The sequence below is a fragment of the Nelumbo lutea genome, chromosome 1 (genome assembly GCF_056320005.1).
Source record: "Nelumbo lutea isolate HS-2025 chromosome 1, American lotus-T2T, whole genome shotgun sequence".
Lineage (NCBI taxonomy): Eukaryota > Viridiplantae > Streptophyta > Magnoliopsida > Proteales > Nelumbonaceae > Nelumbo > Nelumbo lutea.
Window position 1 is genome coordinate 39,004,118 of NC_142684.1, and position 72,089 is coordinate 39,076,206.

Sequence of the window (72,089 nt, forward strand, 5' to 3'; positions counted from 1 at the left end):
CTAGCGAGTAGAGGTGTAAATCGGGTCGTGCTGCCTACGGCCTGGCATGACCTAGCCTTAATTTGGACCAGCCAGGCCTAGCATGATGGTCCGTGTCAAGCTGGGCCTGGGGTTTGGAGTCCACAGGCCGACATTGCCTGCAGGCCTATAGTGGGCTACCGCTCGACCCGCCTGAGAAGTATCCATTGGGAACCCCCCCCCCCAATGGCTAGTTTAAGCCTTTGGGTTTTTTGTACAGAAATACCCTCCAATAGCTATAAACAACTATATAGGGGGGTATTTATGTATTCTAGTTATAGGGAAGAAAAAATGGCACAAGTTCCCTCCAATAGCTAGCTTAGGGGGGCATTTTGGGTAAAGTGATAAATAACTTTACAATAACCAAAATACCCCTCCTAACAACTAAAAAATAGATAGCTTTTAGGGTATTTTGGGTAATTAAATTATTTTCAATTCCTATAAATAGCCTTATCTTCCACCATTCTCATTGCACCAATTCAAAAATTCTCTTAATCTCTTTTCTCATACATTTTCTGAAGTCTGAAGTGATCTAAACCTTAATTGACCGATTCTTCAATTCTCAACTTTATTGAAGTTTCAACAAGAAGAAGGCTTGCTCAACCAGCTCAAGTATCTCAAGTTAATTAGCAAGTTGGGAGGCTTGGACTCTTGGAGTTGAAAGGCTCCAACTATTGAAATCAAGTTAGGATTCCAAACCGATAATTCGAGTAAGTCCAATTAAATAATTTTTATTTTTTTAGAATTAAAAAAAGGCTGGCTCTCGAAACCAATTCGCCAATGTTCAATGTCGACGATATTCAGTCATATCATAGATATTGATGGAACTTCCACTCCAAGTACTGATACTAGGGGAAAGAAAAAGAGGGCCTCTAAGTTTATTAGCCCAATTTGGAAAATATTTAAAGTAGAGGAGGTTTGGATGGAATTCTACCTATACTATGTTAGAAAATTGTATTTCTCATAAACAAATTCTTACTGATTTTTATAATGCAAAAATTCCTAATGATATTATATTGGAGGAAGACTGGGAAATAGCAATTTGTATCAGTGACTTTTTAAAACATTTTTATGATGCAACTAATGAATTATTAGGTATTTATTATCCAACTAATTGAAATTTACCTTATCAATTAATGGTAATTGTTTTGCAAAATATAGAAATTATCCACAATTTAAAACTATTGTTGAAATAATGGAAAACAAATTTAAAAATATTGGGAGAACATTTCTCCTCTTTTTTGCTTAACTACAATATTAGATCATAGGATTAGGAAAGATGGTTTAGATATTTTATTTGAAACATATTGTAAAAATATGAATATTGAAATTAGAAATAAAAAAAGAAATTAATAGTTTATTATTTGAAATGTACAATTTATATGAATCTAAAGTAATAGGAAATAATTCTACAAGTTGTACAGCTTCATCTTCTACTTTTGAACTTGAGCCTAGTAATAGAAGAGAAAAAACTTTTTTATTTAATAAGTAGAAGGCAGAAATCTGCTACCTCAACAACAAGTTCATTTACTGAACGTAATTTTTATTAACTAGCAAATTTTTCTAATTTAGATGACGGAAGAAATAATTTTGATATTTTAGTTTGTGGAGTGTGTTTCAAAAAATTATCCAATTCTCGCCGCTATGGCACATGATCTACTAACCCCTCCGATGTCTACAATTCCATCCAAGTCTTGTTTTAGTGCAAGTGTACTAGGGTGTTGGATGACAAGTGAACCTGTATGAATGATGAAAGTATAGAGATGTGCATCTGCTTTAAAGGTTGATTAGATGTTGAAGATAGATTACAAGACAAAGGAGGGCATGACACTACACCCAATATTTCACCTGAAGCAAATGATGAAAGTCATGATTCATGAACAATAGTTGTATAGCATTTTTTAAATTATTATAAATTTTGTTTTAATTTTATTTAATTTATTTGCTATTTTTTAACAATGTAATTTAGTATTTTTCAATTTGTAACTATATTGTATTTTTTATATTTTATTAATTTATTCCATTTTCCAATTTTCATATTTCATTCGTCCAAGTATCCAACCATTGTATGCTTTGTAATTTGTACCGTTCAAATTTAAATAAAATAAAAATCCTATTTTTCTTCCAATTTGTTTTTCCATTCTTATTTGGTTAAGTATTTTTTTTTTCATTTATTTGTTGGTTTCCTCATTTCTTAATTTCTCAAATAGTTTCCAAAGCCCAAAGGAAAGTTAAATATTTTAGTTTTACACGTTTACTTAGCAAAATAAAACAAAAATTTCAAAAAAAACAAAAAATAAGTATAAACCCATTCTGGCTTGGTTTGGCCCACACCTGCCCAACACAGCCCGTTTTACACCTCTACTAGTGAGGTCAAGCTAGAGTACGCTCTCCAATTCAGTTTTTGAGCATCGAACAATGAGGCAGAATACGAGCCACTCATCACGAGCCTATCTTTAGCAAAGGAGGTTGGCGCAAAGCACGCCATCATCTATAACAACTCCCAACTGGTAGTCAACCAAGTAAATGAACAATACAAAGCTCGAGAGCCCACCATGTTGGCCTACTTGGCCATGGTAAGAGAATTACTCTCAAATTTCTATTCATGGTACATCAAAAAATCCCAAGGTCCGAGAATGTCGAGGTCGATGTGCTTTCTAAGCTGGCCGGTGCAACAGACACCACTCGAAGGATAGTCTACATCGAAGACCAACCACATCCAAGTACTGAGAAGGTGGCAGAGGAGGTCACTCCGGTCTTGGTAGCAAAACCAAGCTGGATAGACCCGCTCGTTGATTATTTGCACCACTGGACCTTACCAACAAACCACAATGTGGTACAAAGGGTAGTGGCAGTCAACTTGCTATGTATTCATAGGCAAGTTGTTATGCCGGAGATTATACACGCTCCACAAAGGTCTCTACGACGGACACTTTGGGGGGCAGGGCATTGGCTCAAAAATCCCTACGACAAGGATACTACTGGCCGACGATGAAGGAGGATGCCAAACAGCTTGTACAAAAGTGTGACAAGTTTCATCTATACACACCCCGGCTGCCCACAACCAACCTGAGGTACCTGACTAGCTCATTGCCATTTGCACAATGGGGGATTGATATACTCGGTTCCTTCCCACCAGCAACAAGGTAGAGAAGGTTTCTAATCATTGGATGGACTACTTCACCAAGTGGGTAGAGGCTGAGCCACTGGTGTCTATCACAACTCGGAATGTACAAGGTTCTTTTTGGAAGAATATCATTTGCCACTTTGGCCATCTACGCATGTTGATCTCAGACAACGAAAAACAATTCGTAGAGATCCAGTCCAGAACTGGTGTGTCGAGATGGGAATCCGACAAACTTCACTAGGTAACTCACCCTCAAGCAAACGGGCAAGCCGAGGTGACCAACTAATCTATCCCGCAAAGTCTCAAAGCTTGGCTTTCTCGAGCTAAGGGTTTGTGGGTGGACAAGCTGCCTAGCATCTTGTGGGCATGTCACATGACAATTAGAATGGAGATTGGTGAGACACCATCTAATTTGAAGTTTGAAACTGAGGTTATCATCCCTACTAAAATCGAGGTGCCCACCTTACGTTTAGAAGCATACGAAGAGGAAGTTAACAACAACGAGTTGTGGACAAACCTTGACTTGGTGAAAGAAGTTCGAGACTTAGCATATATCCGAACCGCGGCGTACCAACAAAAAGTGGCTCGGTACTATAACACCCATGTTAAGAGATGCCAACTCTGAGTTGGTGATCTAGTACTCAAGAAGGTTATGATACCCAAGCCCAATTCAGGAGAACTTGGTCCTAACTCGGAAGGCCTCTACAAGGTGAGTAAAGTGATCAGACCCAGAATGTACAAGCTCAAAACTCTCAATGGGAGGTAGGTCCCCCGCTTATAAATATCAACATCTTGTAGGGATACTACGTCTAAGGTTCATTGGATTTCCAACCTACGTACGCCCAAGTCTAAGAAAGGGTGAAGAGGAAAGTGAAGTCTAGTAATCAAGGCCTCCTAGAAGACACAAACTTTAGCTTGTCCATGACTCCAAGGATACTGGTCCTCGCCAGGTTGAATGCAATTATAGGTGTTTGGTATGTGATAGGTTTTGATTAGGTCTATTATTTCTTTGCCACTCACTTCGGTAGGTCCAAACTTTGACCTTGTCTTGGGTTGACGATGAGAAGTCGAGGCTTCTCTTTGGGATTCTTGTTTCTCTTGAGGGACCTCAGCTCAAGCGGCCTGGTAGTACTCTCGCTCTGACTCACTAGAAGACATAAATTAAAGGGAAAAAGGACAAGGGCTCACTGACAAGACTAGGAGAAGACTAGACTGACCGACCTTACATGTTTTCACTTAACTCTTCAACCTCTTGCTTTACTACTTCACAAAACTCCAAAAAATAGTGCAAATGGGACCCCTCAAGGGCCCCCTATATACAAACAAGAGACCCAAGCAACTAACGACTACAATGCAAGGCCTGTGCACCTAGCGCAACCTAACGGACCAGTTCGGGTGAGCGAATCGGACTAGCGACAAAGAACCAACCAAACCTAGTCACTTCGGGCCAAAATCCTACAACGAGCTAACCAACTTAGACTCGAGTGTGAGGACAATTGATAAGGGGTAATTTGGCCTTCTAGTGACATCATGCCACATGGCACTTTCAAACCGTTGCATAGCACCTCAGTGCCACGTAGGTAATGACGTGCCTTTGCCAAGTTGGTTGAGTTCACCTAGAACCACCTCACACACCCCTTGGATGCACCTCATGCACCTTGGGAGAGTACCCAACACTGCCTCGGTTAGGGCCGACCAGTATGCACCTTGGTAGGATCAAACTAACGATATTGTTAGGACTGTGGGGACCTCGACATGAGGGGCAACCTCCCACCGACCTGACTGAGGTCTAGGTGGCAACTTGCATGACATGGCCACTAGCCTCCACTACATTCAACTTATTGTTTCCAAGTCCTCCAAGATCACGTTGTCTGACCGATAGAGCTGGCTCCTGCATCACCCACTTTGGGGATAACCGGATAAGCTCTATCGCTTTACGTGAAAACAACCTCTGAGCGAGGTAGACCGAAAAGCCATGTCCTCCTAGAGATCTCGAATGCACTTTGTGAAGCTCACAACTACCTGCATCTGTATAAAGGCACCCCCTTCAACCAAAGGAGGTATGCACGATTTTGCTCTCTAAGTCCCTAGTCGTCTTGCTTTCTAGCATTCTCAAACAATCTTCGTTGACTTAAGCATCGGAGTGCCCACCCTGGGTAAAACACCTCAGGTACTCTGATTGTTTTCTTGCATCTCGGCCAATCGACCTCATCAACTTGACGTTCTAGCTATCCTCCTGTAAGGAGCACCATATCGTATACCATCATGATTATATCCCAAGAATGTGTCCATGAAACAGGGCAACTAGTGACTCAAGGTGGCGACAACGAGCTAATTGATCTTTAGTAGTGAGAAACTATCCTTCAGGCATGCCTTGTTTACAAATTTTGCTCGGATGAGTTTGCCCCTTCCTCATTGATGACCTACCACCTTTCCGATGCAAAATTTTGTTGTTTTAAATAGGTCAGATTCACATTAAGTCAAATGCATGATCATCTCAGGGTCAGTTCCCAACATGTGGCATTGATCTAAAAAAGCATATGGTAAAAGTTGTGGAGATAATTGGTAAAGAGAAGGGGTTCCAAATAGGTACATAGACCTAATTAAATATATCTATAAGGGTAAACAACCAATGTTAGAATACCTATATAAGAAACAATAAATTTCACCAAGATTAAACACTAAAACCCTTATTTATTTGCATTAATGATAGATGAATTAATTAAACATATGCTAGAGGCAGTTTCATGGTGCATGTTGTTTGTTAATGACATTGTTTTAATGATGAACATAAAACACAAAATTAAGCTTATGGACGATGGGTAGGAATAAACAAAATGCATTACAATAATAAAAGGGTAAACAATGGTGCACCTAAGATTAGAGACTAATAAATAACTTAATGTGACCTTTTTCCAATACCTTGGCTCAACAATTTATAACAAGCGAGAGACTAAGGAAGATATCGTCCATATAATTAAAGTAGGATGGGCAAAATGGAGGGATGCGAAATTTCATATAATAATTTTTTTTCTGTTTTGGTAAGCATATGCTAAGATTGATAAGTGAGAAAAAAAAAAAAAAAAAAAAAAAAAACTAAAAGGGATATGATCAAAATGAAGTCAATCAAAGGAACCCAGGAGTAACTCCTATATGTGATAAAATAAGAGAAAGTAGACTAAATGCTTGTTCACGTGCATGGAAGAAGATCATCAATGGCATCCATGAGAAGTGATTCAATGCAAGGTTGAAGTAGTTGGGTAATGGTAAGAAATGATTTAGGCACCAATTTACAATATAGCATTAAACATAACAGATTGGCAAAATAAAATTCATATAGCCAACCCCACAATAGTTGGATAGGACTTAAGAATTTGGGTGCTTTTCATATTCTTGCCATTTTTTCATGAAACGTTAAGGCTATTTTGGTTGGAAGGAAAAAGTAGGGAAAGGAAGGGATAGACAGGGAAACCAATACAAGATTTGTAAAGGTCTCCTTATTTCCCTACATTTTCCTTCAAACCAAACATAACCTAAGGGTTAATCAATACAAATTTGTGAGAAGACACTTTCTAATCAATACAAATTGTTATTTCTACCAGTAAATCAAATTTGATGTTTCGTCAAAAAACACCAATGACCAATACCGTGCAACCATTTTCTTAGTTGAAGTGACTATCTTAGATGTGAGGAGACATATTTATCAAAAAATTGTAATGACCAATATAAACAAGCACAAGCACGTAAAAAATGGCAATAATACCAAACAAATTAGTTTTTCTATCGTTCAACATTCCCCAATTTTCCTAGTGGGTAAGGGTGTTAATCGGTTAGTTCAATTCGGTTTGGTTAGAACCAATGACCTAACCGACTATTTGGTTTAACCATCTCTCCCAATCAAACCGAACCAACCCTAACCAAATTCAGTTCAGTTCAATCTGATCTAATAATTAATGAAAGTTTAATTATTAGTCTTGAACCAATGACCTAACCGACTATTTGGTTTAATCATCTTCCAATCAAACCGAACCAACCCTAACCAAATTCAGTTCAGTTCAATCTGACCTTAATAATTAATAAACAGTTAATTATTAGTCTTTACTCTAGATTTTAATAATTAATCTAGGTTTTAATGAACAATTAATACAACTATACTCATTTAATGACTACTTATTAAAACAACTACACCCATTCTTTACAAATAATTAATGAACAATTAATAATTAGTCTAGGTTTTAATACTTTAGTTGTTTAGAGTCTCTAGACAATTTAATTAACTATTATCATTTAAAAGCTACAATAAGCCTAAAGTTGTAAAGTGCAATGGGAAATTGCAAATTGGCCATTGGAAAAGATAATAATAATTATTATTAATTAATAAATATTAAATATTAATTAATATTATATATCTAATAGAGTTAATTAGGTACAAACTGAAACCAAAAACCAATTTTTTAAAGAAACAAAAATCGAATTGAACCGACACTCAAATTAACTGAACCAAACTAGTTTATTCGTTTTGATTTTCGGTTCATCATCTGATTTGGACACCCCTACTAGTGGGTCCTCACAAAAACTGTTTAAGAATTAGGAATGTGTTTCATTATACTTATACACCTCATTTATAATCATCTTACCTAGATTTAATGTCATCAACTCTTGAGGCTTGTTCGAATTGTGACAACACATCCATTTATCCTAATATCTCCGCCATATGCATGCCTCTATCTAAAGGTATCCCCATATATATATATATAATGCTTTTCCAAATCTTGACAGTTCCAAAACCTAGATGCAGCTCTAGTCTCAATTGTCAATGAGACACCATGAGATAAACAATGAAGGTTAAAACTGTGGATCCGACCAAAATTAGATAAAAATTCAAAACCTATCAAATGTCAATCCACCATGCAGACCGTACACTTAGATTGTGTTTGGTACCATTGCCATTTCTACTTATAACGTTTTAAGTTGATCAATACAAATTTTATGAGAACATATTGTTTCCTACCACATGCTTTGAGTTCTTAATACAATTTGGTAGAATTTGGTGTTTCTACCATAAATGGCAACACCCAATCCAATGCCATTTTGTTTAAGTAGAAGTGATTATCTGGTGTGATGTAATGAGACAATTTTTCAAAATTTTGTATTGACCAATGGCAATAATAGCAAAAACAACCTTAATTTGAGTAAATTCCGATAAAAACTTTCATAGTAGATCAGAAGTTTTAAGAAAAAAAAATAACATATATGATAAAATATGAAAGAAGTTGAAATGCTATAGAATGAAAACTTTTATTCCTTTACCCGCAGGCCAAGACAGGGATCTTAATCCTTTACTCACATCCCCGTTGCCACAATTTTCTCTCTTTTTGGCTTAAATAACGCCCAGAATCCCGACCAAGTGACATCTAAACTCATCAACAATAATTACATCACTTCATTGGCGAAAAAATAATCCCTTTCAACAATTTAAAACATGTGTAATATATAACATTTAAAATCCAAAACCATTACCCAGCATATCCCCTTCATCCCCACTACTGAAAGACTCGACCACTTCACTATCATCTTCCTCGTCACCTTCCGTAACAATCTCCAATATTCCTGCTCCTGTATCAAATTCCACGTCATCAATGGCAAAGTCCACATCTTCGTCGTCATCAAGTTCATCGACACTGTCATCATCGTCATCATTGCTCATATCATCACCATCACTGTCAACATCAGCATCAAGGTCAGGCCCCAGGATTGGATCTTCATCAGCCTCCGAATCATCATCTTCGTCATCTTCCTCAGTCTCAGCATCATCAGGGTCTGAATCATCATCAGTCGGCCGCCGTCGCCCTATCTCATAGAGCCTGGCTGAGGCAAACATCTCCTCATGATCATCCATGGATACCAAACCAACAAATGAATCAGTTATCTCTGTGGCGAAGTCAAGGACACAGCGATCAACAGGAACTGTAGCAATGTCGGAATAGTTGACGGCATCCACAGTGCGAAATGCAGAAAAAAGAGGGTGCCTGACACGGCGAGTGTTGACTGCTGAAGTAATATCATCAAGGTTCCTCCGCAGGATTGCATAAATTATGTCCCCACCTGCATTGAATGTTATTACTGTCTGATCCAAGGAGGGTACGCTGCGAAGCAGCTTAAACTTTCGGAGATCCCAGACTTCAGAATTTATGATCACCTACAATACAAGTAATATTGAAATAAATCAGGTATGTGGAAAATACTGTAACAAAATCAGCCTCTTAGGATGAACAAGTATAATTCAATAGATTAAAACGAAAAGTTTAATTCAGGTCTTAGTGACAGGTCACAGTTGTGGAGATGCCCAGTTAAGAGTGTAAAACAATGCCAATATTCGGTTGGTCCCTTCTCTGGGTCAAACAACACAACATTCTGAAACGAATGTTCTAAGAGGCATGGGAGGGTGAAGTGTTAAGAAAATGCCTAAAGACACTTGATGGAGGCATAAAGTTATTTGGGGCGTAGACCTCCAGTACAGAGGTTTTTAAGCGTATGCCTCTGGTGAGCATATACATGAGTCTGACGCCTCGTATGCCCCTCTTTGTAGTAAAAATGTTAAACAGTGAAGTGGGAGAACCATTTTATCATGCTCCCCTTTGTAAATTTACATAATAAATAGGATGAAAATCCTCCAAATTTGTTTGTTGTAATATCACAACAAAATGTTATAAATAGAAGTGAGGGGCTGAGGGCACGCACCCTTATTTTCTTTTTAAATTTATCACATTCATAATGGAGGCATAAAGACATTTGAGGCGTATGCCTCCAATAATAGAGGCTTTTAAAAACATGCCTCTGATGAGCATGTACAAGAGGCTTATGCCTCATATGCTCTTAGCTTTCAAGCTATTTCTTCTATGATAAAAATATTTCCAATAATAGAGGCTTTTAAAAACATGCCTCTGATGAGCATGTACAAGAGGCTTATGCCTCATATGCTCTTAGCTTTCAAGCTATTTCTTCTATGATAAAAATATTGTAAATAACTCATTCAAAAAAATATTATAAATAAAAGTGGGAACCATTTTATCATATTTCCCATTATAATATTAACAAAATACAATAGGTTGAAAACTCTCCAAATTTGTTTATTTTAATATTACAATAAATGTCAATAAAAGTGAGTGCTACCTAGCTTTGCATTTCTTTCTAAATTTCATCACATTCATTTGTTTATGACATGACACACTTGTTTATGTTAATGTAATGCAATTTAGGTAAGTTGTTAATTCTGAATTTTTTTATTTGTAACTTTGCAAGTGATATATTGATGATTGATGATATTTCTATCATTATGGATCATGATACTCCCATGCAATGATACTTCAATTCTATATTTAAATGCAATGGTTCTATTATTAGAAACCAAACTATGAATTCTAAAATTTCATAAAATTTCCGCTTTCTATGCAATGTTTTATGTATTTGTATTTATTTTTACTTATTTTCAATTATTTATTAATAAAAAAACTGTGTTCAAAGGGCTCACACCTCATGCATTCTGATTTATGATTAAGGGTGCACGTTGGGCCAGGTTGGGTTCGAGATGAGGTCAATCCTAACCCAAACCTAAGTCTTGAACCCTTCAACCCAGCAACCCTAACCCGAACTAAAATCCCACAATCCAACCTCCCTCCCATTCCATTAAAATTTTACAAAATTCTCCTCTTTTAGTTTTGTTTAGTGAAAAGGATTTCCATTGGCTAGTGTTTTCTGAAGAGAATGAAAATACACCAGCCAGTATTGATGTATATGTCAAGCTACTTGAAGAACTGCTCATGCATAGACGAAATTAATTTTGAGTTCAAATGCCGATGTTTATGAAGAACTGGCTGATAGGTTGCCCCAACAAAATGCAAGAAAAATAAGTTCATAGCACAATAGTTTACTATAAAGAAGATCAAGAGATACTTAAAAAAGGGGGTTAACTGAATCTAACAGAAATAGAGAATACCATGAAATATCACTATTGGCTGATTTCAAACCTAAAACAACGGCCATTGCATGTTCGGTCAAGCAAAGTGCAAAGGGCATTTTGCATCTGAGGCGCAAGGCAAGGGCACACACCTCTTTGAAGCAAGATGCAAAATAAAAAAAAATATATATATATATGTAAAAAATGCAAAAAAAATCAAAATAAATTAAGAAAATATTAAAAATACAAACATTATTTTTAAACTAAATATTTTAAAAAGCTTATTAGCTTAAATTAAAATACATAACCATAACATATAAAACATATTCGAAGTGAAAATGCAAACACTAAAATCAAATATAGCATATAAAACACATTCTAGTATGTCAAACTTTCAATTTCTTTATTTCTTTCCTAATTCCACTATCTCAAGTAGATAATATGATGTTAAACCTATTTTAAATCTAGGAGCCACCTTTGTACCAAGCCCCTTGAGGCAAAGCCCAAACAATTTTATGCTAGGTTCTTAAATTTCTTAATCCTCACAAAAAATGGTTTTATAATTTTAGTTATCTTTCAGATTTTTTTTGATCAATTACTGCATAATTTTATTGATGGTAAAGTAGAAAGGAATGTATATAGTATAGAAATACAACAGTGCAAAGTGAGTCAGTGAGATATAAAATCTCTTCTCTCTCCCCACAACAGTTCCCCTCACAACTATGCCCAGAATAGTCTCTCTCTCCCCACCCCTTGTTTGGCTAAAGCATCAGCTGAGGAAGTAGCACAATGCTTAATCCAATTGAAAGCTACTTCTATATCTCATCAACCATCTGAGTTTCTTCTTTTCATTGCTGTAATTCCATAGCTTTGATTCCTCACTTTATGTCCAGCTTACTACCAATTTCAAACCACACTCTATAATCAGTTTCCTAATGTTCAATTCTTTCTCCTTTGTACTCCTTCAATCTAAGCAAATACTTCTGCTCTAAGAGTTTCCCTCCCAGCCAGTCCTGAGTATGGAGCGATTATCTTGGCCTCCTCTTTTCTAAAACACCACCACTACCTGAGACTCCTAGGTTTCCCATGCTGCTACCATCAAAGTTAAAGTTTGCAGGCCCTCTTTCCTGTAATTGTAATTGGAGACAGTCTTAATTGAGCAAGATGCAGCCAACTTCCACTCTCTGAGTATAGCATCCATTGACACATTTGAAAAAGTTTCCAAGGATTTCAACCAATACGCCAACTCTAATCATTATTGTTTCAATTATGTCTTCCTTGTTTCTTTCCTCAAGAAAAAAAAAAAAAAGAATCTAGAGTTCATTTCTTCCCATGAGTCTTCCCTTTTCTTTGGCCATACAAAGGTGGATGGAGCAAAAAGGCTTTGAACACCCACCGGAGGAAAGAAGAGGCACGAGATGTTACCTCCCCCAAGGACTGAATCATAAAAACTAAAACATGCCCAAACCTGAGATACAAATTACAGAGTAGCCCAAAACAGATCACCCCTTGACACCCCTTGCTTGGCCAGAGAATCGGCCATTACATTTGCTGATCTGCTAACCCACTGGAATCTAACAGTCATATTTCTTGTCATCCATTTAACTTTCTTTAACAGATCCCTGTAGCCCCAACAAACTGTGTCTGGGCTATTCAGTCAGCCCACTACTACCTCGAAATCTCCTTCTACTAACAAATTGTTCACTCCTAACCGACTAGCCATCTGTATAACTTGTACCGCTGCTAGCAGCTCTGCCCTTGCAGAATTGCCTTCACCCGCTGGTCCTGAGAAGAGAGACAACGTATTGCTGTCTTTATCTCTCAAAATCCCTCCAATTCCGGGTGGCCCTGGGTTACCTTGGCAGCTGCCATCAAAGTTCAATTTTACCACTCCATCCGGTGGGGATTTCCAGTCAACTTGTAATTTGTTCTTAGTGGAGACTGTAGAAGCCACTGCTTCCCAATTTCTACTTAAGTCATCAAAGGAGAAATCTGCCAACAATTGTGAAGATTTCAGCCATGAAATTGTCTTTGTCAATATACATTCCTTGACTTCAGCAAAACTTCTTTCCTTTTCTTGAAATAATCTAGCATTTCTCTCCTCCCATAAAATCCACAAGATGGTGGCTCCGATACATTTCCACATTATCTTCCCCCTTTTTGTCAATCTCCCAAGAGCATCTAGAGTGAACAGCAGCTTTACTTCAGAGGGCAAGTTCCTCCTGCACCCAAATAAAAAAACAACCCAATTCCAAATAATAGCAGCAAAGGAACACGATATCAACAAATGGTTACAGTCCTCACCCTTCACTTTACACAAAAGCATCAATTTGGGGACAAACACAAAGAAGGTTTCTTCTTTTGCAAGTTTTCCACAGTATTGATCTTTACCATAACAGACTTCCCAATAGAACACTACTACTTTGGGGGGTATTGACCTTGACCAAACCTCTTTAACAAGGAAGATTTGAGAGGAAGGGTTAGAGCAAAGGGCTTTAAAGAAAGATGCGCAAGTGAAAGAGCCAACCGGGTTTAGAGCCCAGACTCTTTTGTCCGGGTTAGTGGGGTCCAGGCACACCGAATCTAGAAGCAACAACAACTCTGAGACAGGGAAAACCGGGGGGAAAGGAACCAAGAAATGGGTTTCTTTTTAAAGAGGGATATGTAAAAAAGAGAAGGGAAACGGTCTTTTAGGGGTTGAGTGCTCACCCAAGTATCTTCCCAAAAAAGAATAGAGTTTCCAGAACAAGCATCGTACCTTACAAACCTGAGGAAGAATGCCAGAGATAGCCTTCTAGGGAGTTGCGAGCAAAGCCCTTTGGGATACCCCCGCACATCCCAACCTGATTCAAAACAGCCATAGATACTTTTCACTACTTCATGCCACAACCTCTCCCTCTCTAGGGGCCACCTCCAAAGCAACTTACCTAAAAGAGCCTCATTCTTACTCACCACATTCCCTAAGCCTAGTCCTCCTTTTTTGCTCCTACTCACCACCTCCCACCTAATCAAGTCTTTTTTCTCTACACCAGGTTCCCATAGGAAGTCCCTCATCAGTTTTTCCAACCTCTTTGCCTCCCTTTTTTCTTCTTTTATTTTTTGAATTTTTGATTTTTTTATTCCATGTCATTTTTACAGAAAACCAAAAGATACTCCAATTCCCCTCTATTCTCTCCTCTAACCGTACCTCCTAAAAACAAACTCAGTATTCTCTCCTAAATTACCTCTAATTCCTTTTATGAATAAAGATAAATTTTATTAATTGCCAAAACTAATTTAACTTTGTAATCTCATACAACAGCCCTTGGGCAGGCACGAGCTGCAGCTACCCCCAACAAATCTTCCCAATTTGCCCTTTGCTTGCTTAACACATCAGCCAAAGCATTTTCTGATCACCCCACCCACTGTATAGAAACCAACATATTCCTTTTATCAGCCAACTGAACTTCTTAATTTCAATCTTGTAGCACGACACATTGTTCTCAGGGTTCTTCAACCATGCCACCAACTTGGAACCCCGTTCAATAATTAGATTCTCTAATCCCATTTGATTTGCAAATTGCACCCATTGTACAACAGCTAGTAGCCCTGCCCTAACAGAATCTCCAAATCCCATAGGACCCAAGTAAAGAACAACCTCTCCAAACACAATTCTGAACCCCCCCCCCCACCCTACCCCAATTCCAGAGGAACCTGAATTGCCCAAGCTGCTCCCATCAAAATTCAGCTTCAGTGAGTCTTAGACAATGAAACCATTTTACCACTTTGTAATTGCCTTATCTTTATGGAGGAGCACCTTGCTACTGCTGACCAGTTTCTTCAATAAATCATTAAAGGAGAATTGCTGGAAAAGTTCCAAGGTTTTTAACAAATGTATTGCCCTATTCAACACAGTCTCCATAAATCACTAATGGAGGAGCACCATCACAAGCAATGTAAGTCCAAAAGTTACCATAAATACTAATTTTTAAAATAACAGTGATTTTCTAGAAAACTTAAAAACTATATTCCTAACAAGGATTAAAGTATCGGTATCGAGTAACTCGGATATGGATACACTTTGGAAATACATGGATATTGATGACAAACAAGAAAACACTTGGATACACTAGGAAAATGAATATCAATTCCATAAATATATTACTAACAATAGGTTTAATGTCAATAGCTACAAATTATGTACAAATACATAAGAATTGTATATTTTGACGGTATATATGAAGAAATATATTAAAATTAATATAGCGGAATGCATGGATTCATACAATTTTATTGATATGCATCAATCAAGATTCCAAGAAACATATTATATAGATTTCTACAAATTAATACATGCACAAAGCCATTATTATCTTATTTTATATTAAAGTCCAAGGTACAAAACATATGCAACTATTATATTTCAATTATTATATCATTTGTTTCTATTTTACTACTTATAATTTTTAACATTAACAAAAATGTTAACTAAAAATTAATTTTCAAAATTTTGGTAAACAATATTTTCATTTTTGTAAACAATAAATATGTTATTATAAAATGCAAATCAAAATTAATTGATAATTTATAAAAATATATAATCCTAACTTAAAATATGTCAAATCTATTTAAATTTCAAAGATACATATTATATGAAAATTCATAAATTTTAATTACTACAATAATTATTTCATTAATATTTTATTTTTATAAATTTATAAAATAAAAAAAAATAATTCTTAAATATAAATATAGATTAGTGGATTTGATAGATTCAATTTATATTACAATTTGAAAAAATTTATAAATAATATTTTATTTTTGTAAATAATAAATACATGGTTATTTAATGCAAATTAAAATATTAATTAATAATTTATAAAAATTTTGAGATATATATCATGTGCAAATTAGTAAATTTTAAGTATTAGAATAATTATTCTATTATTAATACTTTAAATTTTCTTTAAATTAAAAATCAACTTTTTTATATAAATGTGGATTTGATAGATTATTTATTCTATTGGTTTATAAAATATTATTTTTAAATATTATTCTTTTTAATTTGTAATTGGAGTTGTTGAAGATAAGTGTATGTTGGTTGTTGGGATTTTATGTAGATATTAAGTAGTAAAAGTTAATTATTCCATTTATTGGCATGAAATAAAAGTTGGCTCAGTGGTTAAAGATGCATGTGCATCGTTCTTGGGTGCTAGGTGAGTTGCGGTCTTGGGTTCAAGTCACGCTAATAGCACTTTTTATATTGAATTCGCGCTTGTTGTCAAACTGAGGTTTGATACGGTTCCGTATCGATGCATATTGGACTGTATCGGCCGATACTGCACAATACACACTGATCCGGTCAGTGTGTATCCCGTGCCAGCATGACCCGATACTAATACAATACACCCCGTATCAGGCGTACCGTATCGATATTTTAATCCTTGATTCCTAAGACACCCACAACTAGAGAATAAATATAAGAACTCAAAAATTCCAATATCCTTATCATCCAAAAATTCTGACATCGATAATGGGAATTAGAAAAATGATTTGGCGCTCCATGGATTCTTTCCTCACTTCCATGTCTACATCATAATCCCAGCTTGATTCTTCAAAAAAAAAGGTCCTAATCTAGGATCAAAGTATTCTATTTTCAACTTATACATCTTAGATCCAGGCCTAACAGGATAGATTCTTTTTTTACAGATAGGCTAAGCCAAAAATTGAATACTACTCACCAGTATAGCATTAACTAGATAATGTCTGGAATCTGGATACCCAGACATATTAAACATTACAACTACTCACCCCACAGCCACCATTGAAAAAAAGGTAAAAAAGATGAATGATATAATAAGTCCAGTACCAAATCCTAGTGTACAATATGATGTTCGTTTGATCACATGAAGCCAGTCATCATGGGATACTATTGTTGATAAACTTATTCAGTGCAACAGTGTTAGTATAATCTAGGAAGTAGGAAATGAACTTCTTTTGTATGACAACATGATTAAATAAATTTTTAAGATGTAAGTACTGACTCAATGGATCCAATTTATACAATTGAAGATGCCATTTAACTTGTCAGTTGTGCAAATACAAAACTCAAATTATATACTGTGATTGATGAAAAAATGGCTAAGATTTAACATACCTCATTCCCAGCGGGATGGAACCCACCACCTCCATAGTCTGTAAACTGGTCAAAACGATGAACAGGGCCTGAGCCCCGACGATCCCATAAGACTCCATTCCAAAGCAACATTGTATCTGAAGGGCTAAAATGTATAAGGGACTGTACATGCCCTCGGCCTGGACCTGAAGAACCGGCAGAGGTATCAGAAAGTTTCAAATCCAGATTGCAGGTTTGGACATCATACAAGAGAATTTCACGCCTAGATGACTCAGACGATATGGCAGCAAACGTTGACCCAGAATTGCTGAACCTTGCCAGCTTGCATCCTTCAAATGAATGCATGGGACCACTGGAGACGGTAGATGCATCCCACAACCGGACATCATATGATCCTGAAGACAGCACTAGCTGGGTCCCACCAGAAAGAGACGACTGGACAAAAGTCACAGGTGATTGGTGGCTCGTGTGAGTTTCCAGAACGCTATTATTGTTTGAGTCAAAAATCTTGAGCTCGCCAGAATGGCTGCCAGTTGCAATTCGTAAGGAATCCCCGAGAAAAGTTATGCAAGTCAGAAGAGCACCATCATCGCGACAAGTGCGCCACGGCCTGAATCTACTATAGACAAACTGACGGTCCCTGCGGTTTCCGTGAATCCCACCATAATGATACCTGAATTCACGTGTGCTCATACGGGCTGTCACATTTGCAGGTGCATCAAGGCTTCGTTTTGGCTCAGGACACACATGTGGGTGCAACAGAGAAAGTGGTGGTAAGGTGGTTATAGGAGCTGGACACTGGCGATGCTGGTGCTTCAAATACTGCACGACAAGAGAGTCCAATGTAACCCGTTCTGTGTTACCTGACTGTGGATCAGCTAGAAGAATAGGTTGGAAAGCAGAGGGTGTCATCTGGCCCAGACAGGAATTATTATAATGGTTATCATCCAAATTATCGGCAGCAATTCCACTTGAAGCTGTCCGTCCACAATGATCACGCTGACTAGAACTTGGTGTGATAGAAAATGCAACAGCATCTATTGGTAGATTGCTCTTACGTACAGCATTGGGTGTTTGACATAATGGAGACCGAAAACCATGCTCAACTGTTGCAAGTCGTTTTCCGGGTGATGCAAAGCTATCCTTGAGCTCCATTAACTTCCTTTTCATTGGCAATACTATTGGAGTCTTAAGTTGGGGTTCTGAATCTGAAACAGGCTTGACAACAGAAACCCCTGGAGTATCCAATGCCCCTGAAGCTGCAGATGGATTCTTTGGAGTGCTGGATACCTTGCTAGTTGATGATGGAAGAGATGGAGCCTGGTTTCTGTACTGAAAGCTGAGACTAGATGAAAAAGATATTGGTTTCCTTCTAACAGAAGAGAGAACTGAATCAGATTTTAGACTGGAATCCTCCTCGCACACTGTTAATTTTGATGTATCTGAGAGAAACCCACAAGTGGTCCGGCCAGAAGGCCATTTGAGTTGTACCGTTGGCATTTCTTGCACAGACGTTTGGTGTAGAAGAGGGGGTGGTACTGCCAATGATGGCAATGGTACCAATAGAGCTTCCTTCAGAAGTGTAGCAGCAGTAGTGCTCAAGCCAGATGCCTGAAGATGTTCATGTATAAGGAGTAGAAGCTCCCTGAAGTTGGTGGAACAAATATAAATAAGACAAAGAAAATCAACAGAAAGCAGCAGGATGTCTGTAAATATTTGCATTCAGGCAGGGACATGGTAATATACCTGGAATGATAAGTAATAGGAGTTGCAGCAGCTATAGCAGCTCTTTCTATCCTCCTTAAAGTTGGGGCAGCAGCATCTGTAGCTGCTAATGTACTTGCACGTCCTGAATTGGTTACAATCTACAAAACATATGCAGGTATAAGAAGCACGAAGAACTGATGCTCCTAAACACTGAAAATAAATAAAGCAGTAGTACTAATGAATTTCAAGTTTCTATTTATAAGTATATCCTGGTACAAGTGAGATCAGTAAAAATATCTAAGCATCTATCAACTTGTTTGACAAGCCAACAGAACTTAAAAGAGGTTTAGGAGCATATGATCCATATATTGTCTGCTCAACTTGATAGTAACATTGCTAGAAAAAGCATTATAATATAACACCCCTGGAATTCAACACCAAAAAAAGTAAGTTCCATAACACCCCTTAAGAAATAATATTAGCATGGAAATCCAGGTAAGTTGCAGAATACTTTTATCCACATGTGTGTACACAAGTGAACTAGTATTGCACATAAGATGCTTAACTACACCATAGATGAACTATATTAGATAATCTGCAATTTAAGCCCATTAATGCTTACCGCAATCAATTCAATTGCCACTTGGGCAAGTTCAGTTTGCCACCTGCCCTGCTCTGTTCCAGGTGTCTGGCTGCCTGAATCTCGAATTAATTCTGAAAGCTTCTTGCCAACCTTAAACACCATATCAAATTTTGTATAACAGATCAATAACCTTTTCAATAGGTGTTTTAAAAGTTTTAGTAGTATCCATGTTCACCAAAATCAACACAGAAAACCACCAGCAAAAGATGTCACACTTCAAGGCCATCAAACAAAACTTAAAAAGAAGGCACAAACATTGTCGGTTGCCAAAGACATCATAAGAAATTGCAGAAAAAATATTAAAAAAATTCCTAAGAAAATAATCACCAGAATGACATGTAATTTTAGATATACTAACATCAATGGTTGCCACCAGTATTGCATGGACATGGACATGGGAACCAGAACCCCATGCATGTCCTAGAGTCTGGCTCAGCAAGAAGAAAAAACAAGGACTCATGGGTACATCTATATTTAACATGTAGCAGTTATTACAGGACCTTCACTAACCTGAAGCTTGGTCAGTATGTGAGCAATCGTCTCATCTCTGGCTAAACCAAGTAAAACCCGGCAAGCAAGTGCACGGATGCAGTCAAGAGAAGCCGGAGGTGTCAGTATGCGAGGATGAAGGAGATGCAAAAGAACCTTTATACCATTGTTGGCACGAACAGCCTCCCTTGCTTGACGATATCCTTGTTCCAGTTGTGCAGCAAGGCCAGCACAACCTGCCCCAGGACCTAAAGATATTCTACGATCTCCTACCACACCTGAGGTTACAGTAGGTGTGGTTGGCTGTGATGGTGTACTGAGTATAGCTGAACTACCTCGTTCCACAACACTAGATTCACCATTTCGGTCCCTGCTCTCCACGGTAGGACCATTTGTTGCAGACTGTTGACCTTGTGCAAGGCCAGGTGGTCTATTGCTAATCGAAGGTGGAGGACAAACAAGATTAACTAATACATTTAGTGCTGGCTGAATAACCTGCCAGTGTAGAAAGAAATCATTACAAATATTAGCCAGCAGCTAAACACTCATGCACATAACATGGCCTCAGAAGTTGTATTACCAATTACCTCAGGATCTACAAAGCCAGCACCATTTGCTGCATCTAGAATAATTGCCATACCAACACGATCATTGCTCAATGTTGCATTTACAATTAGCTTGCGGCTAGAAGGTACCAATGTGACAATGTGCAGAACACCTAATGCATATTGAGCCATATCATGTAAATAGCGCTCAACAGTTGGGGCCTAAAATAGCAACAGAAAATAGCATAAAAAGTCAATGTGAAGCAAGAAAACGAAATAAACCCACAGAAGCATGAGATTAGTAGGAATTTCATACTTGACACAATTCCAGCATAATAATATGTCCATTAGAGGCTAAAAACTTGTCCACAGCAGGCCAATGAGCTCTTACAAATGCAGGACCAAGCTTCCGATCCCGCTGTATTTGAACAAACACTGCATCCATGGCCTCATTACTAATGTCAAGTGGCTTGTAGGCAGCTCTAGCACTCGGAATATGTCGGGCTAAACTTCGATTTTTGTTTGGACGGAGAGAATCCACAAGTAATAGAAGATGTGCTCTGAAATACTGCCGTAGAGCAACACAAGTGTGATAGGCTATTTGCTTCTCTGATGCTGTCAATACCTCTGCAGGTGATCGATCATTTCGAAGAGATCCCGTATTAGACAGACCAAGTGTTGTAGCATTAGTTCCTGACCTCACAGAGGCAGCACCATTTAAAAGGTTCAGTAATTTTTGTGAGCCTTCTTGTGTGTCAAAAGAATCCACAACTGCTCTGAAAACAAATGCAGCAGAAAAAAATACAGCAGCATTTTTTCTGGCTTGATCTTGAGGGCACTCAAGAAGATGAAGAGCTAATTCAACCACCTGGTTGACAACATCCAAAGGAAGGGCACACACACGCTCCATAATCCCCTGCAAGAATATTCTACAAAGTAAGAACGCTTAAGAGATAAACATAAAATGTATAGAACTAATATTAAAACTAAATAAAAAAGAACATCTCAATTGCCAAACTTGACTCTTGTGTACCTGAAGAGACCCAATAGTAAATAGGCAGGAAGAAAGACCAAAGAAAGTCTGGGCGACTCTTGGAACAGCAAGAAGTTTTTGCATGCCCCCACGATCAACAAATAACGCAGCAAATTTACGGTGAGCAGCCAGAGCACAAATTAGCTTCAGCACATCAGGCAAAAATTCTATAACCTTTGATGATTCTGTATGTTTCGAAGTCCGTTGCAATAGTGCGAGACAAACATCTACTCCTTTTTCATGCAAAACAGGTCCTAGAACTTCAACATATTCCCCTAGGATCTCAAGACACTGGATACAGTACCTCTCTCTTAGTTGTGCAAGAGAGTCATTATCTAAAATAAATGATCCTTCTAGCTCATCATCTGGTTCTGGTTCTGTGGCTCTTGAACTTGTTGGGTCTTCATTGACATTACTAGAGCTCCTGTCACCAACCATGATAGTTATAGCTACCAAATTAGATATTGCTACTTCAAAGGTATAAACCAAATAAATGAACTTTCTACTTACCTGGAGACCTCAGTTGAATTAGCTGCGTCTATAACAGTAGATGCAGCTTTTGATGCTTCCAAAACTGCAGCTTCTTCATCATTTGTTTTTTTAAATTCCTAAAGCATATAACCAAAGAAAACAAATTAGTACAAGCTATGCAACCCCATCCCCATCCCCACCCAAAAAAAGGGGGAACAATAGTCTTACCTCCAATGCAGAACTCTTGACAAGTTCAGCAGCAGCATCACCAGCTGCTTTGATAGCCTCAATAGGTGCATTTGCTGCTCTGGCTTCAGCTTCAGCAGCTCTAATTGCTTTCTTCACCAGATCTGAGATATCCTTTGTACCAACCTTGCATTGTTGGAAGCAATCATCATTATCATCTCTTACCATGGCAAAACCATCAGCATCCAACCTGCTTGAACACTTCTTGGTATCAGATGCTCGCTTTGGATCTGCATTTCTCAGTAGATTTTTGTCCCTAATACCACGACTTTGTCCTCCTAATCGTATTACTGATCCAGGAGAAGTCGAAGCCCTTTCATTTTCTACAGCTCCTTCATTAGCCCGTCCCTTTCCTCTAACCCTTGCCCATCCACGGTTTGCCCTGCGCCTTGATGATTCATCTCTTGCACTCTCATCAATATCTTCATCTCTCATGGATCTGCTAGTACCATATCTATCACTAAATTTTGCCTTCCCATCACGCAAATCACGACCATGCCATCTTTCTTCACCAGCCATTTCAACATCATCCTCACCTTCATACAAACTAACCCCTTCAACCAAATCATCAGCTGATTCTCGAGATTTCAGTGACTCTCCTCCATCTCCCCAACACTCTTCTCCACGCAATTGCCTGGAACTAATGTTTTTGTCACGGTCCCTTTCATTATTTTGATCATCTAACAATCCATCTACCATCCTTGAACCATCTATATGAGCATTATCCAAGATTTGCCGGAATCTGCCCCTATTTTCCTCTCTACCTCTCCCACTAGCAGCACTAGAAGTATTCTTACTCTCTACTGGATGACTAGCATCTTTCTGACTTGTACTCATATCCCCAAGGACTCGGGTACGGAGGTAACGCATAAGTTTGGCTGACAATCCAGATGTCAAAACATCTTCTACCACTTGACCACCACTGTAATGCCATTTTAGAACATTAAAAAGAATATCATAAAAAAAAACATTGGGAATGCATAATACAATCTCCAGTTAAGGTACATACCCAGCTAAAGACAAAGCAAGGAGTCCAGTAGCATAGGTCCTCAGCATTTCAAAATCTGTGGGTGTATTTCTGCCTAACCCATGCTTCCCGTTGCATTCATCAGCAGAAACTCTACCCATATCATCCATTATCCAGTGTTTTATGTTCTCCAAAACAGAATCTTCAAAAACATGAGGATACTGTAGGCCATAGGAAGATCATCCACCCATAAATATCAATACTATACATTCTACTCATAAACAATAAACTAGACCAAACAAATCAAAAACAAAAGAGATAGCATTTACCATCCATGTAATTGAACAGCTGAGTACCAGCCTTGCAGCAGCTGCACGAACGCTGGTTGAGTATCTATTCTCCGTCAGGAACTTGGAAGATATTAACTCAAAGAAATCATCATTCTCCTAAGAGGGGATAAGAAAGAATAATTTTTAGAGCAAAAGTTTTCTAAAACATTAGGTGATTCATTCTCTCAAAAGAAAAGTGGAAACTAAATTCTGCAGGGACACAGTAAATAAATTTAAAGTGCTCCATGCAAGCGGCCATGGTTGAATGTAGTTACCCGGACCAAGTTCCCCAGCCTTCCAATATTGTGAGAAGCTCGTCCATTACTCGAAGAGGAATGACCTGACTCCTCCATGTATCTGATTATAAGCAAATAAAAATCAGGTAACCAGAAAAACAATGACTGTTCAAAATCAAAAGACCAAGTTAAACAATGATTACAATAAGCCTGTAGAGCAGATATAATAAAAGAAAACTTGACACAACAAGATTCATATGCAAATTCCATATAAAACTCTTTCAAAACCAGTTCGCCCACTGTGCAAAGGAAAAAAGGAAGAATAGAAAGGAGGGAGATGGGAACCTGTACTGGAAAACCAATAAAGATGTTCTAAACTCCCAATACTGCAGAAAAAGTCAGCAATCAGCTTGTAGCTTTTTGAAAAGTGAATATTTCTTTTATGCAAAAATTGGTTTTGTATTTATTTGGACTCCTATCTTTTTTTTTTGAGGTAATAAGGAGTTTATAAATGAAATTACTATGGTTAATTATCAAAAAGAAAAGTGTGTCAATCAGTATGCTAATGGTTAATCCAGGTCCTTCCAGAATTGGAGTGATTAGAGATGGAAGTGTGAGCATTTATGACTTGTTTTCGGGGCCTATTGATCAAGTTGTTTCAGTGAGAGATAAATTCATGGTGGCTATTGTCGGGGTGCAAAAAGCTAAGGAAATGGGAATCACAAGGCTGATCGTTGAAGGGGACTCAAAACTAGTCATTGGTTGGTTGAGAAAAGGAGAAGGGGTAATATGATAATTCAGAAATGATTTCAGGCGGTTCAAGTTGCTGTCAAGACAAATGCAAATTCTTTTCAGATGGGTTAGGAGGTATGCTAATGGTTTGGCAGATGGATTAGTTAAACAAGGAGTAAATAGACATCATTTGTTTTGGGCTCAATGTTAATAGGGGGTGTGACTCTGTTATAATGGGTGTTATTTCTAACAACTTGCACTCTTTTTTTAAGTTTAAATAAAATGTGTTGAGTTTCTGATAAAAAAAGAAAGAATTCTAATGTTTAATTATCAAAAATACATTTCATGTGCCAATCAGTGTTCTAAAAGCTACATCTAGGATCATAGGTGAAACTTTTTGTGGGGTGTACAGTGTACCACACCGAAAACCAGGTTTGTTTTACCTCGTCTATTAATATATTTTGATGATTTGGCCTTTAGTTTGGTATTGAATATGTAATTCACTACATTATAGTTGTACCTATGATATTTAGAGTTTAAACAGATCAGTTTATATAGAACCTGAACATGTAAGACTGCACCATTAGTGTTATTACACGGATCAGCAACATTGACAAGGATGAAAACAAATCATCACTCAATTCCCTAGGTTAAAAAAGAAAAGAAAGAAAATCAGTGTCATAGTCAAAAAAACCTTGGTGGGGGTAACATTTTTTATCAGCAACATCCCCAAGAAGTTATGGCCCTCTTTGATTGTTGTTGGGATTGTACAATATTTTTCATCATAGTAATACATTGCCTTTGTCATCATCTAAGCCTTGTCAGATTGATCCCAACAGCAGTAATCCTCTCAATGGAGAATCCCTTGCCCTCAAAATTATTAAATTTCCCTCTCCACAGAACAACCAAATAATCAGCAATTGTATGGTGCTCCACAGTATCTTGCCTCTGTTATTCAGGCCCCCCATTCTCCACCTAGCTAGCAATTACCTAACTCTATTTCAGGACACACCAGCTAAACTTGGCTGCAAAAAAAAAATTAAAAAAAAAAGCTAGATGTAAAAGGGCAATGAAGAAATAAATAGTCTTGTAGTCTGTTATTTCTCAGTCAAGCTTGCAGAAAACACAATATGGAATAAAGGAAACCTTCAATGCAACCGCAGACATCCAAATTTTTGTGCAAGGGAAATTTCCCTCAACTGAACTAAGATAATTTTTTAAAAAAGACCTGAGTGAGAACACCTCAGATATTTCCCACATTCACATTCTAGAGTCCTCTCAATCTGTGAGAGGTCTGCCGAGTCCCCTATTTCCCAATGATTTAGGTTCCTTCTCAGGCAGGTGTCATATGAATGCCCTTCCCCTTAATATAGATCAACCACTGACATCTCCTAGTTCTCGACTATCAGAAAAGTGAAGGAATAAATCTATCAGTGACCTATCATCACATAATGGATATATAGAAAACCAGACTCTCTTCCCCACAACTACATTGAGCTTCGCTTATTTGAGGAAATAAAGGTACAATTTCGCAATCCCTTCCAAATTGAGAATCTGTATGTATCATTTTATGAACTAGTGCCCCAGTTGAATTCCTGGTGCTACATTTTCCTGCTACCAATTGCTACCATAAGCTGTTTGGTTGTGTGATAAAATGCCAAAACCATTCTCCCATTAGCATTGTATTTGCAATTTTAAGCTGTCCTACTCCTAAGCATCCTGTCCACCTTGGATAATAAATTTTCCTCCATTCAACCAGATGATCTTCTGTTCCTCTTTCCATCCAAGCCTAGAAAATCACTCTCCATCTTTTTTAACTTCTCCCCCATTCAACCAGATGGTCTTCTATTTCCCTTTCCATCCATGCCTAGAAAATCATTCTCCAACTTTTTTAACTTCTCCACCACACCTACTGGAGAAAGCCACACCTGTTTTATGAAATATTTTATTTCTTTTAAGTTTCAAATTTGCATGTTATATAATAAGTTTTTCTTTCAAAAGTGGCGCATCACTTCGTTTAGGCCCATATCTCACCTTGGCCCTTGTGCCTCAAGCCCTAGGAACCCCTTTGCGCTTTAGTTGCATTTCTCCCTTCTAAAACAGTGACTCTAATATAATGTGTAGAATTAAAATCACAGAATCATGCATACACTGGTACAGCATTTGCCAATTAGCAGAAGGCAAACATTAATTGGACAAGCCTAAGGAAACAAGCCTCCATAGTTGGTGGCAGTTTCAAGCCCTAGAACTCTACATATGAATTAATTCTTAGTGTTCACTAATTAGAAAACATTTAGATGTCCCACAAAAAACTACTGATATCAATAATTATTTATGATGACTAAATTGTAATGTCCCCCTTCCACTATCTTCTATGGAAAGAAGTTACTCTTTTTAATTGACAGATCCTGGTTGAAAGACAAAATCACCACCATACCACACTTCAATGCCTAAACCATAAAATTTCCTAAATCCAAAAAATATGCCTGTCTACCTTTGACCAAAGCCCCACTTCAACAATATCCATCTAGAACATGATAATATAGGCAAATGAGGAAGCACAATTACAAAAATCCGTTTAAGACTTTAGACCTAGGGGTGTTCAATTTTCGATACCCAACTCTCACCAGTTGTGATTGTTCTGCCTCGACCTGACTAACCTCCTGTTGTTTTTAACTTCCGAAACATTTGCTTGTCTTTCCATTCCCAAAGCTTCCGAAAAATTTGCTTGACTAACATGACTAACCACCTTCTCTGTGCAAAACTCGTCCAAAGTTTCTGCAATCAACCTCCAGCAATGTTCTCTCCCTTCTGGGAAAGACACCGGTTGCCTCCTACCATTCCCAAATGATTTGTACAGCTCAACGAAACATCCCTTACCATTGTTTCTTTCCTCGGCAAGGAATTCCTTCCCTTGACAGTGCATCTTGCCCTTCCAACCAGGCATCGTAACAGAACGGATAGTACCATCAGTAAAGCCCTTAAACCAGTCAAAAGCCACTCTATTTAAAATCATCATTGATCTTTTATCTTCCCTAATTTTTAGTGCTGAACCTCCACCTGATTCTTCAACAAGAACCTCTTCTTCTCCACCACCAACTCCTTCTTCCACTTCATCGCCAGCATGAATAATGTTTCAGCTTCCATCATCACTCCACTTTGTCGCCAGCCCTGCTGTAACAGTCGAAGCTCACCTTGTTAACAGATCTTCACAGCCGTGTCTTGAACTGAAAACCCTCTCTGTCCTCAGTCCTGCACAAAAGCACAACCTTGGACAGGAAAACCTAGCCCCAGCAAGGATTTACCGGGTTGGGGTACCTCCTCTTAGTTGACCTTTTCCTCTGGATGTAGTCTGGCAGGTAGCATAAGAGTCCAGCAATGCATAATGCCGCAGTATTTTCCATGGGTACACCTCAGCTGGTTCAGTCATAGATTGGGTTCTTGCTTGCAATTCCATTCACTGGACCTTCAAGAAGGCCCTTATGAGGACTTAAAAAACATTTGTATATCGAAAGTTATAACTTATCTTTACAAAATTACATTTACTTATTCAATGAAAATTTTATAGTTTTGAAAACGAGAAAACAATTAAACTAACGTGGGTCTGGTTCTCGCTAAACGACGATAAAAGGAAATTCGCGTATCAATGACTATAACTAAATCTCTAGACTTGGAGACTAAAGAAAGGTAGAATCGCAGAAGGGCACATGAAACTAGAAGAAAAGGGGGGAAGGGAATATGGCATTTAGAAAAGGGAAAGAAAACCAAAAGACCACAATATCTTTAAGTTGCAGAAAATGAAGAGAAAATTCACATTTTATCTGCACTCATTTATATTAGATAGATCACAAAAAGATAACAAGCCTTAATTAAACTTAAAGACTAAAACCCAAACCCAATGAAATTCCCAAACATACAAACTCCGTTCCACTCAACCACTGACATGCCTTCCTCTTGCAATTTCGATCGCCGGAAAAAGCCCCAATCAATGAAAACCAAATTTTCTAACCACCATAATCAACCACTACCTCTTCACTGCCCCCCACGTCCTCAACAGGAACCACACAGAATTCAAATTTCAGAAAACAAAAATCCCTTGCCACCCGTTAAACCAATACCCCAACAACCGAAACCCTCTCCTAATCGCTAGAAAACAGAAGAAAAAACAAGAACCAAGAAAAGGGAAAACTTCCGAACCTGGATTCTTCAGTCTCAAGCATGGAAGCTAGGGCATGAAGAACCTTAGCGCTAGGGTTAGCCTGCGAGGACGTGATCTTTTCCATTAGCTTCTGAGCCTTCTCCACCAACTTCTCATCCTCGCTCTCGTTTTTCGGTTCCTCGGATTCCGCTGGAGCTTGAGCATCCATGGTCGCCTCCATTTCAATACCAAAGATTAATAAGCAGCAACAGAAGGGAATGTGCGCGTGTATATAAGCGCGATAGAGAAAAGGAAGAAGGAAAGAATTACTCAAGATCGGCTTCGGCCGTTCGCACAGCGTTTTACAGCACTCCATTGGAAATATCTCGTGATTATACGTTTTTTGATCATGGGAAGATATTCCTAATGCAGGGTCGAAAAGGCTGTGCGAACGGTTTAAGCACGGTCTTGTGAACACTGAAGCCGATTCCGCGGTGTTCAGTTTGCCTCGTTCGGTGTAGGGGTGTTTATTATACGGTTCAAATCGGAAAATCGAATTTGCGGTTTAATTCGGTTTATTATACGGTTGTTTGGCTCGATTTAATAATTTTTTAAATCGCGGTTTACCGTTTCCTTTTGGTTTATTGGATTTTATAAACCAACCAACCAACCTGTAAAGTGTAAATCGAAATTTTATACATGCATACATATATAATGTAAATGTATAAATATAATATGATAACATATGGTGTATAAATATTATATATAATATAATATATTTAAATTGAATAAACAAAATTATAACTCTCTTAGTTTTTTTTTATTGACAATCATGAAACCTCCCTTGTATTTTGATTAAAACAAAAACCTCCCTTATAGCTTTTGAATAAATAGATAGTTACATCCCTTCCATTATTTCACTAGGAATGACCCCTTGATTAAGTACGAGACCATTAACTGAATTATTTCAAATTTTAAATTATTTATATTAGACATTTAGGTTATACTTTTTATTTGATTTAAGAGATTTACCATGTTTTATTTAGAGAATGACCCTATATTAAGGGGCAATTAAAGTATCATTTAATTTGAAATTTACTATTTAACTATAAAAAATTAAATTAGAAAAAATTAACATAGATCTTATATCTTTGTAATTGACAATTTATTCTGACATACTTTGTTTGAAAATCACTATTAATTTATATTATTTTTAATATGATTTAAGAGATTAAATGAGGGTCTTATTTGTAAACAATAACCCACTTTAATTGGTATTTACTATTTATTTGATAAATTTATTTTTAAAAGCTAAATGAGGTTACACTTTCAAAAAAGTTAAATCTAACTTGCAATTAATAAACTATTTCATCTAAAAGAATGAAATTCACACCATTTTGTATTAATTGTTTAGTCATTTTAATGAATCTCGCTTATTTTTAATTTTTTCCATTTAATATTTTGAATATTTTAAGTTAAAATATTTGTTTAATTGTTACTTTTGAAATGGTTGTTATGAGCTTCGAAAAGCTCATGACCAACTTGAAGAAATTGAGTCACCATCCATTTTTTAGAGGAAATGGGCCCTCAATTCTATATTTGAAGTCAATTTGTGTCTTTGATAGTGAATCTATTCTCAACATGAAAAGACACATAACCGAGAGATTCTAGATCTGGAAGAATTGGGAGTGTTAGACAATGCATGCCCTTAGCTCTAATCAGATTGATATACTTATTGTCATTTTATTGTAAATGAATAAAGTGCATAATTGATTTATGTTATTATGGTGTGTTTCTATATAATATCCTTAAACTGGACACTTATGAGACTCGTGTTAGTTTAGAATCTTCATAGCCATTGGATAGATCTGAGAGATTTATCCTACCAAGGCTGATACTGATGTACTACCAAGTTGGTTGGGGTGGCTTGTCTCAGCTGCTAGGATGAGACCTGATGTGCATGGAGTGTGGGTTTTCTTAAAACCCTAAACCGGACCAAATTCCTGTGTTGCCCTGGACCTTGGAGATAGATGGGCAAAACTAGAATGTTACACCTGACCCCTAGACTCGATTATGATACTACACTAGGTGTTGGATTGGGTTGTCTTTGATATGCCAATCAGTGAGATCTTTAGTGGGGGTCAAAATCCGGGTATGTTGGGGTAGTCCGAGAATTCACCTGAGTGGGTGATCATAGTGACAAGATCAGCTTCTTTGTCGGACAAAGTGAATGATAGGGGAATGCACTCTCTCTAGTGGAAATCTAAACTGTCGGCAATGGATTTCAAATGTGTTTGAAATTTAGTTTTGCAAAATATATTTATATAAAGATATACTTATATATTATGGTTTCAAATTGTTTACTAAATATTTTAATTCACGGGATCCATGTGAGTAGAGAGTGCAACACTATACCTTGTAGTCGAGGGAGAGATCCTCTCTTGTCGAGCAGTGTATGATCATTAAGGGCTGAGAGATTAAGAGTATGACCATTTGAGGGTAATGTCTGATGGGTTAATGTTGCATTTGCCCACAGTTCTTGGGTTTTCATAAGGTGGCCGGATCCAATAACCATTTAGTGTAAATGTTGGGCCCATTGAGAGCCCATGGTTATGGACTCATGGGTCCATTATGACATACAGGGAATTCGACAAGACCTTATAACAAAGGTTGGGCTGAACCCATGTGGCTGATGTGTAGATCAATGTTAGGGTCCCACACCATATAAAAAGAGAATTAAAGAGTAAGTGAGCACATAAGCTTAATAAGCTTAAGGCCCAATTCGAACTGGGCTTAAGTTAGTTAAATTAAAAGGGGGTGAATTCAACTTTTAAGCTGATTAGGATTAGCTAAAGGATAAGAGAAGTCTTATCTATTTAAGAGTCCAAATCCAAATATCAGATTTGGATTAGGAAACTCTCTCCTAATTAGATTAGGAGGTTGATCCAGAGAAGGCTATAAATAGAGGGTGAATTCATCAGATTTTCACAATTAGCGAATTGCAAAATTCTTTCCTAGTTCTTGCCGCCCCTACCCAGTTTGATCTCCACTTGTGGATCTGACCAAGAAGAGTTCTTGATATTGTTTCTTACTGGAAGAAGCAATCTAAAGTCATGCTCACCAGCCCTTGCTTGATTCTTGCTAAAGAATTCAGGTTTTTGCTAAAAACCATCATGTTGATCTTGTTTCACTACACATTATGTCATCTTCAATGGAGGCGGGTTTTGGTCTTCTCTTTGGGCGTGAACCTGCATTGGGAGTTTTTTTTACTTCGTATCAGGTATATCTCTCACTTCCCTTTTGGTTTCAAATTTGGTCAATTTTTTATTCAAGAACGAAGAAAATACAGTTTTCTAAATCTGGGAATTGGATTCCCGAGAAGGGAGAGAGAAAATTTTTGAAAATTTACCCAACCTTTTTGCATGGTTCGGCCATCCATTCGGTGGATTTCCCTTCCCTTCAGGGAGAGGGAAGGTGTTAGGCACCCCTCTCTCCAAGTTGCTATAATAGCCCAATACGAGAATTGTCTAAGCTCTATTTCATGATAAAAACAATAGAAATAAATAATTGTTGGAAATTTTGAAAGTTGGAGAAACATGCTCTCAACTTCTCCTAAGACCAATTTTGAGGTGATATTGTTGGGTCTTAGGTACTGACTTCCCTAAGGCCCTCACCTCTTTGCCTATATTCTCAATCTATACGAATTCAAAAACAATGATTCTCTAATGTCTTAAAACTTCAAGCAATAAAAGAAGTTCAAACTCATGCTACAAATCAGGTGAGTTACCTTCCATATGTGATGTAGGGACATCTGACCTGGCCCAATGGGACGACAACACATGTGCGGTAGCAGCGTTTAGAGAGGACCCAATCAGAGTGAGTGTGAAGCAGAGCTTGGCGAACATTCTAGACCCAATAGTGCATGGTCACTTAGCACTCTCGGGTGACCATGCTCCTCGCGTATGGACCATATCTAGACCGTCCAAGCACACCTACCTCTAGGCGAACTTAAGTATAAATAGGGGCAACCCCCTCAAGGTAAGGGGCTTGAATACTGGAACTTAAGAACTTGGACTTAGAACTCTTAGCCTCCCTTGTGGCCTTGTCTGAGTGTTCACACCTCGGCCTCGTCCACCTTGCACCCCCTAGTACTAACTTGACCGTTGGAGTTTTTGCCTCGGGTACTACTCGAGGCCTCTAACATTCTCATTTCTTCATTTCTTGAAGGACAAGCCTACTAGCCATCGGCCGCTTTAGGCCTCATACAACTCGACCACACCTCAACTCAGGAGTGAATTGACAGTGTTGTCATTGGCCCATTTCGGTCAGCAGCAATTGGCGTCGTCTATGGAAAAGTTACTAAGACTTCCCTCAACTAAAATCTATGTTAGACAATGTATGCTCTTAGCTCCAATCAGACTGATGTACTTTTGACATTTACTGTAAATCTGAAACTGTACTCACATCCCCTACGTAATCCTTGTTGAAGAACTGCTTTGTTGATCCTACTTCACTTTAAGTTGCGCCATCTTCAGTGGAGGTAGGATTTGGTGACCTCTTTGGGTGTGAACACCTACATTGGGAGCTACATTTGTGGATTCCATATCAGGTATATCCCTCCCTTTGTTTTGGTTATAGATCTGGTTTGGTTTGTTTCAAGAATGAACATTGAAAAATGAAATTTTTCTAAATCAGGGAATATGATTCCCGAAAGAGAGAAAGAAAATTTTTGAAATTTCACCCAACCACCCTGCATGGTTCAGCCATCCATATGATGGATCTCCCTTCCCTTTAGTGGTATTAAAGTTAGGTTCAAGTCTTGAACCAAATTTAGATTAGATCTGAACCTGCACAAATGGGCAAAAACTGTTCTACCCGATTTGCGCAAACTGGCAGTTTTATGAGAATTCAATTCTTAATTTTTGGGCATGTGATATGAAAATTAATTCTTTATTATTTTGTTATAATTATGGAATTGTTTTATGATTATTTCTTGGATGTATGGGCTATATGTGTGATGGAGATCGAAATCTTTCTATGGTGTCGAGAATTGTGCACCCTGCTTTCATTCTATTCAATTTGGTTTGTAAATAATTTTTTTTTCTAGACAAAATGTATAGGATTTGATCTGATGTAATTAATAGAAAATTAGGGTTTTCTATTATTTTTTACATTGGAAGAAGTGCTAGAACGTGTGGAGGAGAAGAAGAATTTTTGCAGATACAAGATCTACAATATGCGATTTGCAGAAACGAATATGCTATCTACGATTGATATTTTTCTTGCAAGTTTGCAAATTGTCTAAGATCATCACACTACAACCCCCTATTATTTTCTTGTTGTTTTGATTGTCAAAATCGGTGGTAATTATTTTCAAATCATATTCTTGATAATTGCATTATGTATTGGACACCAAACCCTAGGCCGATTTGACCTAGTTAGGTCCAAATTGGTTGAACCGAACCTATGGTTTGATGGAGTCTGTTATCAGCCCCATGGGTCATGTTTCAGGTGACCCAAATTAGGTTATGGGCCAAGGGTTTTATGGCCCATCACATAATCCAATATGTCCCACCCTTGTAAAACCCTATTTTGCTAAGTTAAAGCAAAATCAACACATCTTCAACATTACAACTATATGGGTCGAATTACTTTTTACAGTTTAGCCCATATACTTTGATAATATTATTTGATAATATTATGGGCCTTAATGGGCTGATGATGTGTTAACTTCAATTAATTAGGGTTTTACAATTTATTTGATCGATTTGATCAATTATGTGCTTATGGCCCATGTTTAATCATTAGTGGCTCTCTACGAATACCATGGTTGAATGCATATCATTGCCATGGTGCCCTAAAGATTATTAGATGATCTCCCTTCTCAATGGGCCCTAGATTACCTTCCTCCCCAAGAGGAACTGTGCAAAACCCTAATTTGTTTGGGCCCATTTGAATCTGACTTTAAGAAAGTCAATGGGAGCCACTTTGGTTTGACAAATCAAATCTAATGACGTTTCAACTTGTTCCCTCCATATATATAAGTGCATATGATAGGGAATTCATATGATGATTTCTCTAAAGGCCTTCCTTCATTAGCATGAAGATGGGTTGTTTTAGTAGTGAGGAGATGCACCATAAAGTTGGGCTATCCATTTGTTGATCCAGTCTATTTGATTGCTTCATAAGATGATAGGGGCATCATAGACCGATGTGGGAGGGGCCTATCCTAAAATGGAAGACTTTTTCACGGTACCTTGGGGTCCATGAATATGATAATGTCAACACTTACTGGACAGAAATGTATAACCTAAAATGGTAATGAACATTGTCTGGTATAGGCCAAAGGGAAAGCTCATAAGATGAGTGAATGTGATCCTTCACAGAAAGTGGTAGAGCTTTGTAACTGAAATAGTTGGTTCCATGCACCTATGTGATTTTTCACATTTCCAGAGACATAACAACATCTCCATCATTGAGATTGGAGGGAAATCTCAGAGATGAAGAAATGGAAATGAAACATAGATTAAAATCCTTTTATATGTAATTAACATTAATAAATTTTAGGTCATGGACTAATATTTTGCCTTTTATCAGAAATGACAAATGGACAATTCACCAAACTGTAGGATGATAATAAGCTTAAAGGACCCAACTACGTTTACTGGTTCCGTAACATTATGCTGGTTCTGACGTTTGAGAAATTGACAAGATAGCCAAAAACCCTACATCGGAATGTTCGTGTGACAGAACTTCCGATGCCAGAAAAAAAGAATATCAAGAATGGGAAGAGAAGAACTCTCTTGCCCGGTGTTATATCATAGCCTCCTTAGATAATTTGATACAAAGATAGTTCGATAAGATCAAAGTGTCCAAGGATATCATAGATAGTCTAAGGATGATGTATGAAAAGCATAATCGTTCAATTCAACAGAAGATCCTAAAGCTGTTTATGATCACATAGATGATTGAGAACCAACAGGTTCATGACCATTGTCTTAAGATGATGGGCTATATCAATGAACTGGAGGCTTTCGGCGCTGGGCTTGATGATGACACCAAGATTGATGTCGTCTTGAATTCTCTACCTCCCACCTTCAATTAGTTCATCATGAACTATAACATGAATAAGCTAAAAGTTAGCCTTTAGGAACTCAACAATAAGTTGTAAAGGGCTGAAGAGCTGATAAAGAATGATAGATCGATAGCCATGCTTGTTGAAGGTGGCAAGTCGGGAAAGAAAAAGATGAAGGCTAAAAAGAAGCCTCAAGAGAAAGCGGGCAAGCCTAAAAAGTAGAAAAAGGACAATGCATTGAATGCAAGTCATTTTTGCAAGCAGACCGGTCACTAGAAGAGGAACAATCCTCAGTATCTAAAGGCCAAGAAGCAAGGTAATTTCAAATCTTTTGTGATAGAGACCAATTTATTGGTCAGTTTTGCATCCTGGTGTATTGACTCTGGGGCTTCTACTCATGCATCTAACACATTGCAAGGGTTCAACACAAGTAGAAGGCTGAGTGATACTCTACTTGGGAACTTCTGCCATAGTTACAACTGTAATTATAGGAACTATAGATTTGTATTTCAGAGAAGGAATAATTACACTTACAAATTGTTTTTATGTACCAACTTTGAGAAGAAATTTAATTTATGTTTCAAAATTGTGCAATGATGGTTATTCTATTTTATTTAGTTATACGATTACTATTAAATTGAATAACAAATTCTTTGCTCAGGATAACTTGAGAACGGTCTCTTTGTCCTTTATCATTTTTTGGAAACGAACATGACCGAAACTACATTGGAAATAATCCTCAAGAAAATAACACATAATACGGTAAATCCCACATGCATGTGGCATTACTGGCTTGGCTACATTAATATAGATCGTATCACAAGGTTGGTAAATGATGGTCATTTGGATTTTCTAACTATAGAAGATCTTCTAACTATAGACTTGGATTTTCTAAGTCTAAATCTTTTGAAAAGTTCAAAGAGTTTAGACAAGAGGTCGAAAAAAATTTTGGGAGATAGATTAAGGCCCTTTGATCAAATCGAGGAGGCGAATATTTCTTAACGAATTCAATGACTACTTAAAGGACAATGGGATTGTATCACAATTAGCTCATCCTGCAACACCACAATTAAATGGTGTGTCGAAAAGGAGTAACCAGACTCTATTGGATATGATCCGTTCACTTCTCATCCACTCGGAACTACCTATATCCTTTTGGGGTTATGCAATAGAGACTGCGATATATGTGTTAAACTGGGTTCCAACCAAATCTGTTCGTAAGACTCCATATGAGCTATGGACTCGGTAAAAAACCAAGTGTAAGACACTTGAAGATTTGAGTTTGTCTGGTACATGTTAAAAGAACAAGTACTAACAAACTGGAATCCAATACCAATCATTGCCTATTTGTACATTATCTCAAAAGCTCTGTAGGCTATTTATTCTATGACCCAAAAGAGAAAAAATGTGTTTTGTAGTTGAAATGCCAACTTCTTGGAAGAAGATTAGATCCTGGACAATCATCATCAGGAAGTTGTTTTTGATGAGGAGAGCCCAAGAATACTAGGAGATGTCCCACAAGATCCAGATAATAACCAACCTAAAAGATCTACCTGGATTTCTAGGCCTTTATTTTATTACGACTATGATCAAGAAAGTTACTTGATGGAAGCCACAACCAATGAGAAAGATCCCATGACTTATACGGAAGCTATGTTGGACATATATTACTTGAAGTGGGTAGATGCCATTAAAGCCAAGATAGACTCATTGGAGACCAACAAGGTCTGGACTCTTATAGAACCACCCCATGGGGTGAAAGCAATTAGTTGCAAATGGATCTACAAGAGGATGAAGGGCCCTGATGGTAAGATTGAGACTTATAAAGCTCGTCTTATAGCAAAATGGTACACTTAGAAAGAGGGAGTCAATTATGAAGAAACATTTTCGCCAGTAGTCATGCTCAAGTCCATAAGGATCTTGCTAGCTATAGTAGCACACTATGACTACGAGATTTGGCAGATGAATGTCAAAACTGCGTTCCTGAATGGAGATCTTTCTGAAAATATCTACACACAACAATTGCAAAGATTCATTATTGCAAGCCAGGAACACATGGTATGTAAACTCAACTGATCCATCTATGGACTTAAGGAAAGTTGTAGGAGCTGGAACACCCGGTTTGACTCTATCGTCAAACAGTGGGAGATATGGTTACATTCTTGGTTTTGTATGCAAATGACATTTTACTCATTGGGAGTGATGTAGGAATGTTAACTTCGGTGAATGTATGTCTCTCGTAGCAATTCTCCATGAAAGATCTTGGAGAAGACTCTTACATCTTGGGACTTTGACTCTATAGAGATAGATCAAAGAGGATAATAGAAATATTCGAGTCTACTTACATTGACAAGATTGTCAAAAGATACAGCATGGAGAACACCAAGAAGGGATTTGTCCCATTCAGGCATGGATTCACTCTCTCCAAGGGTATGTTTCCCAAGACTTTCGAGGAGATTGAAGGCATGAGAAAGGTTTCCTATGCCTCAATCGTAGGGAGCATCAGGTATGCCATGCCGAGCACTCGACCTGACATTGCTCAGGCAGTGAGTGTGGTAAGTAGATACCAACTAAACCCAGGACAGGAGCACTGGACAACTGTGAAAAACATACTTAAATACCTTCGAAGAACAAAAGTGTTTTGTCTGTATTCGATGGTAGTTCACTATAGATCCTCAGCTATACTGATGCCAACTTTCAGTCAGATCCTGATGATAGAAAGTCTACATCTGGTTACATCTTTATGATGGAGTCCTGTGCAGTTAGCTGAAAAAGCAGCAAAAATTGGTCCACAACAGATTCTCCGAACGAGGCCGAGTACATTGCCGTAAGTGAAGCTGTCGAGGAAGTCGTTTGGATAAAGAAGTTCATTCAAGAATTAGGAGTAGTTCCATCTATAACATCATCCATTTCACTGTTATGTGACAACATTGGAGCCATTGCTCAGGCTAAGGAGCCCCAAGCCCACTTGAAGTCGAAACACATCGAAATGAGTAATATGTACTACGGGAGATTGTTGGTAGAGGGGATGTCGAGATTCAGAAGGTAGCATCAACGGAGAATGTGGAGACCCATTGACTAAGCCACTAACATAGAAAGTGTTTGAGAAACACGTGGAAAGTATGGGACTCCGACTTGTACACGATTAAACCTGAGTGAAAGTGGGAGATGTTAGATAGTGTATGCCCTTAGCTCCAATCAAATTGATGTACTTTTGACATTTACTGTAATTGAATAATAGTACATAATTGATTCATGTTATTTATGGTGTGTTTCAATGTAATTCCCTTAAAATGGAAACTTACGAGACTCATGTTAGTTTAGAATCTTCATAGCCAATGGATAGACCTGGGAAGGTTTATCCTGCCAAGACTGACACTAATGTGCTGCCAAGTCGATTAGGGTGGCTTGTCTCAGCTGTTAGGGTGAGAACTAAAGCACATGTAGTGTGGGTTTGATTGAAACTCTAAGCCGGACTATTTTCCTGTTATGCCCTAGACCTTGGAGACAAATGGGCAAAACTAGAAAATACACCCTAGACTCGATTATGGTACTACACTAGGTATTGGATTGGTCAGTCTTTAATATGCCAACCAGTGAGATCCTTAGCGGGGGTCAAAACATGGGTATGTTGGGGCAATTTTAGAATTCACCTGAGTGGGTGATCATAGTGACAGAATCAGCCCCTTTGTCGGATAAAGTGAATGATCGGGGAATGCACTCTCTCTGATGGAAACCTAAAATGCTGATAGTTGATTTCAAATTTGTTTGAGATTTGTTTTGCAATATATATTATATGCGACACTGTACCTTGCAGTTGAGGGAGAGGTCCTCTCTTGCCGGGAAATGTTTGATAATTATGGGTTAAGAGGTTAAGTGTAAGACCATTTAGGGCTTATAGACCTGATGGGCTAATCTCACTACATCCATAGTCCTTGCACCTTCATAAGGTGGCTAGACCCAATGACCATTTAGTGTAAATGTTGGGCCTGCTAAGAGCCCATACTGATGGGCTCAGGGGTTCATTGTGTTCAGCAGTGAATTCGGCAAGGCTGTGTAACGGAAGCTAGGTTGAACTCCTATGGTTTTTGTGTAAATCAATGTTAGGGTCCCACACCATACAAAGAGAGCCAAGTCAGCCAAAAAATTAAAAGGGGAAGTGAGCCTGATAACTTAATGGGCCAAAAGCCCATTCCGAACTAGGTTAATTTGATTAAATGTGGGCGAATTTGAGTTTAGATCTGGACCTGAATCAGCAAGAGGATAAGACAAGTCTTATCCACTTAAGAGTTCAGATCCAAATAAAGATTTGGATCAAAGATCCCTTTCCTAATAGGATTAGGCAGCTGATCCTGGATAGTTATAAATAGAGGGCTAATTCCTTCTATTAAACACTTTTGATGAATCTAGTTCTTTCCGCTATTTTTGCCGCCCTACCCTGTTCGATCTCCAAGTGTCTTGGATTGATAAGGATTTGACCTTGACTTTGACTTTTGCTAGAAAAATCAGATCTAAAGTTGTGCTCACATGCCCTGTGTGATTCTTGTTGAAGGATTGTAGTTCTTGTTGAAGAATTGCTTTGTTGATCCTGATTCACCTTAAGTTGCACCATCTTCAGTGGAGGCAAGATTTTGTGACCTTTTTAGGCGTTAAGACCTACATTGGGAGCTACATTTGTGGATTCCATAATAGGTATATCTCTCCCTTTATTTTGGTTACAGATCTGGTCTGATTTGTTTCAAGAACGAACATTGAAAACTGTAGTTTTTTCTAAATTAGGGAATACAATTCCTAGAAGGGAGAGAAAATTTTCGAAAGTTCGCCAAGCCACCTTGCATTGTTCAGCCATCCATATGATGGATCTCCCTCCCCTTTACTCTAAACTTAAAGAATCAACCCCAAAGATTCTGTCGACATGGTGTGAAACATTAGGAACACCAAAAACCTGGTCATAACAAATAAACTCCAAGTGGTCCTTGACCGGTTGGACCACCTTGCCCAGCGGATTAACGAGGTGCACCCGTAAGCAGGAGTGCCCCTAGGGTGGCCGCCTCACCGAGAGCTCGGGTCACCAAGGAGAACGCGTGTCCGTAGACCCATTAGCCCTTGACCCAATCGACTCCCGACCCCTTGGAATCCGACAGTAGCCATAGTGCCAGCCAACCGTCGAGGACCTCCCGACCCCCCAACCAAAGGGGGGAAGAATCAACGTAGTCTCGCGACCACCACCAAGACCAAGAACACCGCCGCCAAAGAGAAGACTCCCAAGACAAAGGTGGGCAATCGGGCCACCACAGCCCCCCTATGAGGGCTGAGGATTGTTGTCGCACCTCTCCTTCTTGCGTCTCGGACCTCCAAGGCCTCCTGAATTATAGATGGGCCAAAAGAAACAGATACTGGCCCGTGGCAGAGTATTCGGGGATTCGGGCCGACCCCCACTAGGTCGGAGAGGACCGCGACAGGGCCCAGGCTCCCTTCGACCAAAAGATTGTTGACTTGCAAGCCCAACTCGGAGCCACCAAGTAAGAGAAAGCTGAGTTGAAGCCTCGGATAGCTAGAACCCTCTGTCTGATAGGATGAATACCCTCACCTCGGACATCATCTCCGAACCTCTCCCACCGCATTTAAAAGCACCCATGCTCGAGATGTACGATGGGGCCACGGACCTAGATGACCACTTGGAAAGGTTCATGGCGCTTATGCTCTCTTACGAATAGTTCTAAGTGACCTTTAAGGGGGCATCTGGTTCTCCGGGCTCCCCCCTCGGTCTATCAGCTCGTGGAGATAGTTCGCCAACCTCTTCCTCACCAACTTCATCAGTAGTAGACGATGCTAGAAGAGTGTTGTCTCTCTCATGGCCATCAGATAGAAGCTAGGTGAGAGCTTGCGGTCCTACATCGACCGCTTCAAGAGAGAAGAACTCGAGGTCCGAGACCTTGACCCCATGTCAAAGACCTACTAGTAAGCTCGGCTCTTAAGTGTTCGGTGGCCAAGACACTGCCGAAGTTTAAGGTGGAGTTCTTGAAGAATGCCCGTAAGTACATCGCCACCGAGAAGGCCTTGGTCAGTAACTACCAAGAATGAGAGGTCGATTGTCACAACGGAGACCCTGAGAAGAAGGAAAGAAATGGAGACAACCACAACAACAACAGAGATAGGAAGAAGCCACCAAGTGGCCCAAGAAGATGAAGAGGAACCCTGAAAGGGGAAATCCAAAGAAATTCTTCAAGTACCACCATGGCACCGACCATGACACTAAGGATTGCTATGAGTTGAAAAATGAAATAGTGTCCCTCATCCGCCGCAGTCACCTGAAGCACTACATGGGTAACGAGGCCGGTGGTGTGTCCAGAAGCATATCGTTAAACATTTCGGAACACCAGTTTAAACATTCATAATTTTATTCCGATTATCAAACAATTACTAATGCAGTAAAGTGATGAGAACGGGTCGTATCCACAAGAAAGCGAGGGAAAAATTAATATGTACTCAAATCCAGACAAGAGAACACAAGAGGGACTTGGCTAACTGGAAGGGAAAAATTAATATGTATTCTAATAAAAGTAAAATTTGTAGGAAGGAAAAATGAACTAGAAATTAAAGAACAAAAAGTAATTTTAAAACTGAAGAAAAAATGGTTGGGATTCAAATCCAGAGGTGGCAGTAGTGGTGTCGGCGAACTGCAAGTAGGAACCCCTCCTCTTGCCTGGGCATCCTCTTCTTCCTCTACCCTTGAACTTCTCAAGATCAACCTTCCTTCTTAGTTGGGTGAATTGACAAACCCCTTCTCATGAGCTCTTGGGTCCTTTTTATAGAGAAGGGTGGACACAACTAGGATTAGAGAGAAAGAAAGGGGTGGCAATTGGGTTTTAGCAAAAATATGAGTGCCCTAGGGTTTAGAATGAAGGGTTAGGATGGTTCTAGGATGATCCTAAGGCTGAGAAGAAAAGGAAAAAGGCATCCAATATTATGTAATGCTGAGATTTAATGGCTAAAGGCTGAATGGTGAAGATTAGAAGTTTGGTGGCTCCTACGGTTAGAATGTTAAAAAGAGAGTGCCATAGAATGGATGGTGGAGATTAGAAGGGATGGAAGGTGAGGATTTAGTAGTTTGGGGTGGATAGGGTTTGTTAAGAGTGAAAAGATTGGGTTAAAAGGCGCCCTAGGGTTTGGTAAGGCATGGGGAGCATGCTAATACAATAGGATGAGCGCCAAACTGGGTTTAACAGCTAGGAGGCGCCCTCCTGTTTTCAGTTTTTCACAAAAACACCCATTTCTTAGCTGGACTTCACACCAGCTTCCCAAAACCTACATTTCAACCTTGGAAATTTCCTAGTTTTCCCTAGAATTTGCATAGAGACCCTTAAAGGCCACAACATTAAAATTAACTGGGAAAATGACGCAATTTGACTTTTATAAGGCCGGATATACCCATGAATTGATGCCTTTAAGGCATCAAAATGTAGGGTTATCACACCCCCAACTTAACCCTTGCTAGTTCCTTAGCAATGCAATCTTAAAATTACTCTGAGCATAGAGATTATTCTCATCTCATGATCATCCCTAAAAGAATTAGTCAAGCATCCTCATTCTAGCATTTTCAAACTCTGTATAGATCGGTGTTGGGATTTAGGGGTAAAACTATCTTACTTTGAATATTACAGAAACTTAGTTTAAAAATCTTATTTATCTTTCCATTTGTAGATAGTCTTGATAAGCTGAGATTGATTGTTAAAATCAGACATATATTCTTCTTATCATTTTTTGACAGTGGATTTTCTACCCCTCAACTTGATATGCATACTTATTTTTTGTTACTTTCCACCGTTTGTCTCAAATCTCAACACTTGGCTTAGGTAAAGAGACCCAACTACTAAATCTAGGGTATCCATTGATTTTTTATGCCCATTTGTTTTTTTTTTTTTGTTTTTTTTTTGCAACACTGTTTAGGGTAGTCCATTATCTCTTAACACTTTGAAGAAATTTGTCTAATTTCTCAATCTTTCTCTTCTTATCTTGATAGGGGCAAACTTGAGAGTATTTTTCAATTTCCAAACAGTTTCGACAATATTCAAACAAGACCAATTTTGACTCCCATCACTTGCTACCAATTTTTACAGAATTCAATATTCTTTTATTAGTTTTTTTCACTTTTTTTGTTTGGGAATCTCTTTAATGGAAAATTTTAAAAATTTCAGTGAAATTTTAATTCTCCATCTTTAAGGGCTTAGCTTCACAATTTTGTTTTTCATATTTTCTCTCTCTTTCCTCAACCCCCAACTTAAATGTCATTGTCCCTAATGGCATGACTAGAAAGATGCAAAGAAGATTTGGGCCAAGGGGAACAATGAGTAGGTTTTTCCTGAGGGGCTCAAGATATGCCACTTGGCCTTGAATCAAGAAAATGAAAAAACTCTAATCCTAAACTTAACTGAAAAAAATTACGTTGGGTTGCCTCCCAACATAAAACAACTATTCATTTCCCTCTGGATCACTTAAACCTATATTTTCAACCTTTCCACTCTTAGAGACTTTTCTACATATGGTTTAGGTCTTTGACCATTGACTTTGAATGTTCTTCCATAATAAATGGCCTATCCCACCTAGACCTTAATTTACCAGGGAACAAATGCAACCTAGATTTAAAAAGCCAAACCTTTTGATTTGGTTCAAAAGTTTTTCTTGAAATGTACTTATCATGGAAGGCTTTTGTTTTGGCTTTATAAATGCGCGAGCTTTCATAAGTTTCACTGTGCAATTCCTCTAGTTCACTTAATTGCAGGACCCGGTGGGATCCAGTTTGGCCTAGGTCTAGATTGAACTTCATGATGGCCTAATAAGCCTAATGTTCTAATTCGACGGGAAGGTGACATGCTTTACCAAAAACCAACTTATAAGTAAATATTCCAATGGGAGTTTTGTATGCAGTCCGATAAGTCCAAAGTGCATCATCCAGTCTATTGGACCAATCTTTTCGGTTGAGCCTAATGGACTTTTGCAAAATGCTTTAATTTCTCTATTGGACACTTCCACTTGACCATTTGTTTGGGGATGGTAGGGGGTGGTTATCTTGTGGGTGATTTCGTACTTGCGAAGCAAAGCACATAATTGTGCGTTAGTAAAGTGTGACCCCCCATCACTAATGATTGCTCGCAGACACCCAAACGTAGAGAAAATGTTCTTTTGAACAAATCTCATTACAAATTTGTGATCATTGGTCCGGGTTGCTACCGCCTCAGTTCATTTTGACACATAATCAACGACTACAATGATGTATTCATGACCGGATGATGGCAAAAACGGTCCCATGAAATCAATACCCCAAACATAAAAAAATTCTACAGCTAGAATAGGGTTGAGTGGCATAATGTCTCTTCAGGACATATTCCTGATAGATTGACATCTTAGGCCATTTTGGCTAAAGATATGGGCATCCTTAAATAAACCCGGCCAGTAAAACCCACTCTACAGAACTTTGGCCATAGTTTTCTTCCCCGAAAAGTGCCCCCCACAAGCTAGAGTGTGACAAAAGTTAAGAATGCTTTGGTGCTCAGACTCGGGGACACATCGTCGCATCACTTGATCTGAACAGATACGAAATAGTTCAAGAGCTTCCCAGAAGTAGTATTTGAGTTGGGAAAAGAATGCGTCTCTCTCATTCTTAGACCACCCCTCGGGAATTTTACCTACTACTAAGTAATTGACAATATGGGCGTACCACAAGGGAGCACAATGAGAGACAACTAAAAGGTGCTCATCTAGGAAGGGATTGTCATGGATGGGATCACTCTTTTCAATTTGAATTCGGGACAGATGATCAGCTACTACATTTTCAAAGCACTTTTTCTCCCAAATCACAAGGTCAAATTCTTTTTATAGAAGGATCCATCTGATGAGCCTAGGTTTGGCCTCTTTCTTAAACAACAAATGTCTTAGGGCCGAGTGATTAGAATAGATAACCACTATGATGCCTAATAAGTATGGGCAGAATTTTTCTAGAGCAAAAACTACAGCTAACAATTCTTTCTCTATGGTGATATAATTCAATTGGGATTTTGAGAGGGTACGACTTGCATAATAGATCGCCAAAGGACATTTGTCCACTCTTTGTCCCAAAACAGCTCCAATGGCGTTGTCGGAGGCATCACACATGATTTCAAAGGGCAAAGATCAGTCGGGAGGTTGTAGAATTAGAGCCTTGATCAATGCTCGTTTCAAGTACTCGAAGGCCTTAAGACAAGCGTCATCAAAGCTAAATGGGACATCCTTTGCTAGAAGGTTGCACAATGGCATGGAAATTTAGGAGAAGTTCTTAATAAATCGTCGGTAGAAGCCGACATGTCCAAGAAAAGAACGGACTTGCTTGATAGAAGTAAGAGGTGATAGTTTAGAGATTTGGTCAATTTTTGCTTTATCCACCTCAATACCCTGTTCAGAAATTATGTGGCCTAAAACAATGTCTTATTTGACCATAAAATGACTCTTCTCCTAATTGAGGACCAAGTTTATCTCAATACATTGTTGAAGAACTTTTCATAAGTGTTCGAGACATGATTCAAAGGACTCCCCAAAGACTAAGAAATCATCCATAAATATTTCCAGGATATCACCAACCATTTCTGAAAAAATTGCCGTCATACACTTTTGAAAGGTTGCTGGTGCATTACATAATCCATATGGCATCCGTCAGAAGGTGAATGTTCCATAAGGGTAGGTAAAAGTTGTTTTCTCTTGGTCTTCGGGTAAATGGCCACTTGGTTGTACCCAAAATACCCATCTAAGAAGTAGAAATACTTTTACCCGATGAGTTTTTCTAGAATTTGGTCAATGAAGGGAAAAGGGAAGTGGTCGTTTTTTGTGACTGCATTGAGTTTCCTAAAGTCAATGCACACTCGCCATCCCGTGGTAAGTCTGGTAGGGATGACTTCACCTTGATCATTAGTGACCACAGTGAGTCCAGCTTTCTTAGGCACCACTTTTGTAGGACTTACCCAACTGCTATTCAAGATCGGGTAGATAATACCCGCATCTAACTACTTAACTACTTCTTGTTTGACCACCTCCCTCATCTTTGGGTTCAAACTTCTTTGCATCTCCCTAATATGTTTGGCTCCTTCCTTAGTGTAAATATGGTGCATATAGATGGATGGACTAATACCCTTCAGATAAGCTATTGACCAAACAATAGCACCCCTATACTCCTTTAATACCTTAATTAGTTTCTCTTCCTATCTAGGGGTTAAGTATGAGGCTATGATCACCGATAGGGTTTGGTCGGGTCATAAAAAACATATACTTAAGGGAGTTTGGTAAGGGCTTTAGTTCCTGTTGCGGGGGAGATTCCTGAGAAGGCACAAGTGGTTCACCCTTTAGTTTTGGTAGAGGTTCGACAGTAGGCCAAGATTGAAATGGGTGTGGAGACTTCATTAAGGAATTAGCTTCCTCCGTCGGGTCTTTTACCGTGACCAGATTGGTTTCTCTGGGGTTTCTTTCTACATCTATCGTACAACAATTCTTATTCTTTTCTGGGTAGGCAGAAGGACTTTCAGACTCATACAAGTCTTCACACTTTTCCTCCCTTTGAAAAGATGAGGTTTCTTTAGCATTTTCTAATTCAGGGGTATTAAAGGTTGTAGGATCTTGGTATTGGGTAAGACCTAAGGATTCATCTCTGGGGTTTACAACCGGTTGACTGAGCGATGAATTATTTTCCCATTGCATGTTAGCTTCCCTAAGCTGAATTACTTGGCACTCTAATTTTTGGATTGGTTGTTGTTGAGCTAAGATCAACTGTTGGAACTGCAAAAGCCTATCATTAAATGAATCGGTTTGATAAGGTTGAACCTGTTGGATCCTAGGGTAATCACTATACTCACAATGAGCTTGGGCTACAGACCATTGAGAGTGCACATCTGGCAGGGTGATTTCTTGGGCTTGGGCCCAATAGGCGAAATTTGGTTGATTTTTCCACCCAAGGTTTTATGGACTAAAGGATGGGGTAACATTGGGTTGGAGAAATCTGTTAGCTGCATGTTATTGCTCTAGAATGATCGGTTAACATGAGCTTACCACAGGGCATTGACTCACATGATGGGCCGGGCTTGAACAGATGAAACATGTTGAGTAGGTTGACATGGTTGGGAATTGTTGTCGATATGCAAGGACTTGGTTAAGTCTTTGGGCCATCCCATTGATCTTATCCAGCTATTGAGACACATGGTTCCAATCTATTTGTGGCTTAGGTTGGAAGTAGTTTCTCATTCCACATACTCCAGGCGTTGCAAAATTATTATTATTATATGTATATTTTTCTTTTTTTTATTTGAAATTTAAATTCAAATTTGAATTTTTAAATTTAAAAAAATGCCAAGCAAATCAACCACCCGACCTCGGGCTGACCTAGGGTTTCCTAAACTAGTGGTTCAACCAATGTGAATCCTTTTAGGTTCACTTGGAATTACACCACTTCCTTTGGTTAGCCAGGTAAGAGGTGGTAATGTGGTGGTAATGTGGGAGACTCCCCTTGCTGTTCCAAGGACCTAACTAAGTAACCACAAAACCCGCTTAGGTGTAGCCATTTAACCTCTTTCCTTAGACACCAACTGCCGGTTATGGAAAATAATTACAAGATTTCCAAAAATTCAGCACACCTTTGAACCAAATGTGAGGTTTCCCTAAAGGATCTTGTTATCCAAATTTTAAATTAGGGTCAGGGTGAACCGCATGTGGAGGGTGGTGATTTTTTGGCCAAGGAAGGGTGATGAAATCCCTACCTTATCTTATTTAAGTTGGATGCCCTTAAATGAATTAACGGAAGGAAAAACAATCAAACAAAATGAAGGCATTTAACTACAATGCACGAACAATTATTTCTAAAATGCAATTCAGCAATATAACATATAATAGTAAAATAAACTAAGTAAGAAAAGCAATTAAAATAATAAAAAGAAGGAAAACCTAACACATTGACAACTAGCTATGATAATCAATTAAATAAACCTATATGATGCATGCTCTAGAATATGAATCCCTAAACGTTGGAATGCAAAAATTAAATTAATTTTTTGATTTGTTTTTATTTTATTTTATTTTTATTTTTTGAAATTTGAAATTTAAATTTTTGGAAATTTAAATTCAAATTCAGATTTTGAAATTTAAATTTGAATTTTTAATTTTTTTTTTCAATTTTTTAAATTCGAAATTTTAAAAATTTAAATTTCGAAATTTGAAATTATAATTAAAATTCAGATTCGAATTAAAATTTAAATTTAAATTCAGATATGAAATTTAAACTAAAATTCAAAAATTTCAACAATTTCCTATTTAACAATTAATTATTCAATTAAACAACTAAAAGAAAATATATGAAATTAATTATTATTTTTATTATTTGCATAAATAAATCAAATAAATCTTTTCCTCTTCTAAATTTGTTTTTTGCATGTAATGTAAAATGCTTATAATTCTTAGTTGATTAGTTATTATTTTATTTAATGCTTAAATTCCAAAACTTATTGCTTATAAACTTTTAGTTTATGGATATGTGTATTTACGCCTCACCTTTTTGGGTCATTACGCCTCAATTATACCTTTAGCCTTTTAAAAACTTGATCAAATCAATGAAACAAAGCAACCCTACCCAACATGCCTTGAGTTAATCAGTTTTCTAGTATTTCCAATCGACTTTGGTTTAACAATTCCCTAGCCTAACCAGATAGTGTTAGTTTTAGTTTGGCCACCTGTAAGCCATCCCAAATTGATTATGGATATATTAATATTTTATATTTTAAGTATAAAATTTTAATACAAAAAATGAGAAAATTCCCATATTTCTTAGTCTAAAATATTTTATATTATAAATTTAATTAATTATTTATTTTTTAATAATACCAATGTAATTTCTATATTTAAATTTAATTTTCAAGTTTAAATCTTTTGAACTGACTGACCAAACTGAAAATCGACCCAAATCAATACAACCTGAGTTGGTTGGTTTTTACTAATGGTTAGTCGATTTTGGGTAACGAACTTGTTAGGCAGTGTATGCCCTTGGCTTCAATCAGATTGATGTACTTTTTGACATTTATTGTAAATGAATAAAGTGCATAATTGATTCATGTTATTATGGTGTGTTTCTGTGTAATACCCTTAATCTAGACATTTATGAGATTTGTGGTAGTTTAGAATCTTAACAGCTGTTAGATAGACCTGGGGAGGTTTATCCTACCAAGGCTGACACTAATGTGCTACCAAGTCCTTTTATTAAACACTTTTTGCAAATCCCAGATCTTCTTTTTGTTCTTGCCGCCCTACCCAATTCGATCTCCATTCTTGGACTAATCAAGAATGGTTCTTGATTCTGATTCTTGCTAGAAGGATCAGATCTGAAGTTGTGCTCACATCCCCTACGTGATCCTTGTTGAAGGATTGAAATTCTTGTTAAAGAATTATTTTGTTGATCCTGCCTCCTCTTAAGCTGTGTTATCTCTAGTGGAGGTGGGATTTGGTACCCTCTTTGGGCATGAACACCTACGTTGGGAGATACTTGCGTGGTTTCCATATCAAGTATAGCCCTCCCTTATTCTTGGTTTCAGATTTGGTCCTGTTTGTTTCAAGAATGAACCTTAAAAAATGCAATTTTTTTTTCTAAATTAGGGAATAGGATTTCCCAAAGGGAGAATTTTTTTTTTGAACTTTTGCCCAACCACCCTGCATGGTTCAGGTATACTAATAGTCTAACTTGATTATGTTGATTTGGTTGAACAAAAAGTGTGCAACTAAACCAAACCAACTTGTGAACACTCCTAATTTCAGGTATACTAATAGTCTAATTTATAATAAATAACAATAGTTTAATAATCTCTAATAATTATTGAAAATTTATAGCAAAAATACATAATTATTGAAAATAAATTTATAATAAAAATACAACATATAACTAATAAAAATAAAATATTTACAATAATTAAAAAATATAATAAATGCTGAAAATATATTAAATTAGTCAATAAATATTGTAATTTCAAATAATAGTTTAATATCTAATAAATATTAATCAATAAATTATTACAAAAATACATAATTATTAAAAATAAAATTATAATAAAAATACAATTAATACAATAATTACAATGAATTAAATTTAAAAAGTTAAATAACAATAGCTTAATCTCTAGTAATTATTGAAAATTTTCTATTAAATTACAAAACAAGTATAAATTTATACATAATTATTAACAATATATTTATCACAAAATACAACAATTAATTACTATAATACATTGTGTAGGTATATGTTGATCACCACAACCCTAATAGCACAAAAGGTGCTAAATCAATGCCACAGGTATTCATGACGAGTTCAAGACTCGGTACAAATTTGCAATGAGCTCTAAACCTGGACAGACTTGCGATGAGTTTAGGGCCACCACAAACCTGCAATAGATTCAAAGTTGTCGTACCGAAGACAAACTCAGAATCATCACGAGCTTGCGATGAGCACAAAGCCATCGCGAGGCTGTGATGAGCTCACAACCATCGCGTATCAGTAGAAAACAAAGGAACACGGTAATTGGCCAATGTCACTCATGATAAGACACCCGATAGGATTGAGAGACACGTAAGATTAGTAATGCCATCATCCACGCTACTTCAGTCTAGGAAACTCGCAAAAGGAGTAGCATACGTGTATTTTGAGAATCCTTAAATGAAGGGGAACCTCATCGTTGAGATATCTCATAAGACACGTAGTAAAGCCCTAGCGGTGTTCCCTGAGAACTAACACTGAATCAAAGACTCCCTTTCCTAGTGGGAATAAAACACTTTTGAATCCTCCATTTTGGGACCTTGGAATCTCTCCCTATAAAAGGAGGTCCAACTCGTAATGAGATGAACATTCTGTCAATCATAGCCTTTAGCCTACCTTTTGCCCTTAGCCTTCCTTTGTCCTTCAAAGAGACCCTCATACGTAGCCTTATCACCACACTCACAATAGATTCTTTGGTTATTCCTTGGTTATGAAGGATGGCCACTTGTAGAACTAACCTTTCTCCCATCCCTGAAAAACAAATCAATGAGCAAGAGAACACCAACCCGGAGATTGGAGACCAAGCCGAACAAGCGTCAGCCGAGCAGGTTGACATTGAGATCCTCTCTAACAGGGTTTACGAGTTTGAGACTCGTTTCGACTGCATAGAACATATGCGTGCCAAGTGTTAGACAGTTTTGTATGCCCTTAGCTTCAATCTGTTTTGATGTAGTTTTGTTATTTAGTGGAAATAAATAAAGTGCATGTTTGATTCATGTTATTTGGTTTAATTCTGTGTAAAACCCTAAAACTGGACATTTATAGAGACTCATGTTAGTTTTAAATGTTCACAGCCGTTGGATAAGTCTGGGGAGATTTATCCTGCCAAGGCTGATACTGGTGTGCCACCAAGTGTTGGGATGGCCTGTCTCAGCCACCAGGGTAAGACCCGAGGCACATGCAGTATGGGATTACTTGAATCCTTGAACCGGACCAGATTTCCAGTATTGCCTTGGACCTTGGAGATAGATGGGCAAAACTGGAAAGTTACACCTGACCCCTAGACTCGATTATGACATTTCACTAGGTGTTGGATCAGGCTGCATTTGATATGCCAATCAGTGAGATCCTTAGCGGGGATCAAAACCTGGGTATGTTGGGGCAGTTTGAGAATTCATCTGAGTGGGTGATCATAGTGACAGAATCAGCCACTTTGTCGGACAAAGGGTAATGGTCGGAAATGCTCTCTCTCTGATGGAAACCAAACTGCCGCCAGTTGATTTCAATCGTTGGAATTTTGTTTTGCAAAATTAATATATTTATATATATATGTACGGTTTCGAATTGTTTGCAAATGGCTTTAATTCCTGGGATCCATGTGAGAGGAGAGTGCGGCACTGTTCCTTGCAGCCGAGGGAGAGGTCCTCTCTTGTCGGGTAGTGCTTGATCATTAAGGGCTGAGAGGTTAAGTGTAAGACCATTGAGGATAATACCTGATGGGCTAATCTTGCACCTGCCCACAGTCCCTGGGTTTTTATAAGATGGCTTGGCCCAGGGACCACTTAATGTAAGTGTTGGGCCCATAGGGTCCATATGATGGACTCAAGGGGTTCATTGAGTTTTTCAGTGAATTCGGCTGGGCCTTGTTTTAGAGGTAGGGCCGAACCCATGTGGCTGGTGTGTAGATCAATGCTTGGGTCCCACGCCATACAAAGAAGCCCAACTGGGCAGCAGATTGGAAAGTAATTAGACACTGAACACTTAATGGGCCAAAAGCCCATTTCGAGGTGGGCTGATATGATCACCCATCCATGGGGCGAATTTGAGATTAAAGTTAGTAAAAGGATTGGGCCTTTAGCCTTATCCACTCTCAGAGATCAAATTCAAATTAGATTTGAATCTGGTAACCTCCTGATAAGATCAGGAGTAAGCTAACTCTATCTGCAGAAAGGATTAAGATTATCCCCTATCCAAATACTGATTTGGATTGGGATAACTCCTAATAAGGAGGTTTCTTAATCAAGAAGAAAGGAGGAGATTTAGAACCAAGAAAAATCGCAAGAAAGGTTCCTGCGAATTCAGATTAGATCTCATACTCTCCAGAAAAAGAGAAAAAGCAGTTCAGCCTTTTTCGTTTTTGGAGATCTCCTCCTACCGCCGCCATCTGCCATTGCAAGATTAGATCTTTGCAGAAAAGAAAGTCAAGAAATCTGTTCTTGACATCAGTCTTGCAAGAAAGACTGAAAAGGATTCAGTGTTTAGTACTTCTAGAGGATTCTTGTGAAGGATCCAGTGTGTAGGACGCACCCTGCTGGTTCTGTTCCATTCACAGCTATGTCATCTTCAGCAGGAACGGATCTTGGAGCATTCTTTGGGCATGAACACCAACTTTGGGAGATACTGTTTCTCCGGATCAGGTATATTCCTCCCATTTATCTTTTGGTACAGATTTGGTTTGATTATGGTTCAAGTAGGATCCTTGAATATTGTATTCTAAATTTAAGGAATATGATTCCCAGTTGAGAGAAGGTAGGAAATTTTTGAAATTCGCTCACCCTTTCCGCAACCTTTATGGCGTCCATTTGATGGATCCTACCATTCTTTCAGTGGTATCAGAGCCACAGGTTCGAATCTTGAACCAAAAGAAAATCAGATCTGACCCTGCGCAGATGGATAGAAGGTGTTCTTTCAGGATTTGCGCAGATTGTTTTCTTTATTTCAAGAAACTGTTTCTTGTTAAGGGCGATTGATCTGAAATTAATTTTATTAAATCCAAAATTTATTTAGAATTGTTTTTTATTTATTTTGATTTAATGGACTGTTTGAACCTGGAGATCACAGTGCAGATTTGGCGCAGATAGTCTGCGCACCCTTTTTCTTTCTATTTATTTATATTCGGTTTGTAAATAATTTTTTTTTTTATTTTAGACTGAATGTATAGGATTTGATCAAGAATGTAATTAATAGAAATAGGATTTCTGTTATTTTTTCTTGATTAAAGAAGAAGGAAGAAGAAGGCGGCGCTGGAGATTTGCAGTTGGAGAAATCGCTTTCTGCGATTTGCAGTTTGTGAAACTGCAACCCTTGTGATTAACCCCTGTTTTGCAGGTGGTACGAACAGTCCATAGTTTGATTTGTGATTGTTTGAAATCAAAATTATTAATTTCAGATCTTTCATGAATTAATTCTTGAATTGAAAATCAGTTTTGGATCCTCTCGGACTAGATTGGACCAAAACTGTTTGGACCGAATTCGATAGGGACTGTTTTTCAGTCTGTATTTCTCACACTTGCTGTTCCAAATCTGATGTTCAATTACAAGGATTAATTCGGCCCACCTGTAAAGCCCAGTTTTAAAGGGTTAAAACTGCAAAAGGCCCATTACTGTGAGATAAGCTGTATGGGCCGAACTGTTATCTGCGATTCAGCCCATACACCTAGTAGTCATTAATTGTTAATGACTTAGTTTTTAAATGGGCTATTCAATGGGCTTTACAGCAGTTAATTGATTGGATCAATTCCTCCTTTACATGTGATGTTTGGATGTTTGATGTGCTGCGACCATGGGCCATAAGTACTTGGCCCATGAAGACTCGTTAGTGGCTCTTGCGCACACCATGGCTGAATGCACATCATTGCCATGGTGTCCTTCAAGGTCATTGGATGACCCCTCTTTGTTAGGTGGGCCCCACAAACCTGAAAAGGGATGCGTACGGAACCCCTAGCCGATTAAGGCTCACCAGAAATCTGACTTTATGAAAGTTAGTGGGAGCCACTCTGGTTTGACCTAAATTAAAACTAGGGCGTTTTTGTTCCCTCCAGCAAATATGAATGCTTGTGATAGGGTGACCCATTTGATGGACTCTCTAAAGGCCTTCCGTCATTAGCACAATGATGGGTCCTTCAGTAATGAGGAAACGCACCATAAAATTGGGATATCCATTTGCTGTTGGATTTATTAGAGTGTTTCATAAGATGATAGGGGCGTCATAGACCGATGTGGGAGGGCTTCACCAGAAAATGGGAACTCTCTCACGGTACCTTGGCGTAACCTGAATATGATAGATAAGCACTCACTGGACAGATAGGTTTACCTGAAAACGGCTCTGAACCTTGTCTGACAGAGGCCAAAGGGAAACTCATTTGATGAGTGGATATGATCCGTCACAGAAAGGTGGTGAGGTTATGCAGCTGAAACAGTTGGCTTCACGCACCCCATGTGATTTCCTACATTTCCAGAGACATTTCGTCGTCTCCGTCACTGAGAAAGGAGGGAAATCTCAGAGATGAACAAATGGGAATGGAACATAGATTAAAAGCCATATCTATGTAGGTAACATGAATCAAACTAAGGTTGTGGACTAATGATTTTGCTATTTTATCAGAAAATGGCAAACGGTCAATTTGCAAAGCTTCTAGACGATAACAAGCTTAAGGGCCCAAACTATGCCGACTGGTACAGAAATCTTATGCTGGTCCTAACTTCCGAAAAGTTAGACAAGGTGGTGAAAAATCCTGCACCGGAACGTCCGGGTGATAGGGCTTTTGAGGCCCGTAGGAGGGACTACCAAGAGTGGGAGGATAAGAACTCCCTAGCCCGCTGCTTTGTCGTTGTCTCATTAGACAACTCAATATAGAGGCAGTTCGATCAGATCGAACTAGCCAAGGACATATTGGACAGTCTAAGAACAATGTATGAAGAGTAGAACCGTTCTACTCGACAGAAGGTCCTGAAATTGTTCATGACCGCGCAGATGACCAAAGGGCAGAAAGTTCATGACCATTGTCTTTGGATGATGGGTTACATTAATGAACTTGAAGCTCTTGGATCCGGGCTAGATCTTGGCACGCAAATGGATGCCATCCTCAATTCTTTGCCCTCTTCCTTCAATGCGTTCACAATGAACTACAATATGAATAAGCTGAATGTCAGCGTCCAGGAACTCAACAATATGTTGAAGAGAGCCGAGGATCTACTCAAGAAGGATGAGCCTGTAGTTATGCTTGCTGAAGCTAATAAATCGGGCAAGAAAAAGAGAAAGGCAAAGAAGCCTCAGAACAAGGCTGCCAATCCTAAGAAGCAGAAGAAGAACAAGGCATCTGATGTCTGTCACTTCTGCAAGCAGACCGGCCACTGGAAGAGGAATTGTCCTGCCTACCTGGAATCTAAGAAATGTAACATCAAAACTTGTGTCATAGAAACTAACATGTTAGTTACTTCTGTGTCCTGGTGTGTTGACTCCGGGGCTTTAACTCATGCGTGTAAATCACTGCAGGGGTTCAAAGTTAGCAGAAGGTTGAGTGAAGGTGAAGTGACATTGTTCTTGGGAACAACTGCAAGTGTTGCAGCAACGGCAATAGGAACTGTATAATTAGTTTTTAAAGAAGGAATGCTTGTACTTAAAGATTGTCTTTATGTACAGAACTTGAGAAGAAATTTAATTTCTGTTTCAAAACTGTGTGCTGATGGATATACTGTTTATTTTAGTAATATGATTACTGTTAAACGGAATAATAAATTCATCGCATGCGGGGAACTAGAGAACGGTCTCTATGTTCTACATCCTTCTCTGGAAACTAACTTAACCGAAACTACGTCGGTCGAAAATCCCAAGAAAAGGAATCGTGATACAGTAAATCCCACGTGCCCCTGGCATTACCGACTTGGCCATATCGGTATTGATCGAATCACAAGGTTGGTAAAGGATGGTCCTTTTGATTTTCTAACTGTAGAAAATCTTCCCACTTGTGAACCTTGCCTTCAAGGCAAGATGTCTAAGCGGCCATTTGACGATAAGCCTGAAAGATCTGAAGGCACACTTGACCTAATACATACTGATGTATGTGGTCCCCAGAGTGTTAGGACACGGAATCAACACGCGTACTTCATCACCTTTACAGATGATTTTTCACGATATGGTTACGTATACCTAATGAGCATAAGTCTAAATCATTTGAAAAGTTCAAAGAGTTCAGACAGGAAGTCGAGAAACAGTTAGGGAGAGAAATTAAGGCCCTTCGATCAGATCGAGGTGGCGAGTATTTCTTTGACGAATTCAGGGACTACTTAAAGGCCAATGGGATAGTGTCACAATTAGCTCCTCCTGCTACACCTCAACTCAACGGTGTTTCAGAGAGGAGGAATAGGACCTTGTTAGACATGGTCCGGTCACTTCTCGTACGCTCACAATTACCCACATCCTTTTGGGGATATGCATTAGAGACTGCTATCTACGTGCTGAATCGGGTTCCAACCAAATCAGTTCCGAAAACTCCATATGAACTTTGGACCGGAAGGAAGTCAAGTGTAAGACACTTGAAGATTTGGGGTTGTCCTGCACACGTTAAAAGAACAAGTGTGGACAAGTTGGAATCTAAAACCAGTCGTTGCCTGTTTATAGGCTACCCAAAGGATTCAGTGGGTTATCTATTCTATGACCCGAGTGAGCAGAAAGTGTTCTGCAGTCGAAACGCCCAGTTCTTAGAATCCGATTACATCCTGGACACCCATCGTTAGGAAATAGTTCTTGATGAGGAGAGCTCAGGTGCAGTGGGAGATGTCCCACAAATTCCAGGTAATTACCAACCTAAAAGAACCACCAGGGTATCCAGACCACCAGTCCGATATGGTTATGACCAGGATAGTTACGTGGTGGAAACCTTGACTAGTGAAGAGGATCCCGTGACTTACTCGGAAGCTACGTTAGACATAGACTCCCATAAGTGGGTGGAGGCCATGAGGGCTGAAATGGACTCAATGGAGACCAATGGAGTCTGGACTCTAGTGGATCCGCCCCCCGGGGTAAAAGCAATTGTTGCAAATGGATCTACAAGAGGAAGAAGGGCCCCGATGGCAGGATTGAGACCTTTAAAGCTCGCTTGGTGGCGAAAGGGTATACTCAGAAAGAAGGCATCGACTATGAGGAAACCATTTCGCCCGTGGCCATGCTTAAATCCATTAGGATCCTGCTAGCTGTAGCAGCGTACCATGACTATGAGATTTGGCAAATGGATGTCAAAACCGCGTTCCTGAATGGAGATCTTAGTGAAGATATCTACATGCAGCAGCCGCAAGGCTTCATTGCTGCTGGTCAGGAACACATGGTATGTAAACTGAATAGATCCATATATGGACTTAAACAGGCTTCTAGGAGTTGGAACATCCATTTTGATTCTACAGTCAAAACGTTTGACTTTGAGCAGAATCCGGATGAGCCCTGTGTTTACAGGAAGTCCAGTGGGGATAAGATCACCTTTTTGGTGTTGTACGTGGACGATATCCTACTCATTGGGAATGATGTAGGAATGTTGACTTCGGTCAAGGTATGGCTATCACAGCAGTTCTCCATGAAAGATCTTGGAGAAGCTTCATACATACTGGGTCTTCGACTCTATAGAGATAGATCGAAGCGGATAATTGGATTATCCCAGGCTGCTTATATTGACAAAATTGTCAAGAGGTACAGCATGGAGAACTCCAAGAAAGGAAACGTTCCTTTTAGGCACGGAGTCACTCTCTCCAAGAAGATGTCTCCCAAGACTTCTGAGGAGATTGAGAGCATGAGAGACGTTCCCTATGCCTCAACCGTAGGGAGCATCATGTATGCCATGCTGTGCACTCGCCCTGACATTGCTCAGGCAGTGAGTGTGGTAAGTAGATTCCAGGCAAACCCAGGGCAGGAGCATTGGACTGCTGTGAAGAACATACTCAAATACCTTCGAAGGACAAAAGAGTTTTGTCTGGTATTCTATGGGAGTTCACTGCAAGTTCTAGGGTATACCGATGCCGATTTCTAGTCGGATCCAGATGATAGAAAGTCTACATCTGGGTATGTTTTCACGATAGGATCGGGTGCTGTTTGCTGGAAAAGCAGTAAACATGGGTCCACTGCAGACTCCACAACCGAGGCCGAGTACATTGCCGCAAGTGATGCTGCCAAGGAAGCCGTGTGGATGAAGAAGTTCATACACGAATTGGGAGCGATTCCATCCAGCACATCTCCCATCCCGTTGTTGTGTGACAACAATGGAGCGATCGCCCAGGCTAAAGAGCCTCGGGCTCACTCGAAGTCGAAGCACATCGAAAGAAAGTACCATGTACTGCGGGAGATCGTTGGTAGAGGGGACGTCCTGATTCAGAAGGTAGCATCAGCGGATAATGTGGCTGACCCATTGACTAAGCCACTGACACAGAAAGTGTTTGAGAAACACGTGGAAAGTATGGGACTCCGGCTTGTACCAGATTGGACCTAAGTGCAAGTGGGAGCTGTTAGACAGTTTTGTATGCCCTTAGCTTCAATCTGTTTTGATGTACTTTTGTTATTTAGTGAAAATAAATAAAATGCATGTTTGATTCATGTTGTTTGGTTTAATTCTGTGTAAAACCCTAAAACTGGACATTTATAGAGACTCATGTTAGTTTTAAATGTTCACAGCCGTTGGATAAGTCAGGGGAGATTTATCCTGTCAAGGCTGATATTGGTGTGCCACCAAGTGTCGGGATGGCCTGTCTCAGCCACCAGGGTAAGACCCGAGGCACATGCAGTATGGAATTACTTGAATCCTTGAACCGGACCAGATTTCCAGTATTGCCCTGGACCTTGGAGATAGATGGGCAAAACTGGAAAGTTACACCTAACCCCTAGACTCAATTATGACATTTCACTAGGTGTTGGATCAGGCTGCCTTTGATATGCCAATCAGTGAGATCCTTAGCGGGGATCAAAACCTGGGTATGTTGGGGCAGTTTGAGAATTCATCTGAGTGGGTGATCATAGTGACAAAATCAGCCACTTTGTCGGACAAAGGGTAATGATCGGGAATGCACTCTCTCTGATGGAAACCAAACTGCCGGCAATTGATTTCAATCGTTGGAATTTTGTTTTGCAAAATTAATATATTTATATATATATGTACGGTTTCGAATTGTTTGCAAATGGCTTTAATTCCCGGGATCCATGTGAGAGGAGAGTGCGGCACTGTTCCTTGCAGCCGAGGGAGAGGTCCTCTCTTGTAGGGCAATGCTTGATCATTAAGGGCTGAGAGGTTAAGTGTAAGACCATTGAGGATAATACCTGATGGGCTAATTTTGCACCTGCCCACAGTCCCTGGGTTTTTATAAGATGGCTTGGCCCAGGGACCACTTAATGTAAGTGTTGGGTCCATAGGGTGGGCCTTGTTTTAGAGGTTGGGCCGAACCCATGTGGCTGGTGTGTAGATCAATGCTTGGGTCCCACGCCATACAAAGAAGCCCAACTGGGCAGTAGATTGGAAAGTAATTAGACACTGAACACTTAATGGGCCAAAAGCCCATTTCGAGGTGGGCTGATTTGATCACCCATCCATGGGGCGAATTTGAGAATAAAGTTAGTAAAAGGATTGGGCCTTTAGCCTTATCCACTCTTAGAGACCAAATTCAAATTAGATTTGAATCTGGTAACCTCCTGATAAGATCAGGAGTAAGCTAACTCTATCTGCAGAAAGGATTAAGATTATCCCCTATCCAAATACTGATTTGGATTGGGATAACTCCTAATAAGGAGGTTTCTTAATCAAGAAGATTATCCCCATGCTTTCCACGTGTTTCTCAAACACTTTCTGTGATAGTGGCTTTGTCAATGGGTCTGCTACATTTTCCGTTGACGCTACCTTGTTGACCCTGTGTATCGGGTTGTCTAAGGAGGCAATGATGTAACACCGGGCAAGGGAGTTTCTCTCCTCCCAATCTTGATAGTCTCTCCTTTGGGCCTCAGAAGCCCTATCACCTGGACGCTCCGGGGCAGGATTCTTTGCCACTTTGTCCAGCTTTTCAGAAGCTAGGACCAGCATAAGGTTCATGTACCAGTCAGCATAATTTGGGCCCTTCAACTTGTTGTCATCAAGCAGTTTTGCAAAAGATCTGTTTGCCATTTTCTAATAAAAGAGCAAACATCAATCAACAACCTAATTTGATTCATGTTCATTTCATAGATATGGATTTTAATCTACGATTCATTTCCATTTATTCGTCTCTGAGATTTCCCTCTTTTCTCAGTGACGGAGACTACGGGTTGTCTCTGGAAATGTGGGAAATCACATAGGTGGATGGAGCCAACTGTTTCAGCTGCATAACCCCACCACCTTTCTATGAAGGATCACATCCACTCATCATATGAGTTTTCCCTTTGGCCTCTGTCAGACAAGGTTCAGAGCCGTTTTTAGGTAAACCTTTCTGTCCAGTGAGTGTTTGCCCATCATATTCGTGAACGCCAAGGTACCGTGAGAGAGTTCCCATTTTCTGGTGAAGCCCCTCCCACATCGGTCTATGACGCCCCTATCATCTTATGAAACACTCAGACAAGCCCAACAGCAAATGGATAACCCATTTTCTGGTGTGTTTCCTCATTACTGAAGGACCCATCCTCATGCTAATGATGGAAGGCCTTTAGAGAGTTCATCATATGACTCTCCCTATCACATGCACTCATATTAGCTGGAGGGAACAAAATTACGCCCTAGTTTGATTTAAGTCAAACCAAAGTGGCTCCCACTGACTTTCATAAAGCCAGATTTCGGTGGGCCTTGAATCGGCTAGGGTTCTGCACCTAACCTCTTGATGAAGTGTGGGGCCCACCGCTGAGGAAAGTCATCCAATGACCAAAAGGGACACCATGGCAATGATGTGCATTCAGCCATGGTGTGCGCAAGAGCCACTGTCGAATGAGCATGGGCCAAGTACTTATGGCCCATGTACGCAGCACATCATACATCCATACATCACATGTAGGGATAAATTGATCCAATCAATTAATTATCTGTAAGGACCGTTGGAAGCCCGTTAAAATTCCATAATATTAACCATTAATATTATCTAGGTATATGGTCTGAATTAGGGTTACCCAGTTCGGCCCATATAGCTTTATCCTTTAAAATAGGCTTTTGCAGTTTTAACTATTTAAAACTGGGCCTTTACAGGCTGGGCCAAATTAACCATTTAATTAAATATCAATCCTTAGGCCCATTAGTGGGAAATTAGGGTTGACATTCAGCCTTGATTAAACCCTAGAATTGGTCCAAACAGTTTTGAACCAATCTTGGTTCGAATGGGTCTAGTGTCTTATTTTTAATTAAATCCTTAATTCAAGAAAATAATCTAAAATTAAATACTGATAAAAGGAAAAACAAGAATCAGTCAAACAGGGCTGTTCGCACAATCCTTCATGCAAAACAGAGGTTAGATCACAGAATGCAGTTTCACAAACTGCAAATCGCAGATAGCATTTCTCTTATCTACGAAATCTCCTTCTCTGTGCCGCCAACTTCGATCCAAAATAAAACTAAATAGAAATCCTATTTCTATTAATAATTAAATCAGATCGAATACCTATACATTGAGTCTAGAAAATAAAAAAAATTATTTACAGACCCAAAATAAATCAAGAACTACAAAATCACAGGTTCCCTGCGCAAACCAAGAATTCGATCTCCTCTTGTACCAACAACCCATAAATCAAGAAAATTATAAAGAATAATTCTAAATAATAATCAGATTTATTTAAAAATAATTTCAGATTATTTTCCCATCTGTTTTGGGAACAAATTTCCCAAAAACCAAATCTGCGCAAATTGGGTAGAACGCCTTCTCCCTAATTGCGCAGGTTCAGATCTGAAACAGAATGGTTCAAGATTTGAACCTGGGCTCTGGTACCACTGAAGGGATGAGAGATCCATCCCATGGACGCCCAAAGATTGCGGAATAAGTGGCGAATTTCAAAATTTATTCTCTCCCTTCAACTGGGAATCACATTCCCTATTTAGAAAATCATACTTTCAAGGATCAATCTTGAACCTTAAATTGAACCAGATCAGAACCAAAAGGAATGGGAGAAAATTATACCTGATACGGAGAAGTAATATCTCCCAACGAAGGTGTTCACGCCCAAGGAAGGATCCAAAGACTACTCCCACTGAAAATGGCACAATGTAGGATGGAGCAGAATCAGTAATGTTCTTCTCCAAGAACTCCGTCCTTCGCAGGAAATAGTAGGATGGAACGTGAGCACAACTTCCTTTTCAATCCTTTCTCAAAGAACTAATGTCAAGATCCAATCTTGACTTCTCCCACAGCTGGAGATCGAACTGGCAAACAGGGCGACAAGAGCAGGGAGGCGGCAAGAGAATATTTGCAGGGTGCAGAATTCTCCCTTCTTGATTTCTGCACTAAAGAGGATCTGATGTGTTTCTTGGTCTCTCTCAAGGCTGCCGCCCCCTCCTTCTTTTTGTTAACTTAAAAGATCAGCTCCTAATCCCATTAGGAGATGCTTATCCAAATCATATTTGGATCAGCCTTCTCTTCTAGTGATAAGGATAAACCATTATCTTATCTGCAGATTAGATTAGCTTTATCCTAATCCCATTAGGAGGTTTATAGATCTGAATCACATTCAGATATGGACTCTCTAAGTGGATAGGATTAAGACCCTATCCTATCTGCTCATATATCTCAGAATTCGCCCCTTTAATTAACTGAATAAATAGCCCAGTTCAAAATGGGCTTTAGGCCCATCAAACTTATGTGCTCACTTAACCTTCCTAATTGCTGCCCAGTTGGGCTTCCCTGTATGGCGTGGGACCCAAGCATTGATCTACACATCAGCCACATGGGTTCGGCCCAACCTTTGTTACAAGGCCTGGTTGAATACACTGTTAAGACAGCGCACCCCATGAAACCCATCAAATGGGCTCTATGGGCCCAACACTTACCCTAAGTGGTCCCTGGGCCAAACCACCTTGTAACAGCCAGGGACTGTGGGCAGATGCAAGATTAGCCCATCAGGTATTATCCGCAATGGTCTTACACTTAACCTCTCAACCCTTAATGATCATACACTGCCCGACAAAAGAGGACCTCTCCCTCGGCTACAAGGAACTGTGTTGCACTCTCCACTTATATGGATCCCGGGAATTAAAACCTTTTGCAAACATTTTAGAAACCATAATGTATATACTTTTATATCTCATATAAAATATACTTTGCAAAACAAATTTCAGCGGTTGAAATCGGCTGCCGGTAGTCTTGGTTTCCAACAGTGAGAGGGCATCCCCGATCATTACCTTTGTCCGACAAAGGGGCTGATCCTGTCACTATGATCACCCACTCAGATGAATACTCGGATTGTCCCAACATACCCAGGTTTTGACCCCCGTTAAGGATGTCACTGATTGGTACATCAAAGACAGCCCGATCCGACACCTAGTGCAGTATCATAATCGAGTCTAGGGGTCGGGTGTAACTTTCCAGTTTTGCCCATCAATCTCCAAGGTCTAGGGCAATACTGGAAATCTGGTCCAGTTCAAAGATTCAATTAATCCCACACTGTATGTGCATGGGGTCTCACCCCGGTAGTTGAGACAAGCCACCCCAACCGACTTGATGGCACCATAGTGTCAGCCTTGTCAGGATAGGTCTCCCCAGACCGACCCACTGGCTGTGAACTTTCTAAACTAACACGAGTTTCAATAAGTGTCCAGTTTAAGGGTATTACACAGAAACATACCAAGGGAACATGAATCAAATATGTACTTTTATTCATTTACAATAAACTCATAAAGTACATTAATTTTGATTGAAGCTAAGGGCATACAAAACTGTCTAACACCCTTTCTCTAGAACTTTTAGCCGTCGCTATGCCAAAGGACTTCAAGTTTCCTCCCTTGGACAAGTATGATGGATCGTTCGATCCAAATGACCATGTCGACGCCTTCCAGTCGCAGATGCACTTAGCAAGGGCCAGTGAGTTCTGTATTTGTGTGGCCTTCTCAACAATCTTCAAAGGAGTATCCCGCACGTGGTACAGGAACCTCGCGCCTGGATCAATAAAAAGCTAGGCACAGTTCGTGCAAGTTTTCACCTCTCATTTATTCTCCAGGAAGCGGTTCCTGAGAACCTAGGAGAGTCTCCTCGGCATAGTCCAAAGGGAAGGAGATTCCATCTGGAGTTACATCAAGCGGTTCAATGACGCTTGTTTGCAAATACCCGACTTGGACCCCGCAGTGCGGCTTACAGCAGCCAAGAGAGGCATCACACACAAAGAGTTCAAATGGCACGTGGTGGTCAATCGACCCAAAAGTGTAACCGAGTTCCTCAAGCTTGCGGATCGGTTCATATGAACGGAGGAAGAGATCAACCAGAAAAGTGAAAGTGTGCCCGAGAAAAGAAAAAGGGAAGGTGAGTCTTTGATCTAGGGGGACAACAAGAAGAAAAAAGACCTAGCTCGGGGGGCAAGACCAGGTCAACCTTTCCGAGCTCCTCCAACAGAAAGGACTGGGTATACACCCCTGAAAGCGAAGCGGTCCGAGATCCTCATGGCAATCAAAGATGCCTCATATGTGAAGTGGCCACCCCGGTTGAAAGGGGACCCCAATGTAAGAAATAAGAATCTATATTGTAGTTTTCATAAAGATCATGGTCATAGTATCGAGAATTGTAAGAACCTCCGCAAAGAGACAGAAGAGCTTATTTGTCGCGGATACTTGAGAAATTTTGTACAAACTAATAATAATAATAAGACAGGTCGGAAAGGGAAGCATGGAAGAGATGCTCCCGTGCCCAACAGTAGACAAGCAGAGCAGCTACAGCGGCAGCCCCCTGAAGAGAAGCCAGTTCGGGGGACCATTCATGTGATCGTCAGAGGATCTATCATCGCGGGCTGCACCTCAGCTGCAGATGCAAGATTAGTCCATCAGGTATTACCCTCAATGGGCCCAACATTTACAATAAATGGTCCTTAGGTCCAGCCACCTTATGAAGGCCCAAGGACTGTGGGCAGATGCATGATTAGTCCATCATATATTACTCTCAATAGTCTTACATTTAACCTCTCAGCACATAATGATCAAATACTGCCCGACAAGATATGACATCTCCTTCAGCTGTACAGTACAATGTGCTAGTACCATTCTAAACGTAAAAAAAATTCTAAACGTTTAAAGCTTGACTTTGCAACATGCAAATATTGTGGTAAGGACCTTGCATGTGCTAGTGCAAATGGTACTAGCACACTTAAAAGACATCTTGAAAAATGCAAAAGGTATCTTTACAGCAATAATGATTCAAAGCAACAAGTCCTTTCATTTGGGTCTGATGCAAATGCTGACCGTGTGGTTTGGAAATATGATCAAGAGTTAGGTCAAAGAAAGCTACTAAAAATGATAGTTTTTGATGAGCTACCATTCAGTTTTGTGGAGCATGAGGGTTTTAGGAATTTTGTTAGATCTATTCAACCTAGATTTCAGATTGTGTCTTGGACCACTATAACCAAGGATTGCATGGATTTATATATGAATGAAAGAGAGAAAATTGAAAGAAGAAATTATAAGCTCATCATGAGTATGTTTGACCACTGGCCTCTGGACTTTTATCCAAAATCTTGGATATATGTGCCTCATTGCTCATTATATTGATAAGGATTGGAAGTTGCAGAAAAAATTATTAATTTTTCAGTTGTTCCAACTCCACACACTGGTAAGGTCATTGTACATGCAATTGAATTGTGCTTGATATCTTGTGGTTCAGAGAAATTTGGAACTATAATAGTAGATAATGCATCTTCAAATGACGTTGCAGTTCAGATTTTGAGAAGGAAATTGAGTAAGAAAATGACCTCTTGTTAGATGGAGAATTCTTTCATGTACGATGTGCGGCCCATATTTTGAATCTCATTGTGAACAAAGGGTTAGATGAGATTCAAAATTCAATATGCCATATTCGTGATAGTGTCAAGTATATTAGGAATTCACCATCACGTTTGCAACAATTCAAAAGATGTGTGGAGGAAGAGAGAATAAAAAGTAAGAAATCGATTTGTTTGGATATTTGTACTCGATGGAACTCCACTTACTTTATGCATGAAGCTTCTTTAAAGTTTCAAAATGCATTTGAGCGCTTAGAAGAGAAATATGTGCATTTTTTAAAATTGGGACCTCCCATGGAAGAAGATTGGAAAAAGGATAGGAGCTTGTGTGGATTCTTGGAGACCTTTTATGTTACAACTAGCTCTTACTTTGATGAAATTATTGGCATTGAACAATGTTTGAAACAATATGGAAAATGTGAAGATCTTTTTTCGAATGAGATGGCCAACCAAATGAAAGAACAATTTGACAAATATTGGAGTGATATTGATAAGATTAACATGTTTTTGATCACTTAAATGATTTTGGATCCTTGTTATAAGTTGGGTTATGTATGGTTTTGTTATTTGTGAATTTATGAAGATGTTAACTCACAAGAAGTTCGTAATGGTGGAGTAGAGGGGTCTATTATATAATCTGAATCTTTTAAGGGAGAATATCATATGGTTTCAAGAAATGAAAAAACAATTGTGAAATCAGAACTAGACTGCTAATTAGATGATGCTCTACAAGAAGAGAGCTCAAGTTTTGATATTTTGATTTGGTGAAAATTGAATAGCCACAAATATCGTATACTTTCTCAAATGGCTAAAGATATCTTAGCTATTCTTGTATCAACCATTGCTTTAGAGTTTTCCATTAGTGCTGGGAGTAAAGTGTTTGACCAATTTCGTAGTTCATTAACACCAAAGATTGTTGAGTCTTTGATTTGTACTCAAGATTGGTTAAGAAGTCCATCAAACCCAATTGAAATTGAGGAAAAACTAGAAGTTCTTGAGGAGATAGAGACAGGTACTTCAATTTCTACTTATTTATTGTATTCCACTTTTGTTTTATTAATATAAACTTATAATCTAAAGTTCCTTTTCTTTTTTAATAGCCTTGATAGATGAAATTGGTGCCCCATCTGGCTTGTTCTATTAATGTCTAATCTTATGAGTGCTTGAGGTGATTACTGATTAGAATTTTAAACACGTATTTCTATATCCATCTAAATATTATTACTTCTTTACTAAACTTATGAGTTTATTAATTTGTTTTTAGGAACAAGTTGAATGGATTTTTGAAGATCTTGGGCTACTGTTGAAGTTATTTTGAGAGATGTTAAACCTTGTTGTTGAAGAATTTTTAATGATCTTAGACTCTTTTATTGTTTTTTTGGACTACTTAATTAATTTTAAATTTTAATGGTTGTATATTTTACTTGGAAGTTAACTTAAGGAAACTTATTGCTTAATGGTTGTACGGCTATCCACGTTTGGCTCAGGCTTTGGGTTGATTAGTTTTTAGCTTGGGGCTTTGGCCTTTGGGTTGATAAACCAATCCGTGTTTATCCCAGGCCTGGGCCCAACCCAAGTGCCTAAAATTTTAGTGTAGGTTGAGATTTGGTTGAATAATTTGGGCTTGACCTCGGGATAGGGTTGGGCTCGGGCTTTAGGTCCAATTCTTAGGGTTGGACCTAGGTTGAGCTAAAACCTGGCCCAGCCTGCCCGATTTGCACCCCTACTCATGGGTAGTATTGGCAAAAATATTATAGTCCAAGTGATTTACTTGGAGTGGAGACAGACAATGGTAAACCTGCAACACAGAAAAACGAATGGGTGAGGACCTCTTGGCTTATGTCATGAGGTTTCAGAAGTTGATACACTCAATTTTTGATGAGCAGACTACTAAAAAGAGTTTGTTGAACAATGTGTGCAAGGGATGCATCCTACCTACAGAATAGGCATTGGAAATGTTGAAATTGAAACCTTTAGTCAGTTGTGGAAGTGCGCGGAGAGGACGTCACACACTGTCAAGAGTACCACACCCCAGTCTATCTAGGCGGCATCGCAGTACAGGAGAATGAAGCATATGCTGTCAATCGGAGGCCTCAAAACACCAGGGGGCCTAACTAGGGACTCTATTATCGCGACGACAACTAGAACCGACAGAATAGTCCACTGCCTCCACCCTCCCCCTTTTTACCTATAGCAAAGATGAAGTGATAATTATAATGAACAAACTAGTGGAGGATCATGTGATCAACCTGCCACCATCGCCACTAGGAGTTGACCCAAAGAAAGAAAGGCATGGGGGAGGTCGTGCAATTTTCAACAGTTGCAAAACCATGATATAATGGATTGCTTCACACTTCGGCGGTTGTTTGTACAAAAGGTAAAGTTGGACGACTCCCTGCACATACCTAGGGAGGTAGTATCAATGCGGTAGGAGCACCAAGTCAAGACCACCCCGATATGCTAATCCAATAGTTCAAACAGAGTTCAAACCTACAATAGTTCTTCAACAAATAGAGAGCCAACGCTACGACAAGGTGACTCACCATTAGGGTGCTAGTAGAGGCATTCATAAGGCCACTCGCACCCCATTGGTTGAATAGGTCCCATGTAGATTTTACTCTAGATGACATGCTAGCCATTGACCCCATCACAACCGGCCTCTATACATCACGACCAAGATAGGGGGCTACGGGATGCAGTGATGGATGATCGATGAAAGAAGTTCTATGAACCTGATCTCTGTTTACATCCTGAAGCTAATGAACATACATAAGGAGACTGTTAAGGGACTACCTATGGAGGTTACAAATTTCAATGGTAATGCATGTCACAGAGGGGTCCATTGAGCTGTCGGTCGCCATTGGTTCGTTCACCATCAACCAGGAGTTTCAGGTAATCTTGAGGAGGATAGCATATCATGCTTTGTTATGGAGCCTGTTGGTACATGGCCTGACACTGGTCCCATATACATACCACCAATGCATCAAGGCTAAGCATAGGGGCCGTGTAGTGAGAATCCCAGCAACTTCTGTCCCGTTTGACAAAACTGAGACCCATCTTTAGGATGCAATCTACTACAGGAGTTGGCCGAATAAGGTGAGACCATAGTGGAAAAGGTGGAGATTGTATAGCTGCCGAACCCAGGAAGTGAGCCTCCTTTAGTGCCCAAGAGGACACAATCGTGGAGGAGTATGAGAATGCCGACACGTGAAACACCAATAAGGCCATCCCCGAGGTATGAATTTATTTATTATATTATATGCCATAACTACTAAAATTGAATGTTCACCATAATTGTCTATCTCCACAAATAAATAAATATATGCAAATATTCTAATTTTTTCCTTAATCATAACTATTTCACCATGCCATCTCCACAAAAGGATATTGCAATGATCTCATCGCAAAAGGACTGTGAACATACAGAACATGGCTCATTAGAATCAAAGGTGCAACATAACATATTTGTGCATATAATTAGCAACAAAAGGAAATACTACAATTGCTTAAATAACAGGAGCATAACTAGAAAACAGTAGAATATTATGATGAAATCCACATGCAAGATTCCAATGTCATTGTGGAAGAACCATTCGAAGATATCAATATCGCCATCAATGGAGTAGGAAAGACAAAAGTTGTTGGATCTTTTGAAAGGTACGTAAAACTTTCTTTTCCCAATCGCAAAAATTTGGATACATGTTAAACAAAATTGAACTGTGTTTTCTCTCATATCGATAGAATACAAGATGTTTTTGTTTGGTCGTACGACTAGATGCCCGGATTGGACTTGGCACTAGTTAAGCACTCACCATGCTTTGATCCTAAATTTAAACCTGTGAAACAACCACAAAGGATCTTCAAGCTAGAAATAACACTGAAAATCAAAGAGGAGGTCGAACGACTCCTGAGAGTAGGCTTCATCAAGCCGATTGCTCACCCACAGTGGTTAGCCGATGTGGTTCTAGTAAAAAAGAATAATGGCCAACTATGGTTAGTACTAGATCCTAGCACATTAGCTCATAGTTATGAGAAAGAGATTAATGCACTGAATTTTCCCACCCCTACCCTAGGTGTTGTGTCGATTTTAGGGACATGAACATGGCTTACCCAAAAGACAAGTTCCCATTTCCAAACATGGACATCCTAATTGATTTAACAATTGAGAACCGATTGTTCTCTTTCCTAGAAACCTATAGCGGATACAATCAGATATACATGGACCCTGTAGATGCACCACACACAATGTTCAGGACACCCATCGAGAATTTCTACTACAAGATAATTCCCTTTGGCTTGAACAATGCTAGAGCCACATGCCAAAGAGCAATGACAAGTGTGTTCCATGACACAATGCATAAGGAGATTGAGTGCTACGTAGATGACATAGTGGTGAAAGCAAAGAAAATAGAAGACCACTCCGATGTACTTAGAAAGGTGTTCACTAGATGCAGGGCCTTCAACCTAGTATGCATTCAGAGTATAGTTAGGGAAGTTTTGGGGTATAGAGTTGATCACACTGGAATCCACTCATTTGAGATAAAGGTGAAAACAGTCTTGGACCTACTTTTCCTAAACACCAAGTCATAGTTAAAAACATTTCTAGGGAAAGTTTCCTACCTTAGAAGGTTCATCCTTGGCCTAGCACATGTGCGATGCTCCTACTAAAGTTAACCAAGAAGTTTATAGAATATAAGTGGTCAACAAAACAGTAGAATGCCTTCGACCAGTTAAAGCAAACGTTGGCTAGAGCCCCAATCATGTCACCTCGAAAGAATGGCCAGGAATTTAGGGTGTACATAGCATCAAACTCAAAAGTTGTAGGATGTCTATTAGCCCAGGAAAATGATGAGGGGGTTAAGTGTCCAATATACTATGCTAGTAGAACTTTGAAACTGGTAGATAAGAATTACTCTCATATGGAGTAACAATATTTAGTGTTAGTTTTCGTTACACAAAAGTTTAGACACTACATCCTAGGAAAAAAGGTGAAGTTGATTGCAAGAAGTGATCCAATCAAATACTTCATTGAAGGTCCCCCACTCTCAGGGAGACTTGTGTAGTG

General features: G+C 39.0%; 1 protein-coding gene across 1 annotated transcript; it reads right to left on the minus strand.

Annotated features, from left to right (window-relative positions):
• Positions 1–8,424: 8,424 nt before the first annotated feature.
• DCAF1 (DDB1-CUL4 associated factor 1) lies at positions 8,425–29,144 on the minus strand. The gene is made up of 14 exons (XM_088950568.1): positions 28,813–29,144; positions 23,923–24,004; positions 23,648–23,764; positions 23,361–23,539; positions 22,334–23,273; positions 22,145–22,242; positions 21,635–22,058; positions 20,918–21,517; positions 20,644–20,823; positions 20,078–20,551; positions 19,547–19,657; positions 18,964–19,082; positions 17,239–18,862; positions 8,425–9,344 (listed from the first exon to the last, which is right to left on the minus strand). Exons 1-14 carry the CDS (start codon positions 29,127–29,129, stop codon positions 8,646–8,648), a joined length of 5,964 nt encoding a protein of 1,987 aa, XP_088806694.1. The 5' UTR covers positions 29,130–29,144; the 3' UTR covers positions 8,425–8,645.
• Positions 29,145–72,089: the final 42,945 nt, after the last annotated feature.

Coding starts and splice junctions, on each gene's coding strand:
- DCAF1 (XM_088950568.1), bottom strand. CDS start 29,129: ATGGAGTGCTGTAAAACGCTGTGCGAACGGCCGAAGCCGATCTTGAGT. Junction 20,824..20,917: donor TTATGCTGGAATTGTGTCAA/GTATGAAATTCC, acceptor TTGCTATTTTAG/GCCCCAACTGTTGAGCGCTA. Junction 19,658..20,077: donor ACATACTGACCAAGCTTCAG/GTTAGTGAAGGT, acceptor ATGGTGTTTAAG/GTTGGCAAGAAGCTTTCAGA.